This window comes from Chrysemys picta, chromosome 13, assembly GCF_011386835.1.
Source record: "Chrysemys picta bellii isolate R12L10 chromosome 13, ASM1138683v2, whole genome shotgun sequence".
Lineage (NCBI taxonomy): Eukaryota > Metazoa > Chordata > Testudines > Emydidae > Chrysemys > Chrysemys picta.
This window is the reverse complement of record NC_088803.1, coordinates 11,042,062-11,103,009: the sequence shown is the minus strand read 5'-3', so window position 1 is coordinate 11,103,009 and position 60,948 is coordinate 11,042,062. Positions and strand designations below refer to the sequence as shown.

Below are 60,948 nucleotides of genomic sequence, written 5' to 3'. Positions count from 1 at the left end.
TAACAGATAGAGACAGGAGGCACCAGTACCAGATGAGCCGGATGGTCAAGAGGGAAGTGAAGGAATTGAGAGTTGCCACCCTAATTATCAGAAGGGCTGAAGAAGGGCAGATTGAGGACCCTAAAGCAGAGGCACCGCCCCCCCCACGCCCCAGGATTAGGGTTACCATACGTCCGGATTTTCCCGGACATGTCCGGCTTTTGGGGGCTCAAATCCCCGTCCGGGGGGAAATCCCCCAAAGCCGGGCATGTCCGGGAAAATCGGGAGGCTTGGCCGGGGCCTCTTTGTCCGGGGTTGGGGGCATGGTGCCGGGCCGGGAGCGCGGTGCCGGTGCGCCGGGCCCGCGGGGCCGGCAGCCGGGGCCGGTGCGCCGGGCCCGCGGGGCCGGCAGCCGGGGCCGGTGCGCCGGGCCCGCGGGGCCGGCAGCCGGGGCCGGGGTCGGCGCGCCGGGCCCGCGGGGCCGGCAGCCGGGGCCGGGGTCGGTGCGCCGGGCCCGCGGGGCCGGCAGCCGGGGCCGGGGTCGGTGCGCCGGGCCAGCAGGGCCGGGAGCCGGGGTCGGGGTCGGTGCGCCGGGCCAGCGGGGCCGGGAGCCGGGGTCGGGGTCGGTGCGCCGGGCCCGCGGGGCCGGGGCTGGGAGCCGGGGGGTCCGCCGGGCCCGCGGGGCCGGGAGCCGGGCCCGCGGGGCGGGGAGCCGGGGGGTGCGCCGGGCCCGCGGGGGGTGGTCGGTCGGGGCCGGCACCCCAGGGCCCGAGCCAACCCAGGCTGGAGTCGCCGGGGGGCCAGCCTGGGCCGCGCCTCCTCCCCCCGCCCCCCTTACCTGCTTCAGGCTTCCCGTGAATTAAATGTTCGCGGGAAGCAGGGGAGGGGGCGGAGACTTTGGGAGGTGGCGGAGTTGGGGCGGGGGCGTGGGCGGGGCTGGGGGTGGGGCCAGGGCCCCGGGGAGTGTCCTCCATTTGGAGGCACAAAATATGGTAACCCTACCCAGGATGAGATAAAGAGTGGAGCCAGAGAGACGAGATAAGAAACAGCTGTGGAAAACATCCCAAATTAATGGTGATTTGACAGAGGCCCCAGCCCCAGCGTGCGGCAAATCCAGAGCCCCCCGGGCACCCCTTTGTGATTAACGACTCCAGTGTGACACAGCAAGGCCCATAGACTTGCAGGGGAACTTATTGCTATAAAAGAAGGGTGTATGGCCATGGGACTTTGGGTTCATTCTGCATCAACACCGGAGCTTCGAATGCGTTTGACAGAGGCCCCAGCTCCCCCTCCCTCGTGTGCAGTTTCAGTTGGCCACAGAAACTGAATGAGCAATGCTAAGGACTGGTAACTATAAGATCCATTGGTCTGTGTGTATGTGTTTGTGTGTGAGAATGGAAGCATGTGCTGATTTTAATGCTTAAATTGTTCTCTCAATAAACGCAGCGTATTGCCTTATCCCCTTGAAAAAGATTCCATGTGCTTCTTATTAGCATAACAAGAGGTCACTTCACCTGCCCATGCCAGGGGCTACAGGTTTGTTTCCAGATATTGAACCACTTGGACCAAGGAGCCCTGCTCCTCCTGCCCCGGGTGTAGGTTGTGGGTTACACTAATCACTATCAGTGCTGGGTGAGAGAACACGCCCTGATCCTTCCTGTGTGTGAGATAGACAAGGGTGCGGCTCTGATCACCCTGATACCAGCTCCCACCGGTCAGTATGTATATGATGCCCAGAGTGTCTCTGACTTCCTCCCCCATAAGCACATTGTCAGAGTCAGACACCTCCTCTGCTTCTGCTGCCCCATTGGGTCTATCAACCCACAAAGGGGGTTCAGCCCTGTCCCCTGTCTGTGGGGTCCCTGTCCTGTCTGGGGAGGTGCCATCTCCCTGGGGCTATTCACACACACAGAGCCAGGAGCATCACTGGTCCAGCCATTCCTGCATCCCACCTCCCCCAGGGCCAGTCCCGGATGCTCCCAGCCAACATCCCCAGTGGCCTTGTATCCAAGTCAGGTGGGTCCAGCACTGGCAGGGTGGGGAGATGGGTCTAGAATGGACGTATGGGGATTTAGATGAAACTAGAAGAGATCTATATGAATGTGAATGGATCTAGAATGGATCCACATGTAGCTATGTGGATATGGATAGATCTAGAATGGAATTGCATCAACTTAAATGAATCTAGAATTAATGTAAATAGAGTTAGTCAGGTATTCACACATCTGCATTGATCTCAAATGGTTTTTACAGTGGGTCCTGTGGGGAGCAGGGCCCTCACCGGCAAGGGGAGCTCTGCGCAGCAGTGAGGGTCTCTCCCCTGATCCTGCTGGGCCAAGGGGGTTATAGTGAACCCTGCAGCCTCTCCTGAGTGTTGTTGGGGCTATCAGAGCAGCCCGAGGGGTTGGGTGGCCCAGCCCCCAAAGGCTCCTGTGGGACCCACTGCCAATATGTGCCCCACACAGGGACGCTGGTCGTGGGGTGAGGCCACTGGGCTGGGACCTAAAAAATCTGGGACCAGTTCCCAGCTCAGCCCAGGACCTCTGTGGATATCATGGGCCAATCCCTAGGGCTGGGATTTTCATGGCGCACTGATGGGAACTGGGCATCCAAACCCCTTAGGCAGATTTAGAAACAATCTCCTTGGGCCTCAGTTTCCCCATCTGTACAATGAGAAGACCAATTCTGCCCGTGTTTGTCTGAAGTGAACACTCTCTGGGGCAGGGTGTGTGGGTCAGTGCAAGGTGTGGAACAATGGGGTCCCTGGTATCGGTTAGTTTCTGTGCAGCACCTGATACAATGTGGGCACCTGGATCTGGGTCTAGGTGCCACCCCAATGCAAATACCAGCCATGTGTTAAAGGTGGGATTTTCCAACACACCCATCCCCCTGGATGGAGACTTCAGAGCTGATCACAAAATGTTTTTTAGTTTTCCATGGGAAACCCTTCCAAAGTAGTACTTTTACAATGATCAAAACCAGAAATTTTTCATCTAAATATTACCCTCAACTGGGGGGAAAGAATCAGTTTCACCACAATATTTCAGACAGGTTCGAGACAAGGCTTTCTGGGAAAAAAATGCCTTTATTAAAAACCACAGTTTTCCATTGCACCAAATGTTTGGTGGGTCAGTCTTGGAGGACCCCTGGCCAGTCACTGTGGGTTAATGGAGAAGGAGAAGCATCCACTAGGGACCTGTCAGGGCCCTTTTGTTGGCTGTCTGGCCTAATCTGGGGTGACTTTGGCCCCCAATGCCGTTGACTCAAGGCAGTGCGATTACTGATCCACTCCCAGTGCGTTTGGTACTGATTCTCCACCCAGCCAGGTCAGAGCTTTAGATTTACCCTCTGGCCCCATGGGGTGTCCAGTGTGGGGGAGAGCTGAGCAGGGGGCAGGGTTCCAGGCACAGGGATCCCCCAGGGAGAGCATCACAGGGGGTGGGTTGAGGCTGTGGGGACTCCCCTTCGGGATGGGGAGCTCGGTCCCAGCCCAGCCAGGGAGACGATGGGAGTTTTTATATGAACCTGGTTTCCTCCCAGGTAAGATCATCGGGGGACATGAAGCCCAGCCCCATTCCAGACCCTACATGGCCTATCTGGAAATACAAGATGGACAGGTTAAAAGAATGTGGAGGGTTCCTGGTGAAGAAAAACTTCGTACTGACAAAAGAGGGTCCTGTGGCACCTTTGAGACTAACAGAAGTACTGGGAGCATAAGCTTTCGTGGGTAAGAACCTCACTTCTTCAGATGCAAGTGAGGTTCTTACCCACGAAAGCTTATGCTCCCAGTACTTCTGTTAGTCTCAAAGGTGCCACAGGACCCTCTCTTGCTTTTTACAGATTCAGACTAACACGGCTACCCCTCTGATACTTCGTACTGACAGCTGCTCACTGCAATGGAGAGTAAGCGCCTCTGTGCTGGGGATGTCTGGGCAGCTCAGGCGTTAGCAGGTGATGGGGGAGCCGGGAGCTCTGGTGCTGTTGTAGGTTGCAGGGAAGGAGCAGTTAGTAGGACAGGCTGGGAGAGCAGAGCCCAGGGGTCTGATCTGCTCAGGGGGCGTTGGAGTGTCTCTAGGGCAGTGGTCTCCAAGGTGGAGTGCGCGCACCCCAGGGGGTGAACCAGAGGATCCCAGGGGGTGCGCGGCAGGAGGAGCGCCGCCGAATGGCACTCTGATGTTTTTTTTCTTCGGCGGCAGCTTTGCATGCCTGCGGTAGGTCTTCCCCTCCTCTTTCGGCGGCGCCCTGGGGGTGCGCAATCCAAAAACTTTGGAGACCACTGCTCTAGGGGCCTCTGGAAACCATGGTCCAGATCCAGCGCTGGGTAAATCAGTGGAGCTATGGCCCATTGACAGCAGCTGGGGGGTCTGTCCCATTGCCCAGCTCAGGGCAGGGAGGAGCTCACAGCCCCAGGACAGCTCTTCAAGGCTCTGGTCTGGGGGGAGCTGGGCATAGAAACCTGTCTGGATCTATCCGCGGTGGGGTCACCGGACTAGATGGGAGCTGGGAGGAGAATGGGAAGTAAAGCAGCTCAGGGGAACATCACAAGGGGGTGGGGGAACACCAAATGGTACCCCATCACCACTGGGTAGGGGCTTTCTGTTGTAGCTGGTGCCCCCTAGAGGGGAAAGGCCCCTGGTGCCATTTTCCACCCTCCTGCGCCAACCAGTTCCCAGCCCTGGGCCAGATCGCAGCGGGCAATGTGTTCAGTGGTACAGTATATATATATTTTACAGGCCGGCCGATGAGTCCAGGATCATGGCACGAGACCCCCAGGCTGCCCTGTCCCCTCCATATCACTGTTCATGAGTCAGACTCTAATATGTCTATCCCCCATCTCATGTACGCTCCTGCCGCTAATGCCCCATGTATTGCTCTTGGCTTTTAGAGCAAGATCACTGTCAAGCTGGGAGCCCATAACATTAGTGAACAGGAACAGAGCCAACAGAAAATCCCAGTGCACCACCGGATCTCCCACCAGCAATACAAAACGAAGACCCTTAACAATGACATCATTCTGCTGCAGGTATCATCCACTTCCCATCAACCCACCCCCAGTGACCTCACAATGCTGCAGGTACCTCCCCCATCCCATCACCCCACCCACAGTGATCTCACACTACTGGAGGTACCACCGCTATCCCAACGCTCTGCCACCAGTGACATTACAATGCTGCAGATACTGCCCTCCACCCCATCACCCCACCCCCAGTGACCTCACATGAAAACACTGGACACATCTCCACTTTCCTCTACTGGGACGTGTTGGTCCCTTTCAGCTCCACTCCCTGTGCTGATCTGTATCCCTGTTTTCCCTCACGCCCATGGCAGCTGTCACACAGCACAGTGCTGAATAACTGGGTGCAGCTCATCCCCCGGCCAAGCGACAAGGCCAGGGTGAGGCCGGGATCCATGTGCAGTGTGGCTGGATGGGGTCGGACTGGCCAGAACTCAAGGACTGATACTCTCTGTGAGGTGGACCTTGAGGTCATGAAGGACAACATGTGCCAGCTGTACCCTGAATACAACCCTTCAACAATGCTGTGTGTGGGGAAGCCCGGCCTGGGGAAATTACCTTATCGGGTAAGTATCCTGCTAACCTGGAGGCTCCTTGGTTCCAGGAGGCCGCTGCTGGGAGGGAATGGGGAGGTGCTTTCCAGGGCTAAATATCTAATTGCACAGTGATCCCCTACCAAGCTAGCCCTGCTCGGGAGACGGGGTATTGATGCAGACATCAGATCGGCCCAAAGAGGTGAGGCGATGGTGAGACCAGATCAGCACAGTTCCTACTAGCTTGGCCAAGATCCTTTATTACACATGGCTATTGACATTCCTTCATCTCAAACCCCGGCCAACACAACCAATTCAACTCTACCCCAAATTCAACCCCCCTCCCCAACAAAATCCTTCCAAACTGTATTACAAACTGACCCCCCCAACACAACACTACCCCAAAATCAATCCCCTTTCCCAACACAACCCTACCAACCTTACCCCAAACTCAACTCCCCCACCCCCAACAGAATTCTACCAATCCTACTGCCAACACAAAAGTACCAACTCCACCCCAAACTCAACTGCCTCCAACACAACCCTACCAACACTACCCCAAACTCAAACCCTGGCCAACATAACCCTACCAACTCTACCCCAAATTCAATCCCCACCCTACACAACTGTATCTCAAACTCAACCCCCACTGTCCCCAACTCCAACTCTACCCAACACTACCCAATCTCTACTAATTTAACCACTGTCCTATCCAGCTCTACCCAACATACCCCCTGTCCTACTAAACTCTACGGAAACTCATCCCTATCCACATCCACCCAATTCAAACTCTACCCAATTCTACCCAACCCAAACCCAACTCTGCCTAACCCTTCTAGTGCTACATGAACAAAAAAGGAAACACTTCAACACAACAAACATTTTTGCTGAAGTTTCAAAAGTTTAAAAAAGGCCATTTTTTGACACAAAATGTATTTCTTGCCAAATATTTAAACCTCCCCTACTCTGCTGCAATCAGATCTGCAGATGAAAAGTTGTGCTAGAGATTTGCAAGATGTAATTGTGGCCATTCTTAATCCCAGGGTGATTCTAGTGAACCATTGTTATGTGAGGGTGTGGCCCAGGGCATCGCTTCATATGTTGACGAACACCTGTGGGAGCCAAGCATGTTTACAAGACTCTCCACCTTCATCCCCTGGATCCAGAACATTCTGCAGAAACAGCATTAAAGGAGACACCCATTTTGCTGGCTCTTTGCCTGGCTAGACCAGCCATGGGCTAACGAGGCTTTGAGTGTGAAATGCAGATTATCTTGATTAGTCTTAGAAAAATGCTATGAATTGATTGGTCTCAAAATGGATTGGGGGCGGGGGAAGGAGTTCGTAGATGTTGGGATAAAACCCCTTGTGTTTCTATGAATTTTTGGACTCTCCTATGGGATTCTAGAGCAGGGATCAGATTATCTTTATTAAACCCTATAGGATGGTGCCAAAAACATATAGAAAGGCTGGTATTGTAGCAAGCCACTCCCCCCTTCCTGAAGTCAAATCAGAGCTGGTACCCTCTACAGGTTTTTTACAGGAATTTGCCTGCTGTGGCAACAGTGCCTCCTACTGCCCCAATGATTTTACAGCTCAGCCATTGTTTAACTTGATATCTTTTTTTTTGATATATGCAGCTTTGTTGTAGCCGTGTGGGTCCCAGGATATGTCAGAGACAAGGTGAATGAGGTGATATCCTCTTGCATCAATTTCTCTTACGAGAAAGACAAGCTTTGGCGCTTACATAGAGGTCTTCTTCAGGTCCGGGAAAGGTCCTCTGTATGTCACAGCTCAACGCAAGATGGAAACAGATTGTTTAACATAAGAAGTTAACACATATTTCAAGGGACCTTTCAAGGTGAAGTGGTCTATTAACACCTCTCCAGACATAGGGGGACAAAGAGGAGGGAAAAGGTGTGGGGAGGGGGTTTTAGTGGGTTACAGATTGTTGTGATAAGCCAAAAATCCAGTGTCTCTGCTCAGTCCCTGATTTTTTAGTGTCTAACAAAGTTATGAATTTAAGCTCCTAGGCCCATCTTTTGCAAGTATTGTGCAGGTTTCCTTTGAGAAAGCGTACTGAGAGGTCAGCTATGGAGTGATCATTTTGTGAAAAGTGTTTGCCCCCAGGTGATAACATGTTTTTGTCTTTCATCATTTTTCTGTGTGAGTTCATTCGAGGTTGATTGTCTCATTTAACCCACCTAGTTGTTATTGGGGCATTTAATGCATGGGATGAGGTATGCCACATGTTGTGATGGGCATGTGTAGGACCCATGGATCTAGAAATGTGCATTGTGGGGAGGGGGTGTTGGTCATTGTAACAGTGGAGATATTTCTGCAAGTTTTGCATCCTTCGTTCTGGCAGGGTCTGATGCCAACTTTGAGTTGGTGGGGTCCTGGTCTGTGCGGAACTTGCTTCTGATGATGAGCTTGGAGAGAAATATGTGCTGAATACTTATGCTAAACAATCTGTCCACCTTGTACTTAGCTGTGATACCCTGAGAACCTTTCCCAGACCTGAAGAAGAGCTCTGTGTAAGCTCCAAAACTTGTCTCTCTCACCAACAACAGTTGGTCCAATAAAAGATATTACTGCACAGTCCTTGTCTCCTTTTGATCAGATTACAACTTTGGTTGATAAAGGTAATAGTGTCAATATTTTATACTTATAATTCTGGAAGGCATTTGACTTGGTACCACAGATGCTGATTAAAAACCTAGAACTATGTATGATTATCATGGCCCACATGACATAGGTTAAAAACTGGCTAAATGATAGGTCTCAAAATATAATTGTAAATATGGAATCATCATCGAAGGGGTGGGTTCCTTGTGAGGTCAGGGATTTGTTCTTGTCCTATACAATTTACCAGTTTTATCAATGCACTGGAAGAAAACAAAATCATCATTGATAATGTTTGCAGATGACTCAAAAATTGGGGGAGTGATAAATAATGCGAAGGACAGATCACAGACACAAAGTGATCTGGATAGTTTGGTACACTGGATGCAAGCAAACAATACACATTTTATCATGGTCAAATGTCAATGTATACATTGGATCGAGGAACAAAGAATGTCGACCATACTTACATACTCGATCCTGGGAAGCAGGGACTCTGCAAAAGGATTTGGGGATGAAGGTGAACATGAGCTCCCAGTGCGACTCTGTGGCCAAAAGGGCTAATGCTATCCTAAGATGCATAAACAGGGGAATCTCGAGTAAGAGTAGAAAGATTATTTTACCTCTGGATTTGGTCCTGTTGTGACCATTGCTGGATCCCTGTGACCACATCAAGGGCCCACAATTCAAGAAGGATGGTGATAAGTCTGAGAGGGCTCAGAGAAGAGCCACAAGAATGATTAAAAAATAATAAAACCTGCTTTCGGGTGATTGACTCAAGGATCTCAACTATTTAGCTTAACAAAGAGAAGGTTAAGGGGTGACATAATTACAGTATATAGGTACTTGCGTGGGGAACAGAGATTTAATAATGGGCTTTTCAATCTAGCAGTGAAAGGACTAACACATATGGAAAATGTTGTGTCTTGCCTTATTACTTTTTCATCAGATGTCTGCAGGTGTGGCAGGTTTGTATAATTTTTGGTGGTGCCCAGAACGGGTCCAAGTCTCCCCCTCCACACACACACACCTTCCTAAGGCTCTGGGAGGAAGTTTGGGTGTGGGAGGGGTGCTGGCTCTGGGACAGAGTTTGGCTGCTGGGTGCAGGTTCTGGGGCTGGGGTGCAGGAGGGGATGCAGGCTCTGAGAGGGAGTTTGGGTGCAGGAAGTGGTTTGGGGTGCGGGCTCTGGGAGAGACTTTGGGTGCAGGAGAGGTGCAGGCTCTGGGAGGGATTTGGGTACTGGATGCGAGCTCTGGGCTGGGACAGAGGGTTGGGGTGCGGGGTGTGGGGCGTGGGGCTGGGCCGGGGATGAGGAGTTTGGGGTGCAGCAGGCAGGTTGCCCTGGGGCTGGGGCCAGAGAGGACTTCCCCCAGCCATCTCCCCGCCAGCACCCTCTCCGAGGGCAGCCCCCTTCCCAGCCCCCCCCCCCCCCAGCACCACACTCACCCAAGCTTTCCAAGGGTGCTGTTCAGGAGGTCCAGCCAGGAAAAGGCCTCCCCTCGGAGTCAACTCGGAATCGCCTGCAGGAGGGGAGGGAGGCTGCCATGTGCCTCCTCCCTCCACAGGCGCAGCAGCCGCCTCAGCCTGCCCCCGGCGCTGCTCTCTTGTAGCCTAGGGTTACCATATTTGAACTTTCAAAAAAGAGGACACTCTGGGGGAGATAGCCCCGCCCCCTAGCCACTCCCTCCCTCTTCCTGCCCACTGACTGCCCCCCACAGAAACCCCCAATCCATCCAACCCCCCCTGCTCCTTGTCCCCTGATCGCCCCCTCCCGGGACCCCTACCCCTAACCACCCCCAGGACCCCACCCCCTATCTAAGCCTCCCTTATCCTTGTCCCCGAGTGCCCCCTCCTGAGACCCCCCCACCCTAACTGTCCCCCTAGAACCCCACTCCCTACCTGTCTCCTGACTGTTCTGACTCCTATCCACACCCCTGCCCCCGCCAGATCCCCAGGACTCCCACGCCTATCCAACCTCTGCCTGTCCCCTGACTGCCTCCCCCGAAACCCCAACCCATCTAACCCTCCCTGTCCCCTGACTGCCCCAATCTCTCTCCACACCCCTGCCCCCTGACAGCCCCCCCGAACCCCCAACCCATCCAACCCTCCCCCTGCTCCCTGTCCCTTGACTGCTCCAACCCCTCTCCACACCCCTGCCCCCTGACAGCCCCCCCGAACCCCCAACCCATCCAACCCTCCCCCTGCTCCCTGTCCCTTGACTGCTCTAACCCCTCTCCACACCCCTGCCCCCTGACAGGTCCCCCCAGAACCTCCGCACCATCCAACCCCCCTGCTCCCTGTCCCTTGACTCACCCCAGCTCACCTCCGCTCCGGCTCTGCCTGCTCCCCTGAGCGCGCAGCCGCCCCGCTTCTCTGCCCCCTCCAACGCTTGCCATGAATCAGCTGTTCGCCGGCAAGCCTGGGAGGGAGGGGCGAGAAGCAGAGTGGAGCGGCGTGGCTGAGTGCTCAAGGCAGCAGGCACAGGCGGAGCGGAAGTGAGCTGTGGCGGGGAGCAGTTCCCCTGCGCCCCCCCCGGTTACCTGCTGCGGGCAGCCCTCCCCGCGGCCCCCTGCCCCAGCTCACCTCTGCTCTGCCATCTCCCCTGAGTGCTCCGCTTCTCCTCCCTCGCTCCCTCCCAGACTTTTGCGCGGCAAGCCTGGGGGAGGAGGCGGAGCCTGGGATTTGGGGAAGGGGTTGGAAGGGGGCGGGGAAGGGGCTGAGCCAGGAGGGGGGGCACGAGCACCCACCGGCATCGGCTAAAGTTGGTGCCTATGCCCCGTGCAGTGCTGTCGGCGTGCTGAAGCTGCGGGGGGAGGGGGGAGCGGGGGAGGGGCTTTTGCTGCCAGAGAGGCCCCAAGTGAGCGACTCAATCCGGCATGGCCGCCCTGTCAGCCGCTTTTGGGTCTTTAAATAGCCGTCCGGGGGGGAATCCAGGACATTTTTAGCTTTTTACAAATTCCCCCCAGATGGCTATTTAAAGACCCAAAAGCCAGACATGTCCGGGGAAACCCGGACGTATGGTAACCCTATTGTAGCCAGCTGTGGCTGGTGAGGGAGCTCAGTGCGGAGCTGCCCAGGGCAGGTGGGGACACTCGGGGGGGGAGACAGTCAGGGGAGGAGGCACACAGGGGCAGTAGGCAGGGCTGGGAAGGAGACCCAGCCCCAAACATTGGTGGAGTCGGGCCCCCGGGCTCTGAATTTGCTGGAGCCCAGGCATCATGGGCCCATATAACTTGCCACCCCTGGATGTCTGGGTAGTTAATGTCGCCTCCCCTCCCCACCATCTGCCCTCTTTACTTGTTAATTTCACATGGTGGTTTGTTGCCTCAGGAATCAACACAGAGTTTTATGAAATCCCATCCCTGTGAGTGTTTTCTTCCCTCCTGGATCTCTGTCAGCCTGACAAGGGGAGCCCCAGCCACTCAGTAGTTAAATCCGGCAGTTTGAGCTGTCTGTCAGACCAGGGCAGTAGGAATAACAAATGACTAGGATCCAGCTACTCTATTTGCATCTGCCTCTGCTGTCAATGGTGGTAGAAAATGTGAGATGGGGCCTTACCCCTCTGTGGGGTACTGTCTCCAGGGGACTGGCTGGCTCAGGGGGCAGGGAATGGGATACCAAAGCTCAGCATATGTGCTGAGGCTTGAAATCTGGCCTGGTTTCCCAAGTTCAGAGCAAACATTTTCATATATCACCAATGTGATATATGCCATCATGTGCCAGCAATGCCCCTCTGCCATGTACATTGGCCAAACCGGACAGTCTCTACATAAAAGAATAAATGGACACAAATATGACATCAGGAATCATAACATTCAAAAAACAGTCGGAGAACACTTCAGTCTCCCTGGTCACTCAATAACAGACTTAAAAGTGGCCATTCTTCAACAAAACAAACATAAAAACAGACTTTAATGAGAAACTGCAGAACTGGAATTCATTTGCAAACTGGACACCATCAAATTAGGCCTGAATAAAGACTGGGAGTGGATGAGTCACTAGAAGAACTAAAAACTATTTCCCCCCTACTGTTACTCACACCTTCTTGTCAACTGTTTGAAATGCGCCACCCTGAGTACCACTACAAAAGTGATTTTTCGTCCTGTTGATAATAGCTCAATTTCAGTGAATTGTCTCGACCCCCCCAACTTGGTAAGCCAACTCCCGGAACCTTTTCATGTACTGTTATATATATCTTCCTACTGTATTTTTCACTCCATGCATCTGATGAAGTGGATTTTAGCCCACGAAAGCTTATGCCCAAATACATTTCTTAGTCTCCAAGGTGCCACTAGTACTCCTCGTTGTTTTTATTTTCAGTGTGATAAAGCAAAACGTACATATTTCCGTATAGCCCGGAATACAGACATTGCACATGAGGTTAACATAGGCAGCAACTTCCAAGCACTGCACAGAGTCTGAATACTAAATGGGCTTTTGTGAAACTCATCCCTATTTTGAGCGTAACTAACACACAGATGAACAGTTTGGTCTCCTGTGACAAGTTTGCTAGTTCTTAGCTAATGCCAGCCGCCTGGGCCTGCCAGCATCACACAGTGTAGTCCATCACCAGATAGCCAGAGAGGGCTCACAGCTCTCTCCCATGTGAATGGATTGTCACCGAGCCACGAGACTCCCTGGATGGTCACTCCAGGCCCATTAGCCGTAGGTGTCAGGATAGAGACATTATCCCTGAACTAGTACACGTACATATGGCTTGCAGCGAGCATGAGGCTTGACAAGTTGCCAGCTTTCAATAGAGCCCTCACACACCACACTTCACGGCTAAACACCAGGGAAGTGACGTCTGAGGTGTAGTGAGTTGGTGAGGTCTGTGATAGGAGTGGCTTGTAAAGGACAACCAGCACTTTTCTGGTTGGCACCAACTATCCCTGGCTTTGGGAGGGTGGTGGGGTCTAGTTGTTAGAATCGGGGTTGGGAGCCAGGACTCCTGGGTTCTATCCCCAGCTCTAGAAAGGGAGTGGAATCTAGTGGTTAGAGCTGGGGGGTGGGGAATAAGGGGAGCTGTAAGCCAGGACTCCTGGGTTCTATCCCTGGCTCTGCTGTCTTATTTCCCCTCTAGTGCTGCACAGTCATAGCTCCCAGGTGTATGGTGTCACACAGGCTGCCACATCCTCTTCGCGTGGTCACAGACTCACCGGGGGACTTCTCAGAAACCCTCCTGCCACGTTTGCTGTGATCAGGAGCCCCAGATGCTCTGCCCAGCCCCACCCTCTTCATGTCTGGGCCACCCTGAGAAAGATCAATGGGTCATGTTCCCACCCACCACTGAGATCAGTCACTGTCACACAGCCCCGACCACAGAGACATGGGCAGGGAGCTGAGCGAGGATGGGCCCAGGTGAGTAAGAGCCCCAGATGTGCCCAGCTGTGAGCCGGCACCCAGAGCAGTCCTGGATCCTGCTAGACACATCCCCACCGGTGTCTTCTCCATCCAGTGGTACAGTATCCATCCAGCTGTGCAGGATCTCTGGCTGATGCATGGCCTGTCCTTCCCCCCAGCTCATGTGGTTGGCTGTGGTTGGAAACTGAGATGCCTGATCCGCACATTTAGATGAGTGTGTGGGCAACCCTGAGGTTTCCTGCCCCTCTGATCCCCTCAAGCTAAGTCTATAAAGCCTCCAGGCCGGAGCAGATACGCCATCCCTGCACTGATGTCGAACATACAGGTCCAGATATTGCTCCTGCTCCCTATGGCCTTTCTCCTGCCCCACAGAGCTTGGGCTGGTGAGTACGGTTGGGATCGGGGGGCCGTGGGACTTTGGCATGAATGAGGGATCTCAGATTTTGGGTTCCGTGGGTGGTATCTAGGGGCCTGTGATAGTTTGTACCCCTATGTTTGCCCCTTGTAGAGGACTATGATACATTTTATACAAAGCATGTGTAAGCGGGGGAATGGTCCCGCCATTGTGGGGAACTTTCCTGGCTTTTGCACTACCCGGTGAAGTGGGCTAGTGAAAGGATCTGAGTCCTCGCTCCCACTTCCTTTACCCAGAGGCCTCCCTGCCCTTGAGGACTCCCCTTCCACTCTCCTGTCTGGCAGAGTCCTCGTAAATCCCGACAAGGCTGGGCCCAGGATTCCTGGGGGTCTCGAACCCCAACCCTGCTGTGGTCACCAAGGACAGGGGCTAGGGTATCCCCACTCTGGGGTACTCTCTCTGCACTGGGCACCTCCCTGACCCACTGATCATTTCATACAATTTAAAGCAAATACAAGTTGTTTAATTAACAATTAAAGAAAAGAATAAGGAAAAATGGGAGAGGTTAAAGGAAAACACATCACCCTGCTCTGTGGCAGGAAACATCACAACCAGTGTCTCCGGACATCAGGGCACTTCACAGTCTGTTCCTTGTAGGTCCCAGGCCTCCTTCTCAGGCCCTGGCTGTACTGCAGGGATGCTGCGGGTTGGACACTTGCAATGGTGGTGGCCACACACCTTCGGACTTTGGGTGGTGGGACCCTTCTTCCAGCGTCAGCCCCCAGTCGGGTTAAGATCCCCCTCCTAGTCTAGCCTGCAAGGACCCTTGGCTGGGGGTGTTTTTCTGTGCTGGGCCCTTTGCCCAAGATCCCCCCTTGGCTGGCCCCAGTTGCTCACCAAACCTGACTCTGTGGCTGCAGCTCTGCTCCCAGCATAGGATCTGCTCTCCCTGGGCTGCGTCTCTGGCTCTGTGGTTGCAGCTGTACTCCCAACTCTGACCTGCTCCCTGGGCTGCTTTTCTGGCCCCTCTGGCTGGCCCGGCTCTGCTCCCCAGCTCAGCTCGGGCCCCTGCTCTCTCCTTAGCTCGGCCCCACTCTGTCTGACTCAGGCAATTCCAGCTCACACGGAGGACGGGACCCCCCTGGCCTCCTGACTCCCTGATCAGCTGCCCGCCCTGTCAATCAGGCTGACCTGGAGCATTGGCCTCTCCCCATTGCCCCTGGGGATTGTCAGTCTGAGGCTCCTGATTTCCCATTGACCCTTTCCCTTTCTTTTGGCACTGGGAGCTAGCCAACTAGAACACCACACTGAATGTTAGTAGTCCCCTTACACATGTTTTGTGAGATATAATCTGAACACTCATAATCTGAAGATCATTTCCTGATAAAATATTTGTGGCATGTAAAGTTATAAGTCTCTACTGTATGGTGTTACTACAATATGTTCCAAGTCTGGAGAGCAGCCACAAACTAGTTCCCCAGAGACAAAATGCCAACTGACACGTCAGCCAAGTGTCAATGTAATAAAATGGACCATGGCTAAGTGGCCATTCTTAGGCAGGAAAGAGGACATGGGTGAAAAATTTACTTCTTGTCAAACAAACAGCTTGGAGTTCCTGTCCACACAGACACTCTCTCCCTTTCTCTCTACCCATGTCATTCACAACACCGGAAGTACAAAGGGAGCAGCATTGGACTGGGAGAGGGATCCTGACTGAATGAAATTCAGCCAATAAGATTTCAGAAACATGTGGTGAGAGAGATGTCAGAAGTACATTCTGTATGAAATTTATCACCATCCTGTAAAGGGGTGAACACAGAGGTGCAGACTGTCGCAGGGGATCAGGGTGTGTTGTCTCACCTGGTATGGATATTGATCAGTGTTAGCCACCACCCATGTAAGGAAGAGGTGGGGAAGGGCAAAAATAATCCCTTGGAACAGTGACAGGAGCACCAAGCTGTCCTCAAGGGGAAAGACCAGAGGTCCCATTCCCCACCCCTGAGCCAGCCAGTCCCCTTCTAGGGGCCATCTAGTCTAATCTGGGGTGACATTGGCCCCCAATGCCATTAACTCCAGGCAGTGTGATTACTGACTTGCTCCCGGTGCGTTTGGCACCAATTCTCCACGAAGTGAGGTCAGAGCTTTAGATTTTCCCTCCGGCCCCATGGGGTGTCCAGTCTGGGGGAGAGCTGAGGAGGAAGCAGAGTTCCAGGCACAGAGTCCCCTAGGGCATCACAGGGGGTGGGTTGAGGCTGTGGGGACTTCCCTTTGGGATGGGGAGCTCGGTCCCAGCCCAGCCCAGGGAGACGATGGACCTCTTTGTATGAACTTCGTCTCTCCCCAGGTGAGATCATCGGGGGCCGGGAAGCCCAGCCCCACTCCAGACCTTACATGGCCTATCTGGATATACAACGCGGAAACAAGAATCACAGCTGTGGAGGGTTCCTGGTGGCGGAGAACTTCGTGCTGACGGCCGCTCACTGCAATGGAGAGTAAGCGCCTCTGTGCTGGGGATGTCGGGCAGGTCGGGCGTTAGCAGGCGATGGGGGAGCTGGAAGCTCTGGCGCCATCGTAGGCTGCAGGGAAGGAGCAGTTAGTAGGACAGTCTGGGAGAGCAGAGCCCAGAGGTCTGATCTGCTCACGGGGCATTGGTGTGTCTGTAGGGGCCTCTGCAAACCATGGTCCAGATCCAGCGCTGGGTAAATCAATGGAGCTACGGCCAGTGACACCAGTTGGGCTCTGGCTCATTGCCCAGATCAGGGCAGGGAGGGGCTCACAGCCCCAGGATGGTTATCCAGGGCTCTGGTCTGGGGGGGAGCTGTGCATGGACTCCTGTCTGGATCTAGCCAGGGAGGGGTCACTGGGGTGAGGGTAGCTGAGACCCAGGGGCCGGGAGGACAGTGGGGAATGTAGGAGCTCAGGGAACAGCACAAAGGACTGGGGGAGACACTGGCTGGGACCCCAGCATCACTGGGAAGGGGCTTTGTGCTGCAACCTAAGTCCCCTAGAGGGGAAAGTCCCTAGGCCCACCTGAGGCAGCCAGTCCCCAACCCTGTGTGCAGTGGTGTAAGATTTTTCACCTCAGCAATGGAGTCTGAGATCTCGGCTCGAGAACCCCAGGCTGCCCTGTGCCCACAAAATCAGGATAAGTCAGACCCACATATTCCCATTCCCCACCTCATGTACGCTACAGCTCCTAATGCCCCATGGATTGGGCTTGCTTTTACAGCAAGATCACTGTATCTCTGGGAGCCCATAACATAAAACAACGAGTGGCTGAGAAACTACAAAAGATCACTGTGTCTGAAAAGATTTCCCACGAAAACTACAACAAGGCCACCAACAACAATGATATCATGCTGCTGCAGGTAACACCCCCATCCCATCACCCCTCCCCCGGTGACCCCACAGTGCTGCAAGTACTTCCCGCATCCCATCTTCCCTCCCCTAGTAACCTCACACTGCTGCAGGTACTGCTCCCATCTCATCACCCTGCCCTCAGTAACCTAACACTGCTGCAGGTCCATCAGCCCCATCCCATCACCCCACCCCCAGTGACTCCACCCTCCTGCAAGTACTTTCCCCATACCATCACCCGACCCCTAGTGACCTCACACTGCTGCAGGTACCACGTCCATTCCATCACCCCTGCCCAGTGACATCACACTGCTGCATGTACTTGCCCCATCCAATCACTGAACCCCATGATCTCACACTATTTTAGGTACGGCCCCCATCTTATAACCCCACCCCCAGTGACCTCACAGTCCTCCAGTACCATCCCCATCCCATCATCATGCCCCCAGTAACTTCACACTGCTGTACATAGCACCCCCATCAAAACATCCACCCCCAGTGACGTGAGACAGCTGGAGGTACTGCCTCCATCCTATCACTTCACCATCACTGACCTCATGCTGCTGCAGGTACCGCCCGCATCCTAACACCCTACCCACTGTGACTTCACACTACTGTAGGTACCGACCCCATTGCATCACCCCACCCCCAGTGACCTCATGCTGCTGCAGGTACTGCCCCCATCCCACCACCCCACCTGCAGTGACCCCATGGTCATGGGTTTTTGCTGGGGACGGGGTGTGTCGGTGTGTCCTTGAGTGCATCCCCCACTTTGATCTTCATCGGTCTTGTCTCAGCTGGCAGAGAGCGCGAAGCTGAATGGATGGGTGGATACCATCGCCCTGCCCCGCACTCGCAAGAGAGTAAACCCAGGGACAATATGCAGCATCGCCGGCTGGGGCAGGACTGTAGCACGGAATCAATTCACCAAGGCCACCACACTCCAGGAGGTGGATGTGGAGGTGCTGGAGGATGACGAGTGTATGTATCGTCACTATAACGCCTTCACAATGATGTGTGTGGGGAACCCAGAGAAGGGCAAAGACTCTGCAAAGGTAAATCTGTTCCTGGCTCCAAACTCCCTTGATAAATTGTTATTATTAATGAGGCTGTTGGTGAGTTATCGGGGCCTAAGAGTGGTTATCGGGGATCAGGCCCCGCTGCGCTAGATGTTCTAGAAATTAACTGGTTTTCTCTCAGAGGGAGGCAGAGACCAGCTGCACAGGGAAGTTGGTGGGGTGCTGAGGCCAACTGGGATGTGGGTGGGGGGGGTGTAAACAGAGACTGAAGGGACATCAGGGCAGACACTGAGACTAGCTTCACTGGGGAGTGTCACTGAGCTGTTCTTCATCTGTGGCTTGTTTCATTTCTCAGGGTGACTCTGGGGGCCCCCTGGTGTGTGGGAAAACAGCCCAGGGCATCGTCTCCTGGGGGCCCTACAGTCCTCCCGGGGTGTACACAAGACTCTCCACCTTCATCCCCTGGATACGGAGGACAATGAGGAGGCTGCAGCCCTGAGCCGCGCTGGGAATCGCTGCAGGGGCTGGAGCTGCGCCGCTTCTGTCCTTTGGAGAGGCCCAGATGTAGCGGCTGCTTTGCAGAAGGGCTGAACCCCCCCAGGCTGATCTCCCCCACCCCAGACATCGCTCCATTCAGGCTGTGCCCAACCCATGAGCATCAAGGCAGGGAGGCCAGGGAAGTTAGGAGTCAGGTTCTAGGCCAGCATCCGTTGGCTCCCTTGGCAATCCTGCCTCTTTGCTAGGGAAATAGCTGCTTTATTTCCCTCAGAGTGACGGATACGAGCCAAGTCTTCAGGAAGAGCCTGTGGTTTGTAGCTCTCCCCTCCTGTCAGCCTCTTGAGAGACTGTTTATTGGAGATCCTCATCATTACCTGACCTGCTAAGTTGTGTTAAAACTGCAGCCTGCCCTGTCCTCACTGGGCCTTTCCCAAGTAGGGTGACCAGATGTCCCGATTTTATAGGGACAGTCCTGATATTTGGGCCTTTTTCTTATATAGGATCCTATTACCCCCCACCCCCGTCCCGATTTTTCACACTTGCTGTCTGGTCACCCTATTCCCAAGTGTTAGTTCCCCTGGGCCAGGGCCAACTCCTGCTTTTTTGCCACCCCAAGTGGCGAAGCGAAAAAAAAAAAAAGAAAGAAAGCCGATCGGTGGCACTTCAGCGGCAGTTCAATCGCGCCACTTCATTCTTCTGTTGGAATTCAGCGGCGGGTTCTTCGCTCCCTCTCTTCCTCTTCAGTGGCACTTCAGCGGCAGCTCAAAGAGGAAGAGAGGGACTGAGGGACCCGCCACCGAATTGCCGCCGAAGACCCGGATGTGCCGCCCTTTTCCATTGGCTGCCCCAAGCACCTGCTTCCTTTGCTGGTTCCTGGAGCCGGCCCTGCCCTGGGCGGGGCCACCGCCCATTCCAAACACACCTGTCCCCATGGTTGGCAAGGCCAGTGGGAAGGAAACTCAGCGAAGGCTACTGATTGCCTCTTTCCCACCTCCCCTGCCCTGCCCTGCTGCTTGGCCTGCTGCATTTCGCTCGCTGCTTCGTAGCCAGCAATGAATAAAAATGAAGTTACAAACAACAGTGATTCAGTGACTGAGCGATGAACTCGAGCCGTGAAATCCAGAGCAGCTGCTGCATCTGCTAGGGCCAGGAGGGAATTGGCCCCTACAGGGGAAGCTGGGCTTGTGGTTAATGTGCTAGGCTGGGAACCAGGACCCCTGGGTTCAGTGATTTCATGCAGAATGAGGATCTGGTGGGTGCCAGTGGGGAATTAACCCCCTCAGGGCTGGAGAGGTCCCCACTGGCTGGGACAGAGATGCAGAGGGAACTACAAGGAGAAAAGCAGCCTGAGCAATCAGCTATCCATACTCCAGAGATTCAACTTCCAGGACAAAAGTGGGAGAGGTTTGAAACAGTTCTAGCCACAAAAAATCAATCTGTGTTTTCTATCCCCTTCCATCCATCCCCATCCATCGATCTATCCATCTATCCGCATCCCCATCCATCCCCATCCATCGATCTATCCATCTATCCGCATCTTCTTCCATCCGTCCCCATCCTTCGATCAATCCATCTATCTGCATCCCTTTCCATCCGTCCCCATCCATCGATCTATCCATCTATCCGCATCCCCTTCCATCCATCCATCCCCATCCATCGATCTATCCATCTATCCGCATCCCCTTCCATCCGTCCCCATCCTTCGATCAATCCATCTATCTGCATCCCTTTCCATCCGTCCCCATCCATCGATCTATCCATCTATCGGCATCCCTTTCCATCCATCCCCATCCATCGATCTATCCATCTATCCGCATCCCCTTCCATCCATCCCCATCCATTGATCTATCCATCTATCCGCATCCCTTTCCATCCATCCCCATCCATTGATCTATCCATCTATCCGCATCCCCTTCCATCCATCCCCATCCATTGATCTATCCATCTATCCGCATCCCCTTCCATCCATCCCCATCTATTGATCTATCCATCTATCCGCATCCCCTTCCATCCATCCCCATCCATCGATCTATCCATCTATCCCCATCTTCTGATCTATCCTATTCCCATCTATCTATCCTCATCTATTCACCCCCATCCATCTATCTATCCCCATCCCAATCCATCTATCCCCACCCATCCCGATCCATTGAGTTATCCCATCCCCATCCATCTTTCCATCTATCTATCACCATCCCCATCTATCCATCCCCATCTATCTATCTCTATTCGATCCATATCTATCTATATATCTATCTCTATCCACCACATCCATATCTGTCTGTCTGTCTCTCTCCACACCCCCATCTACCTATCCCAATTCACACATGCCTCTCTCTATTGATAGCTCTATAGTTCTCATCCCCCCACCATGTAATGTCCGAACCAGTTTTCACCTCTTTCATCTCCAAGGGGTGTGGGGACTGGCTTGCTCAGGAGGTGGGGAATGGGACACGGGGCCTATCCCCTCTAGGGGGTGCCATCTCCCATCCAGCCCCGGACAGGGGCTATGGGGAGTTGAGAATCAGACACATTATTTCCCCCCTCCCACATCAAGGGGTGGGGCTGATCTCTCTGACCCACATCCATCCCCCTGGCTCACACCCACACTCAGGGCAGGGGACAGTTCAGAAGGATTCATGGCTTCATAGATTCCCATTGTGACCATTGTGATCATCTAGTCTGAGCTCCTGTATAGCACAGGCCACAGACCTGCCCCACAATAATCCTAGAGCAGAGCTGTTCAACAAACATCCAGCAGCTGCCGGTGTGGCTGTCCCTGGGGTCTGGGGTCAGCCACACTGGCTGCTGCAGAAGTCATGGAGTTGGCGGACAGACAGACATGGAGACCTAATTATAACCCCCAGATCCTTTTTAGCAGTACTACCACCTAGAGAGTTATTCCCCAGTTTGTAGCTGTGCATCTGATTTTTCCTTCTTAAGTGAAGTAGTTCCCAATTGTCTTCATTGAATTTCACCTTGGTGATTCCAGACCAATTCTTCAATTTGTCAATTTCATTTTGAAATCAAATGCTCTCCTCCAAAGGCTTTGCAGCCCCTCCCAGCTTGGTACCATCTGCAAAGTTGATAAGTATATTCTCCGCTCCTTTATCCGAGTCATTATTGAAAAGATTGCACAGTACCAGACCCAGGACTGACCCCTGTGGGGTCCCTCTAGAAACGCCCTCCCACAACAGCACACCTTTGAGAACTACTAGTTGAGTACGGTCCTTCAACTCGTCCTCCCTGCACCTTATAATAATTTTATCTAGAGCACATTTCCCTACTTTCTCATGTAACCCTTCTGCCACTTGGAGTTGGTAGTAACAAGGGCTGGGTACAACATCTATGGGTTCCTACTCAACAATACAACACAAAATCGGCTTGAGCCCCTACCCGGCAACCTAGGAGAATTACACACCACCCCCTGGGCAGCTCTCATAGGCAATACTTCACCCAGCACTAACTTGGGAAAATGCCGCAAGCAGGACTTATAAACATAAAACAATGAGCAAAAGCCCCACCCCAGAGTACATTGGGCAGTGTCCTTTCACCTCAGGTTCTTAAGTCCAGCAACCAAAAGTTCCTTTAATATCATTTCACTGCATCCCACACACAGTTGTTCTCCTTGGTCAGTGCAGACCCAGAGTTCAGAGGTGCATCTGCAAAGGTCACCTCCCACCTTGGCAGGAGGGTGGCAAGACATTGCATTTTGCACTCAGTTGGCAAACCAGTTTTTAACCCATTTCACTTGGGCCATGTTGATGTTACAGGTTCTCAATCCAAAAATCATGTGGCAGGTTGGCAAATGCCTTCTGTGTCAGGGTCCCCGGGGTGCAACCTGGACTGTGGGACTGCTGAGCCCCCTGTCCCATCAACCTGGGCTGCCTCTCACACTGTGATGCTGATGTCAAGCCTCTGGCAGGCACTGCACTTACACAGCCATCCACAGGCATGGACACACCCAACTGAGTTACATGAATGCTTTTACCAGGCACTTATGAACCATCCATAGGGAGGCTCCAGCTCCCCAGCCTTGCACCCTAGAACTGTACCGTTTTGCACTGGTCAGAAGCCTGGCCAGGGTAAGTTCATTACCTAGTTTGACACTTTTTCAAATGAAAGTGGACGAGCACCAGCCTTTTGTAACCTGAACAGATTTCCCCAGCACTTTAGACAAACTCACTGGTAAGGACAAAACATTAAAATATGTTTATTAACTACAGAAAAACTGATTTTAAGTGATTATAAGTAGCAAGTGTAGAGATCAAAGTTGGTTCCTTAAGAAATAAAAATAAATTCACAGTCTGAGTTCTACAAACTAAAAGAATTTGAATCAAGCCGTGTCTCACCCTGACAGAGGGTACAAACAGGTCACACATCCTCAATACACAGACTGGGACTCTTTTCCAGCCTAGGACCACCCGTCCCCAGTTCAAAGTCTTTGTTTTCCAGATGCTCTTACAGGTGTTGAGATTGGGGCCTAGAGGCCAAGTCATGGGGTATGTCTACACTACGGGATTAATCCGAATTTAGATAATTCGGATTTGAAAAACAGGTTGTATAAAGTCGAAATGAATGCGGCCACACTAAGCACATTACTTCGGTGGTGTGCGTCCAAGTACCGGGGCTAGCGTCGATTTCTGCACCGTTGCACTGTGGGTAGCAATTCCATAGCTATCCCATAGTTCCCGCAGTCTCCCGCGCCAATTGGGATTGTGGGTTAAGATCCCAGTGCCTGATGGGACAAAAAACATCGTCGCAGGTGGTTCTGGGTACAGCCTCACCTCCTCCCTCCCTCCCTGCATGAAAGCAACGGACGGCAGACAACCATTTTCGCGCCTTTTTTCCTGGGTGGGTGAACACTGCAGACTCCATACCACGGCAAGCATGGAGCCCGCTGAGCTCAAGACAGCAGTCATGAATATTGTAAACACCTCGCGTGTTCTCGTGGAGTTTATGCTCAGCCAGGACCAGAAAAACGAGGCGAGGAGGCAGCGGCGGCGGCAGCGCAGCGACAAGCATGATGAGGACATGGACACGGACACGGATACAGAATTCAGTGAAACCACAGGCCCCGGTGCTTTGGAGATCATGTTGTTAATGGGGCAGATTCTATCCATGGAACGCCGATTCTGGGCAAGGGAAACAAGCACAGACTGGTGGGACCGCATAGTGTTGCAGGTCTGGGACGATTCCCAGTGGCTGCGGAACTTTCGCATGCGTAAGGGCACTGTCATGGAACTTTGTGACTTGCTGTCCCCTGCCCTGAAACGCCAGAATACCAAGATGAGAGCAGCCCTCACAGTTGAGAAGCGAGTGGCGATAGCCCTGTGGAAGCTTGCAACGCCAGACAGCTACCGGTCAGTCGGGAATCAATTTGGAGTGGGCAAATCTACTGTGGGGGCTGCTGTGATGCAAGTAGCCAAAGCAATCACTCAGGTGCTGCTACGAAAGTTTGTGACTCTGGGAAATGTGCAGGCTATAGTGGATGGTTTTGCTGCAATGGGATTCCCTAACTGTGGTGGGGCAATAGACGGAACCCATATCCCTATCTTGGCACCGGAGCACCAAGCCACCGAGTACATAAACCGCAAGGGGTACTTTTCAATGGTGCTGCAAGCACTTGTGGATCACAAGGGACGTTTCACCAACATCAACGCGGGCTGGGCGGGAAGGGTTCATGACGCTCGCGTCTTCAGGAACACTACTCTGTTTAAAGGGCTGCAGCAAGGGACTTACTTTCCGGACCAGAAAATAACCGTTGGGGATGTTGAAATGCCCATAGTTATTCTTGGGGACCCAGCCTACCCCTTAATGCCATGGCTTATGAAGCCATACACAGGCAGCCTGGACAGGAGTCAGGAGCTGTTTAACTACAGGCTAAGCAAGTGCAGAATGGTAGTAGAATGTGCATTTGGCCGTTTAAAAGGTCGCTGGAGATCATTATTGACTCGCTCTGACCTCAGCCAAAGAAATCTCCCCATTGTTATTTCTGCTTGCTGTGTGCTCCACAATCTCTGTGAAAGTAAGGGGGAGACCTTTATGGCGGGGTGGGAGGCTGAGGCAAATCGCCTGGCTGCTGATTACGCGCAGCCAGACACCAGGGCGATTAGAAGATCACACCATGAAGCGCTGTGCATCAGAGAAGCTTTAAAAACCAGTTTCATGGCTGGCCAGGCTACAGTGTGAAATATCTGTTTGTTTCTCCTTCATGAAAACCCGCCCCCTTTATTGACTGATTTTCTGTAAGGAACCCACCCTGCCCCTTCCCCCAGCTTTCTTTCAAACCAAATAAAGTCACTATCATTTAAAAATCATTTATTCTTTATTAATAGATTAGAAAAAGAGGGAGGGAACCCGGGTGGTATTTGGGAGGAGGATTGCTGGGAAGGAAAAAGCCACAAAGAAAAGGTTAAAAAAATGACAGCCTTTTGCTTGGGCTGTCTACTGGGGTGGAATGGGAAGGTGTACGGAGCCTCTCCCCCCCGCGTTCTTACACGTCTGGGTGAGGAGGATACGGAACATGGGGAGGGGGGAGGGTGGAACAGGGGCTGAAGCGGCAGTCTGTTTTCCAGCAGCCGTTCCTGAACCTCCACCAGACGCCGGAGCAGCCCCAGCGTTGCATCCTTCATCCTCTGGTCTTCCTGCCGCCACCTCTCATCTCGAGCGTCTCTCCTCTCCTCACGTTGGTCCCTCCTCTCCTCTCGTTGGTCCCTCCTCTCCTCACGTTCACTGACTTCTTTCCTATACTTTGAAACTGTTTCCTTCCACTCATTCACATGAGCTCTGTCACTGCGGCTGGATTCCATAATTTCAGAAAACATCTCCTCTCGCGTTCTCTTCTTACGACGCCTTATCTGTGATAACCTTCGGGATGGAGGAGGGAGGCTTGAGGAATTTGCAGCTGCTGTAGGGAGGGGAAAAAAGAGAGAATTGTTTTAAAAGCTACATTTTGCAAAACAATGCTTATACTCTTTCACGGTGACCAACACTGTTCACATTACATAGCACATGTGATTTCTGTGCAAGGTCGCATTTTGCCTCTTAATGCTGAGTGCCTGTGGCTTTGCTGCTAGAGATCACAGGTCTGGGCAACAGAATTCGGCTTGCATGCGGCCATGGTAAGCTTCTGCGCCCTCCTTTCCCACATACCAAACATAGCTTGTAGAGTGCTGCAGAAGCCTGGCCAATCTCAGCCAGTGGGGGGGGGGGCAGTGTGGGGGGGCTTGTTGCTGCAGAAGCCTGGCCAATCTCAGCCAGTGGGGGGGGCAGTGTGGGGGGGCTTGTCTGGGCCCCTTCAGGCAAGTAGAGTGCTGCGGTTTTTCTGTTAACATTCAGCAGCACCAGAAAACAAACTAACCACCCCCCCCTCTCGCCATGAATTCTCTGGGATGATCGCTGTACCCCTCCCCCCCACCGCGTGGCTGGTATCAGGGAAGATCCCTGCAGGCACCAAACTAACCCCCCCCCCGCCGCCACCCCCCTCCCGCCATGAATTCTCTGGGATGATCACGGTACCCCTCCCCCCACCGCGTGGCTGGTAACAGGGAAGATCCCTGCTAGCCAAACGCGAAAAACTCAGGGCCAATTTCCCATCTGCGCTTGGCTAACTGCAGGGAAGGATTTATTTTCCGCCACAGGCAAACAGCCGAGTAGGAACGGCCACCTCTGTCCCCTTAATTAAGTTCCCGTATTTCAACAAGGTTACCAGGAGTGATATCACTCTCCTGAGGATTACACAACAAGATAAAGAACGGATGTTGCTTGAATGCCAGCAAACACCGGGACCATACGCTGCCAGGCTTTGTCAGGCAATGATACCAGATTACTTGCTGCAAGCATGGCGTGGTCAAGTGTCCTACCATGGAGGAGGGAATAAGGATGCACTGCCTAGAAACCTTCTGGCAAGGCTTTCGGAGTACCTCCAGGAGAGCTTCATGGAGATGTCCCTGGAGGATTTCCGCTCCATCCCCATACACGTTAACAGACTTTTCCAGTAGCTACAGACTTTTCCAGTAGCTGAACTGACCGCGAATGCAAAGTCGGGCAAAGTAATCATTAAAAACCGTTTGCTTTTAAAACAAGTTTTATATTTTAAAAGGTAAACTCACCTGAGGTCCCTTCCATGGGGTCAGAGTCTTGGGTACTGGCTTGGGAGGCTTGGGAGGGTACTTCAGTCAGGGTGATAAAAAGATCCTGGCTGTTGGGGAGAACGGAGTGCTGCGTGCTCTCTGCAAGCTCATCCTCATCCTCCTCCTCTCCCCCATCGGCAGAATCCTCAGGCGTCGCTGATGAGACTATCCCCGACCCAGAATCCACGAACACAGGTGGGGTAGTGGTGGCAGCCCCCCCTAGAATTGCATGCAGCTCGGCGTAGAAGCGGCATGTCCGCGGCTCTGACCCGGAGCGACCGTTTGCCTCCTTTGTTTTTTGATAGGCTTGTCTGAGCTCCTTGACTTTCACGCGGCACTGCTCAGAGTCCCTATTGTGGCCTCTCTCCATCATGCCCTTGGAGATTTTTTCAAAAGTTTTTGCATTTCGTCTTTTAGAACGAAGTTCTGCAAGCACTGAATCCTCTCCCCATACAGCGATCAGATCCAGTACCTCCCTCACGGTCCATGCTGGTACTCTTTTTCGATTATCAGCCTGCATGGTTACCTGTGCTGATGAGCTATCTGTGGTCACCTGTGCTCTCCACACTGGGCAAACAGGAAATGGAATTCAAATGTTCGCGGGGCTTTTCCTGTCTACCTGGCCAGTGCATCCGAGTTTAGATTGCTGTCCAGAGCGGTCACAATGGTGCACTGTGGGATAGCTCCCGGAGGCCAATACCATCGAATTGCGGCCACACTAACCCTAATTCGAATTGCTAAAATCGATTTTGGCACTACTCCGCTCGTCGGGGTGGAGTACAGAAATCGATTTAAAGGGCCCTTTACATCGAAATAAATAGCGTCGTTGTGTGGACGGTTGCAGGGTTAATTCGAATTAAAGCTGATAAATCCGAATTAAAGTCATAGTGTAGACCAGGCCATGATGTCACTTTGGCCTTGGCTACACTGGCGCTGTACAGCGCTGCAACTTGCTGCGCTCAGGGGTGTGAAAAAACACCCACCTGAGCGCAGCGAGTGCAGCGCTGTAAAGCCAGTGTAATCAGCGCCTGCAGTGCTGCATGCTCCCTCACAGCGCTGCACGCTACTCCCCTCAGAGAGGTGGAGTACTTGCAGCGCTGCGAGAGAGCTCTCGCTGCACTGGCGGCGCGACTACACTCGCACTTCACAGCTGTGAATCTGCGAGTGTAGCCAAGGCCTTTTATACTTCATTTCCAGCATGCTGCTCCTAGAAGCCTCTGGGATAGTGAATTGGGTGTTGATGAGCCATTAACGCCATCTGGCTATTAATGGCTACTCCTTTGTTGTAACTGAAAAGGCTCCCTGTTCGTGTTCCCAGCCTCACAACATATTTCAGTAACACATACAGAATACTTCATAACTTCACCTATAATGCTAGCACATATGTGACAAAGTGGATTTCCCCCCCTTATTATATTGTACGTGAGCCTATATGAGTCTTACTGTTATGCATGAATACTGTGAGTACCTCAGTTCCCCTGTGTATTGCACCAATGCCTAGGTGGTGGGAATAAGGGCGTGTGATTTTGCTGAGACCCTGTACATAAGCGATGGATGGTGCCATTAGTAACCTGAGACACAGGAAGGGGATGCAACCAGGTGACACTTTACCTGGGAAGTGAGACAAAGACCAGGAGGAGAGGCAATGGGCGTGTTGAAGATCGGGTCACTGGAAGCTGGGCAGTCTCCTGTTTGGGACTCAGAGGGGGGAATCCAGGGCGTCCGGCCTGGGGTCGCCCCAAGATGGACTTTGCTGAAAGTCACTGATTTCTGTGCTAACAAGCTCTGTTCTACGGTGTGTTCCTGTCGACTAACAAAACTTCTGTTTTACAACAGTGTCTGAGAGTCACAACTGACTGCGGAGTTGGGGTGCAGGGCCCTCTGGCTCTCCCAGGGATCCTGTCCAGGTGGATCCACCAAGGGGCAGTGTGAGGTGTGAACAGAGATGCTGAATGCTCCAAGATCAGACCAGGAAGGCTGTAGCCAAGGAGGCTTTTTGCCCTGGACAGCCTGCCCCGAGGGAGTCACGCTACCCAGAGTCCTGGCTGGCTTCATACAGAGCAGTTCCAGAGCATCGGACCTGTGACTCCGTCACAACATACAAATCAACAGGATATTGTTTAGCAGATCAAGACTTTTAAAATGATTCCTCACAGGCAGACTTTGTACAAACATATCATAATTATCGACAGTGGTGAATATGGGGACTCCAGGTGCTACTTTGAAGTACAGAGTGTCACACGTCCCCACTTAGTTTACTGCAGGAGTGTTAGGCACTGACTAATGTGGAGGAAGTGGGCCCCAGATCCTTTTCCGGTTTTGACCATACAACTCTCAAGTGTTGCTAAACATTGTCGTGTTAACCACATGAGCTCTTGCAAAGTTCTGTTTACCTTTCAACCCTTTGTAGATCAGTCTAGAGATCTCAAATGCTAGCCAGTGTGCCTTTTCTGGGTTGCTAGAAACTATTGTTTTGTATGTGTGTAGCATTGTTAACTCAATGCAGATATTAATGTTAATGAGTGTAGGTATCTTAGCATGTAGCCATCAATGCCATGAGGGGGTGTGCCGCAGTTTCCCCTTCCACACAGCAGACCAGTTTTTTTATGGTTTCTCTGCTGTGATAAGCTTCAACCCCATTAGCTGAGAAGCAGCATTACCATAGGGCTTCTTAACACTGGGTGTGTTATAATTTTACCACTCTTAGCATGTCCCATAGCTTTTCCCCAAAATCATGCATGTTACATCTTTTCATAGGATTTACCATCAATACCAAATTCTTTGTCATAAGGTTTATCATTAGTATTAAACTTTTTATCATGAAATTTAACAGTAACACCAAACCCCTTATAACAGGTTGGCATTTACAAGTATCTTTGTCATACCGTGCCTTCTGTTTAGACAGTCTGGTTTCTTCAATACCCATTGTGTCTTTCAATTTCTCCCTGAACCTAAGCATGTGTTCAATTCATGGTTTTTCCTTCCCTTCAGTGTCCCCTTCAGTATGGGTCCTCACTCCAATGGTATCTTTGGGGCTTTGGTACTCCAGGGACTGCTGAGGTAAGGATGTAGCGATATTCTGCATGTTGGCTAGCCCTCTGTGGAGCTGTATCTCAACCCCAAGGTTATGCATATGCAAAAAATCCACCTCTCCTCTTGGGATTACCCGGTGATCTCCATTCCCAACACTGGGACCTTCCCCGCCCCCTTTGCCTACAGGGTTGTGATCTGTGCTCTCTTGGCTAAGCATGTCTACTCTTTGGTCAACGCATCTTTTCCCAACTGTTTTCCCATAGCTGCTTTCTGTGTCTTGCCAGACGGGGGAAGGGCCTCCTCCACTCTACCAGCTGGGTCATTTGGATTCTCACAGACAACCATTCCTTCAATAGGATCTGCATCCTGTCTTAAAGAGACACAAGTATCAGAGGGGTAGCCGTGTTAGACTGAATCTGTAAAAAGCAACAGAGGGTCCTGTGGCACCTTTAAGACTAACAGAAGTATTGGAGCATAAGCTTTCGGTCTCCAATACTTCTGTTAGTCTTAAAGGTGCCACAGGACCCTCTGTTGCTTTTTAAAGAGACATTTCCACAAACATATCAGGAACAGCCCCCTGAAAAACTGGGACCTGGATTGGGTACCCTCAGTCACCCCTTTCTCTATCCCCAAGAGGCCAGCTGTGTGACTGCTCCCCTCCGAGAGATCAGCTACACAGTTCTCTCTCACAACCTGAGTCACAGGCTGAGTGTCTGGGGGTACAAATGCTGACTCAGCCATTCTGTCCTGGGCTTCCTCTCCCAAGTGACCAGTGAGGAGACATTCATGTATCTTCACTATTCCTTCCCAAGTTTCTTCTCCTAGGCTCCCCTGTAGGACACATCTCTCTATACTCTCTGGCCCTTGTTCAGGTGCAATGTGCTTGCAGCTAACAACCTGGACAGGCACTGCACCCTGTTTCCTTCCTGAAGAAGTGTTGCTTTCAGCCACAGTGCAGGAGTCGGTCTCTATCTCCCCCACACCTGGGAGCATGCTGCTTCTCCTTGCTGCAGAGGAATCAAAGGCCTGGTCTACAGTATGAGTTTAATTCGAATTTAGCAGTGTTAAATCGAATTAACCCTGCACCCGTCCACACAACGAAGCCATTTATTTTGAAATAAAAGGCTCTTAAAATCGATTTTTTTACTCCTCCCCGACGAGGGGAGTAGCGCCGAAATCGACATTGCCATTTCGAATTAAGGTTAGTGTGGCCGCAATTCGACGGTATTGACCTCCGGGAGCTATCCCACAGTGCACCATTGTGACCACTCTGGACAGCAATCTGAACTCGGATGCACTGGCCAGGTAGACAGGAAAAGCCCCGCAAACTTTTGAATTTCATTTCCTGTTTGCCCAGCGTGGAGAGCACAGGTGACCACAGATAGCTCATCAGCACAGGTAACCATGCAGTCCAAGAATCGAAAAAGAGCACCAGCATGGACTGTACGGGAGGTACTGGATCTGATCGCTATATGGAGAGAGGATTCAGTGCTAGCAGAACTACGTTCCAAAGATGAAATGCTAAAACTTTTGAAAAAATCTCCAAGGGCATGATGGAGAGAGGCCACAATAGGGACTCAGATCAGTGCCGCGTGAAAGTTAAGGAGCACAGACAAGCCTATCAAAAAACAAAGGAGGCAAACGGTCGCTCCGGGTCAGAGCCGCGGACATGCCGCTTCTACGCCGAGCTGCATGCAGTTCTAGGGGGGGCTGCCACCACTACCCCACCTGTGTTCGTGGATTCCGAGGCGGGGGTAATCTCATCAGCTACACCTGAGGATTCTGTGAACGGGGAAGAGGAGGAGGAGGAGGACGAGCTTGCGTAGAGCACACAGCACTCCGTTCTCCCCAACAGCCAGGATCTTTTTCTCAGCCTGACTGAAGTACCCTCCCAACCCTCCCAAGGCAGTATCCCAGACCATGACCCCATGGAAGGGACCTCAGGTGAGTTTACCTTTTAAAATATAAAACATGGTTTAAAAGCAAGCAGTTTTTAATGATTACTTTGCCCTGAGGACTTCGGATGCATTCACGGCCAGTACAGCTACTGGAAAAGTCTGTTAACGTGTCTGGGGATGGAGCAGAAATCCTCCAGGGACATCTCCATGAAGCTCTCCTGGAGGTACTCCAAAAGCCTTTCCACAAGGTTTCTGGGCAGTGCAGCCTTCTTCCGTCCTCCATGGTAGGACACTTGACCACGCCATGCTAGTAGCAAGTAATCTGGTATCATTGCATGACAAAGCCTGGCAGCGTATGGTCCCGGTGTTTGCTGGCATTCAAGCAACATGCGTTCTTTATCTCGCTGTGTTATTCTCAGGAGAGTGATATCGCTCATGGTAACCTGGTTGAAATACGGGAATTTAATTAAGGGGACAGAGGTGGCCCTTCCTACTGGCCTGTTTGCCTGTGGCTGAAAAGAAATCCTTCCCTGTAGTTAGCCAAGCGCGCGCGGGGGTGGGGGTGGGGGGGTAATTGGCGCTGAGCTTTTCACGTTTGGCTAGCAGGGATCTTCCCTGATACCAGCCACGCAGTGGGGGGAGGGGTAAAGCAATCATCCCAGAGAATTGATGGGGGGGGGTGTTAGTTTGGTTTCTGCAGGGATCTTCCCTGATACCAGCCACACGGTGGGGGGAGGGATAAAGCGATCATCCCAGAGAATTGGATGCGCGGGGGTTAGTTTGTTTTCTGCTGCTGAAGGTTAACAGGAAAACCGTAGCACTCAACGGGCTTTGCTTGGTATGTGGGAAAGGAGGGTGCAGAAGCCGAAAGACAACGGCTTCCCATGGCTGCATGCAAGCTGAATTTTGTTGCCTGGACCTGCGTGTGTGATCTCTAACACCAAAGCCACAGGTACTCAATATTAAGATGCAAAATACGACCTTGCACTGAAATCACATGTGCTATGTAATGTGAATAGTGTTGTTCACCGTGAAAGAGTATAAGCATTGTTCTGTAAAATGTATCTTTTTAAAAACTTCTCTCCTTTTTTCCCTCCCTCCAGCAGCTGCAAATTTTTCAAGCTTCCCTCCTCCGTCCCGAAGGCTATCTCAGATAAGGCGGCAGAGAAAGAGGACATGAGACGATTTGTTCTCGGAAATCATGGAATGCACCCGCAATGAAAGAGCTCATTTGAATGAGTGGAAGGACACGGTATCAAAGTACAGGAAAAATGCCAGTGAATGTGAAGTCATGAGGGATGCTCGAGATGAGAGGTGGCAGGCTGCAATGCTGGGGCTGCTGCGTGATCAAACAGACATGCTCCAGCGTCTGGTGGAGCTTCAGGAACGGCAGCAGGATCACAGAGTGCCACTGCAGCCACTGTATAACCTCCCTCCCCCCTCACCATGTTCCATAGCCTCCCCCCGCGTTCTTACACATGTAAGAACGCGGGGGGGAGGCGGCTCCGTGCACCCTTCCACTCCACCCCAGTGGACAGCCCAACCAAAAGGCTGTCATTATATTGAATTTTTTTAGTGTCCTTTTCCTTCCCTCCTATCCTCCTCCAAAACCCCACCCGGGCTACCTTGTCAGTTCTCTCCCTATGTTTATAATCAATTAATAAAGAATACTTGATTTTTAAATGATAGTGACTTTATTTCCTTTGAAAGCAAGCTGTGATCGAAGGGAGGAGGGTGGTTTGCTTACAGGGAATGAGTCAATCAAGGAGGCGGGTTTTCAACAAACAGAACTTTCACACCGTTGCCTGGGCAGTCATGAAACTGGTTTTCAAAGCTTCTCTGATGCGCAGCGCTTCCTGGTGTGATCTTCTAATCGCCCGGGTGTCTGGCTGTGCATAATCAGCAGCCAGGTGATTTGCCTCAGCCTCCCACCCCACCATAAATGTCTCCCCCTTACTCTCACAGAGATTGTGGAGCACACAGCAAGCAGCAATAACAATGGGGATATTAGTTTGGCTGAAGTCTGACCAAGTCAGTAACATGTGCCAGCGACCTTTTAAACATCCAAATGCACATTCTACCACCATTCTGCACTTGCTCAGCCTGTAGTTGAACAGTTCCTGACTCCTGTCCAGGCTGCCTGTGTACGGCTTCATGAGCCATGGCATTAAGGGATAGGCTGGGTCCCCAACTATAGGCATTTCAACATCCCCAATGGTTATTTTCTGGGAAGTAAGTCCCTTGCTGCAGCCGTTTAAACAAACTAGTGTTCCTAAAGACGCGAGCGTCATGAACCCTTCCCGGCCAGCCCACATTGATGTTGGTAAAACGTCCCTTGTGATCCACCAGTGCTTGCAGCACCATTGAAAAGTACAACTTGCGGTTTATATACTGGGTACCCTGGTGCTCCGGTGCCAAGATAGGGATATGGGTTCCATCTATCTCCCCACCACAGTTAGGGAATCCCATTGCAGCAAAGCCATCCACTATGACCTGCACATTTCCCAGAATCACTACCTTTCTTAGCAGCACCTGAGTGATTGCTTTGGCTACTTGCATCAGAGCAGCCCCCACAGTAGATTTGCCCACTCCAAATTGATTCCTGACTGACCGGTAGCTGTCTGGCATTGCAAGCTTCCACAGGGCTATCGCCACTTGCTTCCCAACTGTGAGGGCTGCTCTCATCTTGGTATTCTGGCGCTTCAGGGCAGGGGACAGCAAGTCACAAAGTTCCATGAAAGCACCCTTACGCATGCGAAAGTTTCACAGCCACTGAGAATCGTCCCACACCTGCAACACTATGCAGTCCCACCAGTCTGTGCTTGTTTCCCGGGCCCAGAATCGGCGTTCCACGGCTATAACCTGCCCCATTAACAGCATGATCTCCAAAGCGCCGGGGCCCGCAGTTTGATAGAATTCCATGTCCATGTCCTCATCACTCTCGCCGCCGTGCTGCTGTAGCCTACTCCTCGTCGCCTGGTTTTGCAGGTTCTGGTTCAGCATAAACTGCACGATAACGAGCGAGGTGTTTACAATGTTCATGACTGCTGTCTTGAGCTGAGCGGGCTCCATGCTTGCCGTAGTATGGCGTCTGCACTGTTCACCTAGAAAAAAGGCATGAAATGGTTGTCTGCCGTTGCTTTCCTGGAGAGAGGGGGAGGATGTAAACTGGAAACCTTCTCTTTGGCTTTTCTAGCGTCCACACTTAAAGTCTCACTTAAAAATCTCCACACCAGTGTGTGAAGTGCAAATCTCACTCAGAACAGCAAGCTGTGCATTTCACTCTGCTCGATGCTCCACTGTGATGGGGTCCCTGGGGTGCAACCTGGCCTGTGGGACCGCTGAGCCCTCCTAACTCACCAGCCTGGGCTGCCTCTCACACTGTGATGCTGATGTCAAGCTACAAGCCTCTGATAGGCCCTGCACTTATACAGACATCCACAGACCAGGACATACCTAACTGAGTTACATGGATGCTCTCCCAGTCACTCATGAACCATCAATATGGAGGCTCTGGGCAATTCCCCCCAGTTCCCCAGCCTTGCACCCTAGAACTGTACCATCTTGCACTGGTCAGAAGCCTGGCCAGTGTAAGCTCATTGCCCAGTTTGCCTCTCCCTCAATGTGGAGAGGACACACACCAGCCTTTGTAACCTGAGCTGAGATTTCTCAAACACCTCAATCAAAACACCCTGTTTTAGGAGGGGATCGGGGCATGTTGTCTCACCCGGCACCGATACCGATCAGTGTTAGCCACAGCCCATGTAAGGAAGATCTGGGGAAGGGAAAAAAGGAATTGTGACAGCAGGACTGAGGTGTCCTTAAGAGGAAAGACACCATGTCCCAGCTCCCCATCCCTGAGCCAGCCAGCCCCCTGCCCTTGGGCTAGATCGAAGCCTGCCCCCCCTAAAGGGGAATGGCTTCCAGTAACTGAGGCACCAAATATTGGAAACATGAGGGTTTGTTGTGCTGGGCTTCAGATGTTGCACAGCTGGTGCCTTGTAGCCTTCTAAAGTATGATGTTTGTCCATCATTGATGGTGACAGGGGCCTGTCAACTAAACCTCAGGGGATCTATTCTTCCCTTGATCTCCCAGTGCTGTCCTCAGGGGTTCGCACTGGCAAACTATGGGATGTGGGGAGAGAGGGGGGTTGATTGTCTTAAGGCTGAGACTGTCAGGGGTGCCTGGGAGATGTGGTCTCCCCATCTCCATTCATTTGAAAGAAGGGGTCCAGCGCCTAGGGAGGAGATGGGCCAATGCTATTGTTGGGGCTTGGAGTAAACCTTGTTCTGGGTGGGGCATCTGCTCTCTTAGATCAATGCAAGGAAGCCATTTTAGCCATCTGGGGAACCCACAGCCTTGGCGCCCAACACACAGACAAGTGGGAGAGCTGGAGTAGAGGCCAAACCACATGGCTCCATTGATGTCCCAGGGCACGCCTAGCAAAGGCAGGGGCTGGGGCTTTGCTCGGAGGGACAGCTGTTCTCCACGTGTGAGAGAGAGGAGGGGCAAGAAGTGGTGAGATGGCCGAGCAGACAGTAACAGAAGTACTGGCGATGTGGCTATAGGAGCTGGACTGTGATGGCTGATATACCAGGGATTGAACTGGGGGGCCTGCCAGAACTAAAAGCATGAACTGCTCTAGAGCCCTGGGCCAAGAACAGGTCCCGGTGGGATCCCCTAGAAACCCCCTTTCATTCCCCATTCAACATTGCATTTTGCATGCAGTTGGCGAACCAGTTTTTAATCTATTTCACCTGGATTAAAACAGGTTGATGTTACAGTGTCTCAATGAGAAAGTCATGTGGCACTTCAGCAAATGTCTTCCAAGAGACCAAATCTATCTCTTCCCTCAGCATGGTCACCTCTATCAACCAGCCTTGTAATGTTGTCAAAGAACAACATCGTCTTCATTTAACAAGGGCTATTTTCCATGGAACCATATTGGTTGGTGTCATAACTAGAAAGGGAAGGGTAACAACCCTCCTGTATACAATATTATAAAATCTCTCCTGGCCAGAGGCACCAAAATCCTTTTACCTGTAAAGGGTTAAGAAGCTCAGGTAACCTGGCTGACACCTGACCCAAAGGACCAATAAGGGGACAAGATACTTTCAAATCTTGAGGTGGGGGGTGGGGAGGCTTTTGTTTGTACTCTTTGTTTTGGTGGTGTTCGCTCTTGGGACTGAGAGGGACCGGACCTCAATCCAGGCTCTCCAAATCTTTCTGAACAAGTCTCTCTTATTTCAAACTTGTAAGTAACAGCCAGGCAAGGCATGTTAGTTTATCTTTGTTTTCTCAACTTGTGAACGTTCCTTTGCTAGAGGGAGGTGTATCCCTGTTTTGTTGTAACTTTGAAACTAAGGCTAGAGGGGGTTCTTCTGGGCTCTTTGAATCTGATTACCCTGTAAAGTTATTTTCCATCCTGATTTCACAGAGATGATTTTTACCTTTTCTTTTTAATAAAATCCTTCTTTTAAGAACCTGACTGATTTTTCCATTGTCCAAAGACCTAGGGTCTTTGATCACTTTGTAACCAATTGGTTAGGATATTATTCTCAAGCTTCCCCAGGAAAGGGGGTGTAAGGGCTTGGGGGGATATATTGCGGGAAGAGGAATTCCAAGTGGTCCTTTCCCTGTTTCTTGTTAAATCACTTGGTGGTGGCAGTGTACCAGGTTTTAACCTAAGCTGGTAGAAATAAGCTTAGGGGGCTTTCATGTGGGTCCCCACATCTGTACCCTAGAGTTAAGAGTGGGGAAGGAACCCTGACAATTGGTATCAGTTATATGGCTCTCCCTTAGTATCTCTACTGATGGGGTCCCATCTCAGCAATTCCACTACTTTGCTTGGGATGGTGCTCATGGACTTAGCATGTCTGACAGATGGGGGATGGGATCCATCCATCCCTATGCAGACCCACCATTGCCTATCTAGAGCCATTCCTGAACTATTAGAGGTCCCTGCTTGAGCAAAGCAGATGCACAAATATGTTGCTGAATCCATTTAGGTCAATTCAGGATTCATCTTGATCCAACAATTCCAGTCTAGATCAATGCACACCCGCGTCCATCCATTCTAGATCCATCTAGAACAACACCATACGTTTCTAGATCCCTGCCGGTGCTGGACCCACCTGCTATCTGGATCCTGCAGGTAGCTACAGTATGGGTCACCAAATGGAATCCAAGGTCATTTGGGGGTTGGCTGTGGAATTCAGGACTGGCCCCTGGGGGAGGTGGGATGGAGGAATGGCTAGACCACTGATCCTCCCTTCTCTGTGTATGTGAATCCCCCCAGGGGGACGGCACCTCCACTGACAAGGAGTGAGTGAGGCTGGGGCTCTCAGAGCAGCCTGAGGGGCTGGGTGGCCCAGTTCCATAGGCTGCTGTTGGACCCCTCTGCCAATCCATGCCTCGGATAGGGAGGCCATCTGTGGGGCTAAGGCACAGGGCTGGGACCCAAGCAATCTGGGACCAGTTCCCAGCTCAGCCCAGGCTCCCTGTGGATTTCATGGGCCAGTCCCTGGGGCTGGGATTTTCATGGAATGCTGATGGGAATTGACCACTCAACCCCCTTAAACAGGTTTAGGAACAATCTCCCTGTGCTTCAGTTTCCCCATCTGTGCAATGAGAATGATTCTGCCTGTGTCTGTTTGAACTGGACACTCTTCGGGGCAGGGATTGTGGGTCTGAGAAGCACCCAGAACAATGAGGGGCCCTGATCTCAGTCTAGGTGCCACCCTAATGCAAATAACAGCGGTGTGTTAAGGTGCAAACTTTGGACAGGGAGCCAGGGGAACTGGTACCATGGTGGAGGCAGGAGTCGCTGGGTGGGTTTTGACTCTGAGGTGCCCAGGGGGTCAGGCTGGGAGGTCACCATGGTCCCTCCAGTCCTTGAAATCTGTGGGTCTGGGTATCTCAGTGCAGAGACGCCCAGGGGTGTTTTTTACACTTGTAGTAGGACGGGGGCAGGGTTAACCACATCCGCAGCCAGGCTGGGTGGGTACCAGAGCAGGGAGGAAACCCCCCACCCTGATATGGGCACAGCTGTGGCTGGAGGCTTCCCCAGTGGGCGTCTCTGCTCCTGGCCCATCTGGGGTGGACGTTTCTGGGCAGGAGTGTACGTGCCTCTGTGGTTCCCAGGCCGGGCCCTCCCAGCCCCCTGCCTGGTCCATATAACCCCCAGGGCTAACGCAGAGGCTCTGTGCCTGTCCGTGGATGGCCCTGATGATGCAGCTCTTCATGCTGGTCCTGCTTCCCCTGGCCTCTCTCCTGCCCCCTGGGGCTCAGGCTGGTGAGTGTGGGGAAGGAAGTGGAGCCTGTGGGGAGTGGGGCCCTCACCTGGCAGAGGGACCTGTGAGCATCAGTGAGGGTCTCCCCCGGATCCTGCTTGGGCCATGGGGGCTTTAGGAAACCTGTAGCCTCCCCTGAGTGCGGCTGGGGCCCCTCAGGCTCTTTTGGGATCCCACTGTCAAGCCAAGTCCCAGACAGGGAAATTGGTCATGGGCCTAAGGCACAGGGCTGGGACCCAAGAAATCTGGGACCATTTCCCAGCTCTTCCCAGACTCCCTGTGGGGATATTGGGCCAGTCCCTGGAACTGGGATTTTCATGGAGTGCTGATGGGAACTGGGCACCCAAACCACTTAGGAACAATCTCACTGGGCCTCAGTTTCCCCATCTTTATTATAAGAAGAATGTTTCTTCCTGTGTCTGTTTGAGCTGGACGCTTTTTGGGGCAAGGGTTGTGGGTCAGTGCAATGCCTGGCACAATTGGGGCCCTGATCTTGGTCAGGGTCTGTGCCATGCCCAGCATAATGTGGGGGGACCCCAATCTTGGTCAGGTCTGTGCAGTGCCTGGCACAATGGGGGGGACCCTGATCTTTGTCGGGGTCTATGCTGTGCCTGGCACAATTGGGGTCCCTGATTTCAGCTGGGGTCTGGGCAGCACTTGGCACAGTGGGGCAGGAGCCTGATTGGGTTTGTTTAGAATGGAAAAGAGAAGACTGAGCGGGGACATGATAACAATTTTCAAGTATGTAAAAGGTTGTTACAAGGAGGAAAGAAAAATGGTTTTCTTAACCTCTGAGGATAGGACAAGAAGCAATGGGCTAAAATTGCAGCTAGGGAGATTTAGGTTGGACATTAGGAAAAATTTCCTATCTGTCAGGGTGGTTAAGCACTGGAATAAATTGCCCAGGGAGGTTGTGGAATCTCCATCTCTGGAGATTTCTAAGAGCAGGTTGGACAAACACCTGTCAGGGATCATCTAGATAATTAGTCCTGCCACGAGTGCAGGGGACTGGACTCAGGGCCAGCTCCAGGCACCAGCTGAGCAAGCTGGTGCTTGGGGCGGCAGATTGTTCGAGGCGGCATTCCGCCCAATCCTAGGGTGGCACGGCCGCTTTTTGTTGTTGTTGTTCCTCTCCAGCCGCCCTGTAGGGGGCCGGAGCACCTTGCAGGGCAGTCCTCGTCCTTCTCTCCCTGCAGACCGGAGCGGAGCCCTCAGGGCAGGCGGCAGGAGGCGGCGCAGTGAGAGGGGCCGCGTGGCAGCGCCCCCACTGTAGCCCTGGCTGCCCCCTTCTCTCTCTCTCCCACCCACTCCCTCCCCCCCCAGCCGGTCCCCCTGCACCCACCCTTCCGCCGCGCTGCAGGGTTTTTGTTTTTGTTTTGCTTGGGACGGCCAAAACCCAGAGCCGGCCCTGACTGGACTGGATGATCTCTCGAGGTCCCTTCCAGTTCTATGATTCTAGGATTCTTTGATCTCAGTCAAGGTCTGTACAGCGCCTGCTACATCTTGGTCTAGGTGCCACCCTATGCCAATAGAGTAAAACCTCAGAGTTACGATCAGCTCTGGAGTGGAGGTTGTTCCTAACTCTGAAGTGTTCATAACTCTGAACAAAACATTCTGGCGCTTTCAAGAGTTTACAACTGAACATGGGCTTAATACAGCTTTGAAACTTTACTATGCAGAGGAATAATGCTGCTTTTACCTGTCTCAATTGAAATGAAACAAGTGCAGAAACTGTTTCCTTATCTTGCCAAATCTTTTTTTTCAAACTTTCCCTTTATTTTTTGAAGTAGTTTGCATTTAACACAGCACTGTGCTGTACTTGCTTCTTCTTCTTCCTTTTTTTTGTCTTTGCCGCTGCCTGATTGCACACGTCCAGTTCAAAATCAGGTGTGTGGGTGACAGATCAGTTCCTAACTCTGGTGTTGGGAACTCTGAGGCTCTCCTGTAACAGACATTTGTTAAAGGGGCCATTTTCCAACTCATCCACCCACTTGGGTGGAGACTTGTTTGGAGCTGATCACAAAAGGTTTTTATTTTTCCATGGAAAAAAAACCAAAAACTTTCTTTTATAGTGCGCAAAACCTAGAAACTTCCACCTAAAAATTATCAAAACCCAGGGGGAAAGAATCAGGCTAGGTCTACACTACCCGCCTGAATCGGCGGGTAGAAATCGACCTCTCGGGGATCGATTTATCGCGTCCCGTCGGGACGTGACAATCAATCCCCAAATCGGCGCTCTTACTCCACCAGCGGAGGTGGTAGTAAGCGCCGCCGACAGAAAGCCGCAGAAGTCGATTTTGCCGCCGTCCTCACAACGGGGTAAGTCGGCTGCGATACGTCGAATTCAGCTACGCTATTCACGTAGCTGAATTTGCGTATCTTAAATCGACTCCCCGCTGTAGTGTAGATGTACCCTCAGTTTCACAAGAAAAAATCAGACATGTTCGAGAAGAGAAAAGGCTTTCTGAGAAAAAAAAATGTTAGTAAAAACCACAATTTTTCACTGGACCAAAAGATTGGTGGGTCAGTCTTGGAGCAGCTCTGGTTGGTCACTGTGGGTTGATGGAGAAGGAGAAGCATCCCCAAGGGACTTCTCAGTTCCCTTCTGCGGGCTCCTGGCCTAATCTGGGATGACGTTGGCCCCCCAACACTGTTGCGATTATTGACCCACTCCCAGGCAGGTCAGAGGTTTAGATTTACCCTCTGGCCCCATGGGGTGTCCAGCCTGGGGGAGAGATGAGGAGGGTGGAGTGTTCCAGGCACAGGGATCCCCCAGGGAGAGCATCAGAGGGGGTGGGATGAGGTTGGGGGGCCCTTTGCAAACCATGGTCCAGATCCAATGCGGGGTAAATCAATGGAGCTACAGCCAGTGACACCAGCTGGGGTCTGGCCCATTGTCCCGATTGGGACAGGGAGGGGCTCATAGCCCCAGGACAGCTCTCCAGGGCTCTGGGCTGGGGGGAGTTGGGCACAGACCCCGTCTAGATCTAGCCGGGAAAGGGTCACTGGGCTGGAGGCAAGCTGAGACTCAAGAGCCCGGCAGGAGGACAACGATGAGTGAAGGAGCTCAGGGGAACAGCACAAGGGACTGATGGAGACAACTGATGGGACCCCAATGCCACTAGGGAAAGGCCCTGTGCCCACTGAAGTAAGTTTTTTCACCACAGCAGCAGAGTCCGAGATCTTGGCCTGAGAGCCCCAGTCTGCCCTGTCTCCCCATATCACTGTCCATGAGTCAGCCCCACATGTGCGCATCCCCTTCCTCACATATGCTCCTGTCCCTACAACTAATGCATTGCTCTTGGATTTTACAGCAAAATCACTGTGTTCCTGGGAGCCCATAACAAAAACAAGGACTGGACATGAAACGACAAAAGATCCCCATGTGTGGAAGGATCCCACACCCAAAATACAACAAGAAGACCCTAAACCAGGGGTCTCAAACTCAAATAACCGCGAGGGCCACATGAGGACTAGTGCATTGGCCCGAGGGCTGCATCACTGACACCCGGCCTTGCTGCCCCTGGCCCCGCCCCCACTCCACCCCTTCCATGACGCCCCGACCCTGCCCCGTCTCTTCTCCACCTCCTCCCCCAAGCGGTTTTAATAATATATATAATACACACTCAGTAAAGCCCCTCCACTGCACTGGACTGCACCACCACTCCACCCCTGCTCTGCCTCTTCCAGGGGTGGCAGATTTGTAGAAATTTTGGTGGTGCCCAAAACCTGCCCCCTCCAAACTCCGCCCCCACCTGCCTAAGGCTCTGGGAGGGAGTTTGGATGGAGGAGGGGGTCTGGGGTGCAGGCTCTGGGATGGAGTTTGGGGATAAGAGGGGGTGCAGTGGTGAGGGCTGTGGGGCTGGGGATGAGGGGTTTGGGGCACTGGAGAGGCTCAGGCCTAGGGCAGGGGAAGGGCAGCCTGCACTGACCCTAGTGGAGGGGGGCACTAGGACCCTGCGGCAGCAAGTGATGCCAGAAGCGGGCAGAGCAGAGCGGAGCAGAGGGTGAGCTGCAGCTCCGGGCAGTGAAGGGGCAGCAAGTGAGGCCGGGGACACTCAGGGGAGGTGCGAGGGGGCAGCAGGCGGGGCCGGGGGAGAGACCCGGCCCCAAACATTGGGGAGCAGCGCAGGGGGAGCTTAGCTGCCACATAAAATAACTCGGGGAGGGGCGGAGGTGAGGGGAGTTTGGCGGCGACAGAAAGTAACTGGGGGGGGCGGCGCGGGGAGCTTGGCGGGCCGGGGGGAAGAGCTCTGCGGGCCGCATGCGGCCCATGGGCCGCGTGTTTCAGACTCCTGCCCTAAACAATGACATCATGCTGCCGCAGGTACCGCCCCCATCTCATCCCCCCGCCCCCAGTGACCTCACACTACTGTTGTTACCACCCTCATCCCATCCCCCTGTCCCAGTGACCCCATGGTTACGTGTTCTGCTGGAGTTAGGGATGTGTCTCTGTGTCCTTGAGTGCAACCCTAACATTGATCTTGTCTCTCAGCTGGCCAAGAGACTGAAGCTCAATACAAGGGTGGGTACCATCGCCCTGCCCCACGCCAAAAAGATTGTAAAGCCAGGGACTTTGTGCAGCGTTGCCGGCTGGGGCAGGACTAGCCCAGAGAGTGAATCGACCCTGACCAAGCTCCAGGAGGTGGATGTGGTGGTGACAAAGGATGCCAAGTGTCCGAGGAAACGTAATGGGACATATCAATACTATAAGGCCTCAATGATGATGTGTGTGGGGGATCCAAAGACGAACAAAAACTGTGCAAAGGTAAATGTACTCCTGGCTTCAAGCGTCCTTGATAAATTGTTATTATTAATGAGGCTGTTGGTGTTGCAGTCAGGCCTATGAGTGGCTATCGGGGATCAGGTCCTGCCACGCTTGGTGCTGTACAAATTAATGGGAAAATAACTTGTCTTTTCTCAGGGGGAGGCAGAGAACTGATGGACAGGGGAGTGGGTGGGGCACTGAAACCAGCTGGGCTGTGAGGGGAGGGGAGGATCAAGCAGAGATTGGGGGGACATCAGGGGCTGACACTGAAGCCAGCGGCATGGGAGGGGGGGTGTCACTGAGATCCCCATCAGCAGGAAACGATTCACTGAGCTGTTTTTCATCTGTGGCTTGTTTCATTTCACAGGGTGACTCTGGGGGCCCCTGGTGTGTGGGAAAACAGCCCAGGGCATCGTCTCTTGGGGATCCGAGGATAGGTCCCCTCCAGCAGTGTACACAAGAGTCTCCACCTTCATCCCCTGGATACAGGAGACAATGAGGAGGCTGCAGCCCTGAGCCACTCCAGAAATCGCTGCAGGGGCCGGAGCTGCATCAGTTCTGTCCTTTGGAGAGGCCCAGGCATAGGGCCTGCTTTGTAGAAGGCTGCGACCCCCAGGCTGAGCCCTGCCCAGCCATCGCTCTGCTCAGGCAGCGCCCATCCCATGAGAATCAATGCAGGGAGCCTAGGGGAGTTAGGAGCCAGGTTCAAGGCCAGCTCCTGTCGGCTCCCTTGGGAATCCCCACCCTTAGGCTGCCTCTTTGCTAGGGAAACAGCTGGTTTATTTCTTCCGGGGCAACAGACATGAACCAAATCCTGGGGAAGACCCAGTGGTTTGTGTCTTTCCCCCATGTCAGCCGGTCGAGTGACCATTTCTGGGAGATCCTTGTCGTTACCTGACCTGCTAAGTTATGGGAAAACTGCAGCCTGCCCTGTCCTCACTGGGCCTTTCCTGAGTGTTAGTTCCCCTGGGGGGGGGAGGCACTTTTCCCGTTCCAAACACACCTGTTCCCAGCGGGAAGGGAACTCAGTGAAGACTACGCTGAACTGATTGCAGATCAATCCCCGGTGCTGATCCCTCCTTCCCACCTTCCCTGTCCCTCCCTGCCGCGTGGCCTGCTGCATTTCACTCACTGCTACATTGCCAGCAATGAATAAAAATGAAGTTAAAAAAAAATAAAAGTGATTCTGGGAATGAGCGATCAACATGAGCCTCGAAATCCAGAGCAGCTGCTGCATCTGCTAGGGCCAGGAGGGAATTAACCCCCATAGAGGAAGGCTGGGATTGCGGTAAATACACTAAGCTGGGCCGTAGGACACCCGTGTTTAGCTATTTCATGCAGAATGTCACACTCCTGGGGGAATTCTGTGCACAATATTTCAAAATTCTGCATATTTTCTTTGTCAAAATAACAAAATAGAATCACACCAGTTTCAATTATTTTGGTAATTTATTTCAAAATATCTGGCAGCAAGTATATCTGTAACAATACAGAGACACAAAAATTGTCCCCCAGCAGTAGAGAGTTAAAGAAATCCCTATGATAACCCAATTCCTGTTTCTCTGCCCCCACCTCCAGCCCAGCCATGGGGTATCCCTCCAATCCAGACAACCACACCCCCTCCTGCCAAAACCCAGCTGCGTGGCACCCCCCAACTCAGACTTCTGCATCCCCCAACCACCAGAGCCCAGCCTCAGACCCCCCCAGCCCAAACACCTCCACCCTCTCCTCCCCAGAGCTCAAGGATCCAGAGGGGGAGACAGTCTGATGCTGGGTACTGGGCTTGTATGGAGTTTCCTGTCTGCCGCTGCCTTCCTCCAGGGCGTGCTGAGAACTGCAGCTGCGGGAACCCTCCAGCTCCCTCCCCCTCCCCCAGGCAGTGTCCCCTATGTGCAAGCTGGGCTCTGCCGGGTCCAGCAGCCCCTTGTGGAGGTCAGCAGCTTTGCAGCCTATTTCTGGGCTGGGGGGAGGGGTAGGGAAAATTTTGTGTAAACAACATTAATTTCTGTGCAAATTGTGCATTGCACAGTGATGCGGAATTCCCACCGGAGTAAGACTGAGGCTCTGGTGGGTGCCAGGGGGAATTAACCCCCTCAGGGCTGGAGGAGTCCCTGCCTGCTGGGACAGAGATGCAAAGGGAATTCCAAGGATAAAAGCAGCCTAAGCAATCAGCTGTCCTGACTCCAGAGGGGCAACGTCCGGGACAAAAGTGCGACAGGTTTGAAACTATTCTAGTGACAAAAAATCGATCTGCCTCTTGGCATCCTCATCCATCCATCTATCCCCACCCCTCCATCCACTGATCGATCCTGTCCTGATCTATCTCTCTAGCCAATCCCCATCCATCCACCTATCCCAGCCATCTATCCATCTATCTATCCCCATGTCCATTCATCCATCCCCGTCCATCTTTCCATCTATCTATCTGTCCTCATCCATCCACTCCATCCATTGATCGATCCTATCCTGATCTATCTAGCTCTCTAGCCAATCCACAGCCATCTAACTATCCCCATATCCATTCATTCATCCCTATCTATCTATCTAATCCTGATTCATCTATACCTCCTGTCAAGGCTGCTTCCCCACTCTGAACTTTAGGGTACAAATGTGGGGGCCTGCATGAAAACTTCTAAGCTTAACTACCAGCTTAGATCTCGCCCGCTGCCACCACTCCCGAAGTGCTAATTCCCTTCCCTGGGTAGCCTTGAGAGACTCTTCACCAATTCCCTGGTGAATACAGATCCAACCCCTTGGATCTTAAAACAAGGAGAAATTAACCATCCCCCCTCCTTTCTCCCACCAACTCCTGGTGGATCAAGATCCAACCCCCTTGGATCTAAAAACAAGGAAAAATCAATCAAGTTCTTAAAAAGAAGGCTTTTAATTAAAGAAAAAGGTAAAAATCATCTCTGTAAAATCAGGATGGAAAATAACTTTACAGGGTAATCAAACTTAAAGAGTCCAGAGGAATCCCCTCTAGCCTTAGGTTCAAAGTTACAGCAAACAGAGGTAAACACTCTAGCAAAAAGGTACATTTACAAATTGAGAAAACAAAGATAAAAACTAACATGCCTTGCCTGGCTGTTTACTTACAAGTTGGAAATATGAGAGACTTGTTCAGAAAGATTTGGAGAACCTGGATTGATGTCTGGTCCCTCTCAGTCCCAAGAGCGAACAACCCCCAAAACAAAGAGCACAAACAAAAGCCTTCTCCCACCCCAAGATTTGAAAGTATCTTGTCCCCTTATTGGTCCTTTGGGTCAGGTGTCAGCCAGGTTACCTGAGCTTCTTAACCCTTTACAGGTAAAAGGATTTTGGAGTCTCTGGCCAGGAGGGATTTTATAGTACTGTACACAGGAGGGCTGTTACCCTTCCCTTTATAGTTATGACACCTCCATATATCCAGCAGTTTCCATTCATAGATCTTTCTATCCCCTTCCCCATCCATCTATCCCCATCCCCATCTATCAATCCACATCCATATCTGTCTGTCTGGGTCTCGCCATGCTGCCATCCACCTATCCCCATACACACACATGCCTCTCTATCAATCTCTCTGTACTTCCTTCCCCTCTGCCCCCACCATGCGATGTCAGAACCAGGGTTCATCTCTTTCATCTCTATGGGGTTGGGGACTGGCTGGCTCAGGGAGGTTGAGAATTAGGGCAGGTCTTCATTATGGGGAGGGGGGTCGATTTAAGATACGCCCCACAATAATCCTAGAGCAGAGCTGTTCAACAAAGGTCCAACCTTGATTTAAAAATTGCGAGGAATGGAGAATCCACCACAACTCTTGGTAAATTGTTCCAATGGTTAATTACTCTTTCTGTTAAAAATGTTACATCTCATTCCCAGTCTGGATTTGTCTGGCTTCAACCTCCAGCAATTGAATGATGTTAGACCTTCCTCTGCTAGACTGAAGAGCCCTGAATAATATTTGTTGCCTATGTAGATACTTAGAGCCTGTCATCAAGGAACCTGGTAACCTTCTCTTTATTAAGTGAGCTCCTTGAGTCTATCACTGTAAATCAGGTTTTCTAATCCGTTAATCATTGTCATGGTTCTTCTCTGACCTCTCTCCAATTTTTCAACCTCCTCTTTGATTTGCGAGCCACAGAACTGGACACAGGATTCGAGCAGCAGTTGCACCAGTGCCAAATCCAGAGGTAAAATAACCTCTCTGCTCCGCTCTAGATTCCCCAGTTTATGCATCCCAAGATCGCATTAGCCCTTTAGGCCACAGCGTCGCACTGGGAGCTCATGTTCAGTTGACTATTCTCCAAGACCCCCAAAACTTTTTCCAAGTCACTTCTTCCCAGGATAGAATCCCCCATCCTATAAATATCACCTGTAATCTTTCTTCCTACATGTATACATATACGTTTAGCCATATTAAAACACTTAATCTGGATCTTCCCCCCAGCCTGGTCTCTACCCATACATGTACCCACTGTAATCCACATATTCCCACGTGGACCTGTCCATCCATCCATCCCTTATCCCATACACAGCCATCCATTCATCTGCCTGTGGGGCCACCTCCAGTCATCTCCCCACTCAGAGAACTAGGCCAGGGATTCCCAGCACTCCCTGGCCCCATTGTCCCCTCTCCTGACACCTGCCTGAGCCTGACGGCTAATTCTCACCCCTGCCCCTGGTGTGGGCTGTGCTGCCTGTGGGCCCCAGTCTCCCCGATCTCCCCAATCTCACCACTAGAACCGGGCAAAATTTTCTAATCAATTGGTAAATTTGCCAAAAAATGCAACTTTGGGGCATCAAAAGAACCTGCTAATTCCTGTGGGATGCTGAGGATTTGTTTTGGCTACAAAAAAACAGATTTTTTTTTTCTGGAAAAGGTAGACAACTTTAGTTCTGGGCACTGGGAAACAAAACAGCTCACATTTTTGTTTTGAAATGTTGTTTCATTTAGAAATGGACTGAATTATTTTTTAATAGAGTGGAAGAAAACCCCACTAAAGCAACCTGAAATCAAATGAAAAAACACCCCCAAAATTTTGTTGGTATTGAAGTAAGCACCTGAAAACAAATTAAAAAGAAAAAACAGTTGGTTCTGGATCAACTCTTTCGGTGAGAAAAACCAAATAAAATCATTTTTGGGTTGAACCCAATTTCTCCCCAGATTTTATATTTCAGCCTCTGAACCAAAAACTCGAAGACTCGCTCAGCTCCACTCTCACCGGGAGCCCCCCGGGGCTGGGAAATCAGCCAGTCACTCAGCTCCACTCACCAGTGTGAAGACTCGGGGGAAGGAGAAAGGCCGCGGAGAAAGGGAGAAAGGCCGTGGAGAGCAGCAGCAGCAGCATCCTTGGTACAAACCCAGGGACTGGGACTGGTGGTCTGTCTCAGTCCCGGGGTTTATATTGAATGGGTGGTGGATGGGGGACCCTGGGTAGAGTGACCTGGGAAGTGCAGGGTCATGTACCCAGTTACCAAGAAATTCCCTATCAGCGATGAGTCAGGGATGGAGATTCCCCGAGAGGAAACGCCCGCATCGGGGGGGGGGGGGGGGGCTTCCTTCCTGCACTGGTGCCCTCCCTGCCATTGGCTGCGGCCATGGTTAATGCCATGGGCAGATTCCCCCTGCTCTGTTCTGCCCCTGGATACCTGGATCCATAGATGTTCGTGCCCTCCTGAGTGACCCCAACTGGAGAACCTCACCTAGTTCCCCAGGACTGAGCCCGGTCACTGGTGTTTGACGAACGCCTCTTCCAGCAAGGCAAACAGGCTGGGCCTGATGCCACCTGGAGATGGAGAAACCCCCCTGCTATGGGGAGTGTGTTCCCCTGGTGAATCCCCCTCCCTGTCCCACACTGGGGCCTCCTTTCCCATTGGATTTGATCAGGCTCCAGCTTCCCCGGTTAGATCTCGCTCTGCCTTTCCCTGCTGGATTGAAGAGCCCCCAGCACCCGGCTTTGTCTCTCCGCAAAGGTCCTTGTGCCCTGAGCGCTGGCACCTCGCCGCTGACTTGCGGAAAAGCCAAATAGAGCGAGCACTTTCAGTCTCTCCCTGCCAGGTGTTTTCTCCAGCACTCCAATCATTTGCCTGGCCCTGTCCTGCCCCATTTCCAGTTTGCCACCAGCCCTTTTAAAGTGCACACCCCAGAACTGGGCGCAGGATCCCAGGATCCCCCGGGAAACACCCCTCCCTGCTCCTGCTCAACATGGCTCTGTTCACATGGCCAAAGAGGGCACTAGCCTCTTGTGCTGCAGCATTGCACGGGGTTTTGGGGGTGGGGGGTTGTTGGGTGGAAATAACATTTGGCTGGAGAATTCCGCACTAGCTGGGATGGGAGAGAAGCTGCTTTAGGGATGATCTTGGTTCTTTTGAGTTTCGGTTTGGGGCACCCCGGAGATGATGAAGGTAGCATTAAAATCCCTCAGCAACCTCTGCCTCCAAGAGAAACCATCGGGTCAGATCTTAAATTATGCTGAGCCCCCAAAGGCAGACTGGGGTCTCAGAAGCAGTCCACATCAGGCTGCTGAAGAGGTCTTTTGAAGTCACAACGGATTTGCCACAGATGATCATCATCTACTGGAGCTTGCAGGCCAGAATCTATCTATCTAAAGAGATCTCTGAGCCATTAGTGGTTATCTTAGAGAACTCATGGATAACGGGAGAGATCCCAGAGGACTGGAAAAGGGCAAAGACAGTTTGACGGGTTGGATCACAGAAACCCCCTTGGGAGCTGCCACCCGATGTGCAAAGACTACCCCTGCTTCTGCTTTCCCTGCCAGCTCAGGACTCCAGCACCCTGTCTTGCTGAGCCAGACACTCCCGTCTGGCTCCAGACACAGATCCAGGGTCTGAATGTCCTGTCCCAAAGCTGCAGGTTACCTAAAAACAGCTTACAGAAGTGCGCTTGTCTTTAGCACTCAGATGCCAAACTCCCAATGGGGTCTAAACCCAGATAAATCCGTTTTACCCTGCATAAAGCTTATGCAGGGCAAACTCATAAATTGTTCGCCCTCTATAACACTGATAGAGAGATATGCACAGCTGTTTGCTCCCCCAGGTATTAATACATACTCTGAGTAAATTACTAAATAGAAAGTGATTTTATTAAATACAGACAGTAGGATTTAAGTGGTTCAAAGTAGTAACAGACAGAACAAAGTAAGTCACCAAGCAAAATAAAATAAAATGCGCAAATCTATGCCTAATCAAACTAAATACAGATAATCTCACCCTCAGAGATGTTTCAGTAAGTTTTTCTCAGACTGGACACCTTCCAGGCCTGGGCACAATTCTTTCCCCTGGTACAGCTCTTGTTGCAGCTCAGGTGGTAGCTAGGGGATTCTTCATGATGGCTTCTCCATTTCTCTGTTCTCTTCCCCCCCTTTATATATCTTTTGCATAAGGCGGGAACTCTTTGTCTCTCTGGGTTTCCACCCCCCTCACTGGAAAAGCACCAGGTTAAAGATGGATTTCAGTTCAGGTGACATGATCACATGTCACTGCAAGACTTCATTACTCACTTGCCAGCACACACATATACAGGAAGACTCACAGGTAAATACAGCCATCTGCAGACAATGGGAGTCATCAAGATTCCAAACCATCATTAATGGTCCACACTTTACACAATTACAATAGGCCCTCAGAGTTACATTTTATATTTCTAGTTTTAGATACAAGAGTGGTACATTTATACAAATCAGATGATCACACTCAGTAGATTATAAACTTGGTAATGATACCTTACAAGAGACCTTTTGCATGAGGCATATCCCAGTTACTTACATTCACTTATTACCGTATTTTCTCTAAAACTATCTCAGTTACATTATATTGACTTATTATCACGTTTTTATAAAACCATATAGACTGCACAACGTCACAGACAGTACCTGTCTATAAAAAGGGGAATAAGGGCAACCCAGGGAATTATAGACCAGTCATCTATATTTTGGTACCTGAAAAGAGAATGGAGCAAATAATCCAACACTCAGATTGTAAGCACCTAAAAGAAAAGAAGGTGATGAGTAAGAGTTAACATGGATTTGTCAAGAACAAATCATGTCTAACCAACCTAGTATCCTTTGATAGGGTAACAAGCCTAGTTGATAGGGTGGGAGCAGTAGGTGTGATTTATCTCTAGTTTAGTAAAGCTTTTGATACTGTCCCGCATGACTTTCTCATAAACAAACTAGGGAAATGTAGCCTAGAGGAACCTACTATAAGGTGGGTGCACAACTGGTTGGAAAACTGTTCCCAGAGAGTCGTTATCTGTGGTTCACAGCCAAGCAGGAGGAGCATATCGAGTGGGGTCCTGCAGTGATCTATCCTGGGTCAGCTTCTAGTCAATAACTTCATCAATTATTTAGATAATGGCATAGAGAGTTCACTTATAAAGTATGTGGATGATACCAAGCTGGGAGGGTTGTGAGCGGTTTGGAGGACAGGATTAGAATTCAAAATTATCTTGACAAACTGCAGAGATGGTCTGAAATAAATAGGACACAATTCAATAAGGACAAATGCAAATAATTGTACTTAGGAAGGAATAATCTTTTGCATACATATGAAATGGGAAATTACTGCTTGAGCAGGAGTGGATGACAAATTAAATACGAGCCAACAATGTAATCCTGTTGCAAAACAAGCGAACATCATTGTGAGATGTATTAGCTGGAGTGTTGGAAGCAAGACACAAGAAGTCATTCTTCTGCTCTACTCAGCACTGATTAGGCCTCAACTGGAATATTGTGTCCAGCTGAGGGTCCCACACTTCAGGAAAGATGTGGAGAAATTGGAGAAATTCCAGAGGAGAGAAACAAAAATGATTAAAGGACTAGAACACACGAGTAATTGTTTCAGGTTAGGTTGAGCTTACTAAGGCAGGAGGGTGCGTCAATGTTGCGAGTGTCATCCTTATGGTGGAAAATCCCATCCATCCATCCACCAGTCCAGCCGTCCATCCATCCATCCATTCCCACACCTAAATTCAGATTCCAAGGCCTGGAGTGACCATGGTGATCATCTAGTCTGACCACCTGTGTAACATTGCCCAGAGAACTGCCCCACAATTATTCCTAGAGCGAATCATTTAGAAAAAAAATATCCAGACTTCATTTTAAAATTGCCAGTGATTAAGAATTGATCATGACTCTTAGCTAGTCATTCCAACGGTGAATTACCCTCACTGTTAAAAATTTACACCTTATTTCCAGTCTGAATTTGTCTAGCTTCAGCTTCCAGCCTTTGGATTGTGTTAGAGCTTTCTCTGGAAGATTGAAGAGCTCATTATTAAATCTCTGTTCCCTGTGTAGTTACTTATGGACTGTGATCATGTCACCCAATAGCTTCTCTTTGTTAAGCTAAACAGATTGAACTCTTTGAGTCTATCACTGTAAGACATGTTTTCTAATCCTATACACTGACATTTAGCCATGTTAAAATGCGTAATGTTTGCTTGCACCCAGTTTACCAAACTGTCCAGATCACTCTGTGTCGGTGCCCTTCCCTCTTCGTTATTTATCACTCCCCCAATTTCTGAGTCATCTGCAAACATTGTCAGTGATGATTTCATTTTTTTTCCAGGGCATTGATAAAAAAGGTAAATTGCATAGGACAAGAACTGATCCCTGACCCCACAAGAAACACACCTATTTGATGATGATTCCCCATTTACAATTACATCGTGAGACCTCTCATTTACCCAGATTTTAATCCATGTCATGTGTGCCATGGTAATCTTCTATCATTCTAGTTTTTAATCAGCATGTGCGGTTCCAAGTCAAATGCCTTCCGGAATTATAAGTGTATAACATTAACACTGTTACCTTTATCAACCAAAGTTGTAATCTGATCAAAAGGAGGCAAGGTCTGTGAGGGGATATCTTTCCTTGGACCAACTTTTATTGGTGAGAGAGACAAGGTTTCAAGCCTACACAGAGCTCTTCTTAAGGTCTGGGAAAGAATATCGGGGTGTCACAGCTAAGTACAAGTGGAACAGGTTGTTTAGCATAGGTACTTAGTACATATTTCTCTCCAAATTAATCAGAAACAAGCTCCACACAGATCAGGACCCACCAATTCCAAGTAGCATCAGACACGGCCAGAACAAAAGATGAAAAACTTGCAGACATATCTGCACTGCTACAATGATCAACCCCCCCTCCCACAATGCACCTTTCAAGATCTGTGGGTCCTACACATGCCCGTCACAACATGTGGTTTCCCTCAACCAGTTCACTAAATGCCCCAATAACAACCAGATGGGTGAGATGAGACAACTACCCTAAAATTAACTCACACAGGAAAATGATGAAAGACAAAAACACCTTATCACCCGGGGACGAACACTTTTCACAAAATGATCACTCCATATCTAACCTCTCAGTCCTCATTCTCAAAGGACACCTGCACAACACTTACAAAAGGTAAGCCTGGGAGCTTACATTCATAACTTTGCTAGACACTAAAAAAAAAAAAAAAAAAAAAAGAAATGAATAGAGACCCTGGATTCATGGCTTATTACAACAATCTGTAACCCACTAAACCTTTTCTCATACCTTTTCCACCCTCTCTCTCCCCCTATGACTGGAGAGATGTTAAGAGGCTACTTCACCTTTTATGATCCCTTGAAATATGTGTTAAATTCTTATGCTAAACAATGTTTCCAGCTTGCATTGAGCTGTGACACACAGAGGACCTTTCCCAGACCTGAAGATGAGCTCTGTGTAAGCTCCAAAGCTTGTCTTTCTCATTCAGAGAAATTGATGCAAGAGGATATCACCTCACCCACCTTGTCTCTGACGTATCCTGGGACCCACACAGCTACAACAAAGTTGCGTATATCAAAAAAAGATATCAAGTTCAACAATCGCCGAGCTGTACCCATCGGGACAGGAGTGGGCACTGTTGCCAGAATAGGTGAATTCCTGCAGGGTTGGTATCTCTAGGAGATAGGGAACAGGGTAGCAACAAATCCTCTCTTCAGCATTCAGGTGCCATGAGGTGCAGAATGCCAGGCAGAGCAGTTACAGTCAGACGCAGACAGGAATCCAGACACACACACACAGAGGCTGCTTCATCAAACGTTTTATTGCACCACAAGTGGCATGTGCCTGGTGGAAAGCTGAGGTTAACAAGGGCTTACTCTGGAGTGTCAAGGAATCAACGTGAACTCAGCGAAGGGTTCGTGCACAGGGCAGAATGATAGTCCAGATCAGGATAAGTAGGAATAGAAAAGGTCAGATATGGGAAGTGTCCCCTGTGGAGGGTAGCAGTTCTATTCAGACCTCAGGAAGGGGAGAATTGATGGCTCATGGGGGAGAGGGAAACGGGACCTACGGCCTTTTCCCTCTAAGGGGCGCTGGCTTCAATACCAGACTTTCTATAGTTTTTTCTTTTTTTTTTGCACCATCCTATAGGGTTTAATAGAGAGAATCTGATCCCTGCTCTAGAATCCCATAGGAGAGACCAAAAACTCCCAGAGATACACAGGGGTTTTATCTCAACATCTACGGACTGCTTCCCCCACCCCAAATCCATTTTCACACCAATCAATTCATAGCAATTTTCTAATAGTAATGAAGATAATCTGAATTTCACACGCAAAGCCTAGTTAGCCCATGGCTGGTCTAGCCAGGCAAAGAGCCAGGAAAATGGGTGTCTATTTCAGTGCTGTTTCTGCAGAATGTTCTGGATCCAGGGGATGAAGGTGGAGAGTCTTATGAACACGCTTGGGTGGTAGAAATTCCCATCAACATATGAAGCGATGCCCTGGGCCACTCCATCACATGCCAAGGGGCCACCAGAATCACCCTGGGATTAGGAATAACCACAATTATGTCTTGCACTTCTCTAGCATGATTTTTTATCTACAGATGTGAGTGCATGAGAGTAGAGATGGTTTAAATATTTGTAAAGAAATATGTTTTGTGTAAAAAATGGCCTTTTTTCAACTTTGGCAACTTCACCAAAATGTTTTCTGTTTGGAAGTGTTTCCTTTTTTTTTTTTTTTTGGGTAGCACTTGGTAGGGTTAGGCAGAGTTTGGTAGAGTTGTGTTTAGGTTGGATAGCGTTTGAATTGGGTGGATGTAGGTAGGGATGAATTTGGGTAGAGTTTAGGAGACAGGGGGTATGTTGGGTAGAGCTGGATAGGAAAGGGGTTAATTTAGTAGAGATTTGGTAGAATTGGTAAAGTTTAGGGAGAGTTGGGGTTGGGGAGAGTTTTACAGGACAGGGATTAAATTTGATAGAGTTGGGTAGGGTTGTGTTGGGGGTGAGTTTAGTGTAGAGCTGGTAGGTTTGTGTAGGGTGGGGTTTGCGTTTGGAGAAGGGTTGGTAGGGTTGTGTTGAGGAGGTTGAGTTTGGGGTTGAGTTGGATTGGGTTGTGTTGGCCAGGGCTTGAGATGAAGAAACGTCAGTAGCCATATGTAATAATGGATCTTGGCCAAGCTAGTAGGAGCTGTGCTGATCTGGTCTCACCATCGCCTCACCTCTTTGGGCCGATCTGATGTCTGCATCAACACCCCGTCTCCTGAGCAAGGCTCGGTTGGTAGGGGATTGTTGTGCAATTAGATATTTAGCCCTGGAAACCACCTCCCCATTCCCTCCCAGCAGTGGCCTCCTGGAACCAAGGAACCTCCAGGTCAGCAGGATACTTACCCGATAAAGTAAGTCCGGGCTTCCCCACAAACAGCATTGCTGAGGGGTTGTATCTATGGTTCCACTGACACATGTTGTCCTTCATGACCTCAAGGTCCACCTCACGGAGGGTATCAGTTCCTGAGTTCTGGCCAGTCCAACCCCACCCGGCCACGCTGCACATGGATCCCGGCCTCACCTTGGAGTTGGCCTTTGGCAGAGCGATGAGCCACACCCAGTTATTCAGCACTGTGCTGTGTTACAGCTGACATGGATGGGAGGGAAAATGGGGAACCAGATCAGCACAGGGATCGGAGCTGGGAGGGGCCAACACATCCTAACAGAGGAAAATGCAGATGTGTCCAGTGCTTGAGTGTGAGGTCATGGGGGTGGAGTAATGGGATGGGGATGGTACTTGGAGCTCTGTGAGGTCACTGAGGGCGGGGTGATGAGAGGGGGGTAATACCTACAGCAGCATGATGTTATTGTTAATGGTCTCATTGTTGTATTGCGGGTGGGAAATCTGTCGACGCACGGGGATCTCTTGTTGGCTCTTTTCCTGTTTGCTAATGTTATGGGCTCCCAGCTTGACAGTGATCTTGCTGTGAAAGCCAAGAGCAATATATGGGGCATTAGGAGCTGGAGTGTACCTGAGATGGGGATGGGCACATGTGGGTCTGACTCATGAACAGTGATATGGAGGGGACAGGGCAGCCTGGGGCTCTCAGGCCGAGATCTCGGATTCAGCTTCTGACCTGCACTGTATATAACACTGTACACCTTGCCAACTCTGATCTGGCACCAGGGCTGGGGACTGGCTGGCTCAGGGGGGTGGGAAAAGGCATGAGGGGCCTTTCTCCTCCAGGCAGTGCTGGCTGCAGCACCAAACACCTGCCCGGTCTCTTTAGGGTCCTGGCCTGTGTCTCCACCAGCCCCTTGTGCAGTTCCCCTGAGGTGCTTCACTCCCCATTGTCCTCTCGTCCCCCTGGGTCTCAGCTCCCCTGCACCCCAGTAATCCCTCCCTGGCTAGATCCAGACGGGGTCTAGTCCCAGCTCCCCTCAGCCCAGCGCCCTGGAGAGCTGTCCTGGGGCTATGAGCCCCTCCCTGCCCCGATCTGAACAATGGGCCAGAGCCCAACTTGTGTCAATGGCCGTAACTCCATTGATTTTCCCAGCGCTGGATCTGGACCATGGTTTGCAGAGACCCCTGGGCTCTACTCTCCAAGCCTGTCATATTAGTTGCTCTTTCCCTGTAACCTATGATGGCGCTAGAGCTCCCAGCTCCCCCATCACCCTCTAATGACTGGCCTGTGCCAACAGAAGAGCCGGTCTGAGGAGAGAAGAGTGAAAATGCTGGGCTGGATTAGCCTAAAATGCAGGCTGAGATGGGGTCTGATTAATCTTGATATTAGTGGTGAGGAGGGTGGAGAGTTTGTCGAACATCAGTCAACCTTCTATGGGGAGAGAGGGCTGTAGAGTTTGGATGGCCTCCACCTCAGGAGACAGGGGGATAGGTGGATGGGATGGGAGCGGAACCTGCAGCAGTGTGAGGTCACCGGGGCGGGGTGATGGGATTGGTACAATACGGTGCCACTAGATGGGACACAAAACTACACCCAGAAGGTGTGTGGGTTACACCTGCAGCAACGTGATGTCATTATTACAGGTATTGAGGATGGGGGATCTTGAGGCACATGGAGAGTTTCTGTTGGCTCTGTTCCCGTTGTTTAATGTTATGGGCTCCCAGGTACACAGTGATCTTGCTGTAAAAGCCAAGAGCAATACATGGGCATTGGGGCAGGAGTGTACTGAGGTGGGGGATGGGCACATGGTCTGACATAAGTACTGATCTTACGGGGACAGGGCAGCATGGGACTCTCAGGCAGTGATCTCAGACTCCTTCATTCCCCTTGACCCCTGGGTCTCAGCTCCCCTCCAGCCAAGTGACCCCTCCCAGCTGGATCAAGACAGGGGTCTATGCCCAGTTGCCCCCACCCCAGAGCCCTGCAGAGCTGTCCTGGGGCTGTGAGCCCCTCCCTGCCCCAATCGGGACAATGGGCCAGAGCCCAGCTGGTGTCAATGGCCATAGCCACATTGATTTACCCAGCGTTGGATCTGGACCATGGTTTGCAGAGGCCCTTAGAGACATGTCAACGCCCCCTGAGCAGATCAGACCCCTGGGCTCTGCTCTCCCAGCCTGTCCTACTAACTGCTCCTTCCCTGCAACCTATGACGGTACCAGAGCTCCCGGCTCCCCTATCACCTGCTAACCCTGACCTGCCCCGACATCCCCAGCACAGAGGCACTTACTCTCCCTTGCAGTGAGCGGCCGTCAGCACAAAGTTCCCGGACACCAGGAACCCTCCACAGCGAACACTCTTGTCTCCACATCGTATATTCAGACACGTAAGGCCTGGAGTGGGGCTCGGCTTCCTGTCCGCCAATGATCTCACCTCAGAGGGAGGGGGAACAGATTCACATAAAGAGCCCCATTGTTTCCCTGGCCCGGGTTGGGATCAATCTCCCCATCCCAGGTGCGTGGATGTGTTGAAAAATCCCACCTTTAACTCATGGCTGTAATTTGCATGAGGGTTGCACTTAGACCGAGATCCGGAACCCTATTGTGCCAGGCCTTTCACTGACTGACAAACCCTGCTCCAGACAGCATCCAGTTCAAACAGACACAGGGAGAATCATTCTTTACATTATACTGATGGGGAAACAGAGGCCCAGGGAGATCGTTCCTGGAGCTGCCTAAGGAATTTGGGTGCCCACCAGCAATCCATGCAAATCCTTCTCCACAGAAATGCTGGGCAGAGCTGGGAATTGGTCCCAGATTTCTTGGGTCCCAGCCCTGTGCCTTAGCCCCATGGCTGGCCTCCCTTTGTGGGGCACAGATTGGCAGTGGTATTGCAAAGGAACCTGTAGGGGTTGGGTCACCCAAACCCTTGGGCTGCTCTTAGAGCCCCAGCCGCACTCAGGAGAGGCTGCAGGGTTTGCTACAGCCCCTTGGTCCCAGCAGGATCAGGGGGAGATGCTCACAGCTGCCCACAGCTCCCCCTGCTGGGTGAGGCCCCCACTCCGCATGGGCCCTTATCCCCCCCCCCTCCCGCCCCAACTCACCAGCCTTAGCCCCAGGGGGAAGGAGAAAGCCCAGGGGTAGCAGGACCAGGATCAAGAGCTGCATCATCAGAGCCATGCAGTGGGCCTGGAGCCTCTGCCTCAGCCTGGGGGGTTATATACATGAGGCAGAGGGAGGGAAGGACAGCGAGTGGCAACCACAGGGGTGTGTAAACTGCTCCCCAGAATCCCCCCCCCCGAATGGCCCAGGGGTGGAAAAACCCCACATCCCTAGCCAACATAGCTATGCTGGCAACCCCCCAGTGTCGAGGTAGCTCTGTCTCTGTCAACGTAGCTAACATCGTTTGGGGAGGTGGTATTCCTACACCAGGAGCAAAACCCTGCTTGTCAGAATATGCTGCATTGGCTATAGGGCGCTGGACTGATACAGCCTGTGTCATGTGGACATAGTCACAGGCATGTCAGAGGAGTAGAAGCTGAGCCGTTTGACTCAAGGGTTTTCCCTGGGGATCACTCTAGCAAACACAGGGGCTGGGGCATTGACCGGTGGAGCTGTGTGTGTCTGAGGGAAGCAGCAGAAAGAGAAAAGAAGCAGCCAGAAAAAACACCAGCCACAGTCAAAGAAGCATGGGTACTGCTACCCTGTACTAAGCCCGGGGACAGAGCTTTTGGGCAGAGTGCTGGCTGAAGGAGGCTGGAGACTGGGAGTAAAGCAACAGTCACTTGTTGTTTCATTCCAACTGCGTTCAGAGAAACAGGACTTTGGACATGCTTTGTAAATAAACAGGGAATAATAGACCTAATGCCACCAACCATTTCTCCTCCTAAGGAAACATCCTGCAATACCCCACTCGCTGTTCAGGCCAAGGGGGGTAACCATTCCTGGAGCAGCGGATCAGGGTATCTGTTGCCGACACCTTCTGTAACCAGCACAATTTTAGTGGCCCAAAATGACAAGAGGCAAGCCCCAGGACAGGGGTTGGCTGGCTCAGGGGGCAGGGAATGGGACATGGCACCTTTCCCCGCTAGGGGAACTGGCTCTGATCCGGCCCCAGGACAGGGACTGGCTGGCTCAGGGACGCCAGATGGTTAGTTTCTTACCCCAGGTTGCAGTTACAATGAGCCACTGTCACCAACATGTCCTCCTGGATCAGGAACCTTCTGCAGCCTCCTTCTCCATCTCCTCCTGTCTTTATCTTCACCAAGGCCACAGAGGTTCTGGAGTGATGCCCAGCTTCTCATCCCCCAGTGATCTCCTCTGGAAAAGAGACGGGGAGGGGTAAAACTCACCTGCTTTGGGACAATATGAGGCTGGAGAATTTAACCAAGGATCCCAGTTCCACCCCCACCATCATCCTCAACCTCTGCTGCCCCAGAT

At 51.5% G+C, this 60,948-nt stretch overlaps 3 protein-coding genes and 1 pseudogene across 3 annotated transcripts; 2 read left to right on the top strand and 2 right to left on the bottom strand.

Annotated features, from left to right (window-relative positions):
* The first annotated feature begins 1,952 nt into the window (after positions 1-1,952).
* Positions 1,953-6,716, top strand: LOC101946659 (duodenase-1-like; annotated as a pseudogene).
* A 6,786-nt stretch (positions 6,717-13,502) lies between these two features.
* LOC135975113 (mast cell protease 1A-like) lies at positions 13,503-18,745 on the top strand. Its single transcript, XM_065565155.1, has 6 exons — positions 13,503-13,512; positions 13,776-13,898; positions 16,215-16,362; positions 17,100-17,238; positions 18,025-18,282; positions 18,602-18,745. Exons 1-6 carry the CDS (start codon positions 13,503-13,505, stop codon positions 18,743-18,745), a joined length of 822 nt encoding a protein of 273 aa, XP_065421227.1.
* A 6,316-nt stretch (positions 18,746-25,061) lies between these two features.
* On the bottom strand, positions 25,062-27,378 carry LOC135975239 (SRRM2 protein homolog rsr-2-like). Its single transcript, XM_065565415.1, has 2 exons — positions 26,859-27,378; positions 25,062-25,654 (listed from the first exon to the last, which is right to left on the bottom strand). The coding sequence occupies exons 1-2, from the start codon at positions 27,250-27,252 to the stop codon at positions 25,062-25,064; spliced, it is 987 nt and encodes a 328-aa protein (XP_065421487.1). The 5' UTR covers positions 27,253-27,378.
* A 29,577-nt stretch (positions 27,379-56,955) lies between these two features.
* LOC101952310 (cathepsin G-like) lies at positions 56,956-59,676 on the bottom strand. Its single transcript, XM_065565154.1, is given in 4 exon segments — positions 56,956-57,091; positions 58,800-58,892; positions 58,894-58,942; positions 59,613-59,676. Coding segments are annotated over 4 exon segments (342 nt in total).
* Positions 59,677-60,948: the final 1,272 nt, after the last annotated feature.

What these genes read in the sequence shown, in the direction of transcription:
- LOC135975113 (XM_065565155.1), top strand. An exon ending in GCCCCACAGAGCTTGGGCTG is followed by an intron (nt 13,899 to 16,214) that starts GTGAGTACGGTT and finishes GTCTCTCCCCAG; the next exon opens with GTGAGATCATCGGGGGCCGG. An exon ending in GCCGCTCACTGCAATGGAGA is followed by an intron (nt 16,363 to 17,099) that starts GTAAGCGCCTCT and finishes TTGCTTTTACAG; the next exon opens with CAAGATCACTGTATCTCTGG.
- LOC135975239 (XM_065565415.1), bottom strand. Translation starts at nt 27,252, where the DNA reads ATGATGGAGAGAGGCCACAATAGGGACTCTGAGCAGTGCCGCGTGAAA. An exon ending in CCCCATGGAAGGGACCTCAG is followed by an intron (nt 25,655 to 26,858) that starts GTGAGTTTACCT and finishes CCCTCCCTACAG; the next exon opens with CAGCTGCAAATTCCTCAAGC.